The sequence below is a fragment of the Salvelinus namaycush genome, chromosome 27 (genome assembly GCF_016432855.1).
Source record: "Salvelinus namaycush isolate Seneca chromosome 27, SaNama_1.0, whole genome shotgun sequence".
Lineage (NCBI taxonomy): Eukaryota > Metazoa > Chordata > Actinopteri > Salmoniformes > Salmonidae > Salvelinus > Salvelinus namaycush.
The window spans coordinates 27,837,823-27,909,911 of record NC_052333.1 but is presented as its reverse complement, the minus strand read 5'-3'; the positions used below and the strand labels follow the sequence as shown (position 1 = coordinate 27,909,911).

At 44.0% G+C, this 72,089-nt stretch overlaps 2 protein-coding genes and 1 long non-coding RNA gene across 4 annotated transcripts; all 3 read right to left on the bottom strand.

Moving 5' to 3' along the window:
• Nucleotides 1–17,021: 17,021 nt before the first annotated feature.
• On the bottom strand, nucleotides 17,022–19,150 carry zgc:64022. Its single transcript, XM_038966480.1, has 4 exons — nucleotides 18,994–19,150; nucleotides 18,731–18,784; nucleotides 18,537–18,613; nucleotides 17,022–18,364 (listed from the first exon to the last, which is right to left on the bottom strand). Exons 1-4 carry the CDS (start codon nucleotides 19,106–19,108, stop codon nucleotides 17,948–17,950), a joined length of 663 nt encoding a protein of 220 aa, XP_038822408.1. The 5' UTR covers nucleotides 19,109–19,150; the 3' UTR covers nucleotides 17,022–17,947.
• A 642-nt stretch (nucleotides 19,151–19,792) lies between these two features.
• LOC120022073 lies at nucleotides 19,793–21,462 on the bottom strand. The gene is made up of 3 exons (XR_005472587.1): nucleotides 21,333–21,462; nucleotides 20,882–21,000; nucleotides 19,793–20,609 (listed from the first exon to the last, which is right to left on the bottom strand). It is a non-coding gene; the product is annotated as an uncharacterized LOC120022073 (long non-coding RNA).
• Nucleotides 21,463–37,831: 16,369 nt separating this feature from the next.
• thap7 (THAP domain containing 7) lies at nucleotides 37,832–67,655 on the bottom strand. 2 transcript variants are annotated; one of them, XM_038966363.1, is made up of 7 exons: nucleotides 67,484–67,655; nucleotides 63,913–64,043; nucleotides 47,052–47,097; nucleotides 45,930–46,030; nucleotides 42,086–42,241; nucleotides 40,488–40,616; nucleotides 37,833–40,333 (listed from the first exon to the last, which is right to left on the bottom strand). In XM_038966363.1, the coding sequence occupies exons 1-7, from the start codon at nucleotides 67,493–67,495 to the stop codon at nucleotides 38,728–38,730; spliced, it is 2,181 nt and encodes a 726-aa protein (XP_038822291.1). In that variant the 5' UTR covers nucleotides 67,496–67,655; the 3' UTR covers nucleotides 37,833–38,727. The 2 variants fall into 2 exon arrangements, with proteins under 2 accessions (XP_038822290.1, XP_038822291.1); XM_038966362.1 differs by lacking the exons at nucleotides 47,052–47,097; nucleotides 63,913–64,043; nucleotides 67,484–67,655 and adding exons at nucleotides 46,271–46,445; nucleotides 46,801–46,875 and having other exon boundaries at nucleotides 37,832–40,333.
• Between the last annotated feature and the right edge of the window lie 4,434 nt (nucleotides 67,656–72,089).

Below are 72,089 nucleotides of genomic sequence, written 5' to 3'. Positions count from 1 at the left end.
TGCATGTCCGTCCAGCTAGCATCAACAAACAGTAGCTACATTTGTTTGTTTCTCGCTGGGTAGTGCATGGAGCTCTTGGCAGGGTGCGAGTGGTACCAAGCACATTCCAGTCAATTGAACATGGAGCTTAATGATTAGCGGACTCTGCTAGGGGTCCACCACTCTCCATGGGAGGGTAGCTATTGGGCTGAGATTGGGCTGAGTCATTGTCTACCAAACAGAGTAGTTTTCTACTATCTCAGCCAGGGAACACTGAAACAAGGCACCTTACTGCTGAAACGGACATTCTAACACTCAACAGTCTGGATTTCCAACATAAAAGAACGCATGTACAAAAGGACATTTTGACGGTCGTTATCTTGATATAGGCATGATGCCAAGATGTAGTCTGGGGGTTGGGTTCAGACTGCGCTCCTTCAACAAAGAAAGTGAGATCAGCAAACTTGAAGGCCAATCCTACCAGATGATTCAGACACTTGCTACCTGAAACCACTTACTTACGATTATGGGTTTTACACATTCAGCTATGCTTTGCAAAAAAATGACTCACGCACATGTCTATTTGTCTCGAAGAAAGTGAGCTTGACAGAAAGGCTGAGGTTATGTATACAGAGGTACACTACACGCTGATGGCAAAGTATTATTTTCTCTCTTCAGCTGCTGAAATCCACATTGAGAAATGACATTAGCCTACATGAACAGCAATCCAATGGATCCTTGTTAACTTATTTATTTGTACAGTAAATGGCAGCACTACCACTAGACCATCCTCCGACACAGGACTGCTTTAGCATTTGATAGGGAGAGAAAAATTGCAGAAATTATGACATTGTCTGACATTTATGATAATTATGATATTATCTGACATTTCAGTACTGTCATCTGCCCTCAGCCAGTCAATAGAGTCAGTATCATACAATGTACACTGTCTGCTGGGTGACTCAGGCTACATGTAACAAAGTGCCTGTGTAGGTCAGAGGTCAAGGGTCAACCCAGATGCAGATCAGACAGCTCAATAGACAGAGTCACTAAGGTGCCCTGATTGCATCTCAGGAGTCAGACACTCACCCAACAAAGCCTTTTCAAGGAGCCAATCCCTAAAGGTGACAGGTCAAGTCCTGTAAAAACAATGGGTGTGGAGATAAGATGTGTTTGATCAGGGAGGTACCTAACAGGAGGAAGTCAAATAATAGACTCATAGTAACAGACACGTTCAAATGCTCACACGCACACTCTCACTCACTCTCAATGGACCTTTCTCTCACACACGTGTAACCAGTGTGAAATGGCTAGCTAGTTAGCAGTGTGCGCTAGTAGCATTTGAATCGGTGATGACATTCGCTCTGAGACCTTGAAGTAGTTGTTTCCCTCTGCAAGGGCTGCGACTTTTGTGGAGTGATAGGTAACGATGCTTTGAGGGTGACTAGTTCAAGCCCAGGTTGGGGTGAGGAGAGGGATGGAAGCAATACTGTTAAACTGTTACACACACACACACACACACACACACACACACACACACACACACACACACACACACACACACACACACACACACACACACACACACACACACACACACACACACACACACACACACAGAGTAAGACACAATGACAAAAGTAGTTAATCTTCTTCGTGCGTCAACAGACTGTTAGGAACCTAATAATTTCATATCATACCGTCCACTCACCTTAGGAGAGCTCCAGTGTGTGTGGGTGTTTATGTTTGAGAGAGAGAGCGGCAGAGAGAGGGGGGGGGGGGAGCAGCTAAAGAGAGAACATAATACCTTGCACACAGAGAGGCAGGGTCTCTATAGACCAATCTGATTTGGACGGGCACTTCAATCTGTGCACGTGTCTGGAGAAAGACACAGATGGCCCTCAGGCACAGGTGAGTGTCGGTGTGACCCGTTTCCTCCACACTGTGTGTGAGTGTCGGTGTGACCCGTTTCCTCCACACTGTGTGTGAGTGTCGGTGTGACCCGTTTCCTCCACACTGTGTGTGAGTGTCTGTGTGACCCGTTTCCTCCACACTGTGTGTGAGTGTCTGTGTGACCCGTTTCCTCCACACTGTGTGTGAGTGTCTGTGTGACCCGTTTCCTCCACACTGTGTGTGAGTGTCTGTGTACCCGTTTCCTCCATACTGTGTGTGAGTGTCTGTGTGACCCGTTTCCTCCACACTGTGTGTGAGTGTCGGTGTGACCCGTTTCCTCCACACTGTGTGTGAGTGTCTGTGTGACCCGTTTCCTCCACACTGTGTGTGAGTGTCTGTGTACCCGTTTCCTCCACACTGTGTGTGTGTCTGTGTGACCCGTTTCCTCCACACTGTGTGTGAGTGTCTGTGTACCCGTTTCCTCCACACTGTGTGTGAGTGTCGGTGTGACCCGTTTCCTCCACACTGTGTGTGAGTGTCTGTGTGACCCGTTTCCTCCACAATGTGTGTGAGTGTCTGTGTACCCGTTTCCTCCACACTGTGTGTGAGTGTCTGTGTGACCCGTTTCCTCCACACTGTGTGTGAGTGTCGGTGTGACCCGTTTCCTCCACACTGTGTGTGAGTGTCGGTGTGACCCGTTTCCTCCACACTGTGTGTGAGTGTCTGTGTGACCCGTTTCCTCCACACTGTGTGTGAGTGTCGGTGTGACCCGTTTCCTCCACACTGTGTGTGAGTGTCGGTGTGACCCGTTTCCTCCACACTGTGTGTGAGTGTCGGTGTGACCCGTTTCCTCCACACTGTGTGTGAGTGTCGGTGTGACCCGTTTCCTCCACACTGTGTGTGAGTGTCGGTGTACCTTCCTCCACACTGTGTGTGAGTGTCGGTGTGACCCGTTTCCTCCACACTGTGTGTGAGTGTCGGTGTGACCCGTTTCCTCCACACTGTGTGTGAGTGTCTGTGTGACCCGTTTCCTCCACACTGTGTGTGAGTGTCGGTGTGACCCGTTTCCTCCACACTGTGTGTGAGTGTCGGTGTACCTTCCTCCACACTGTGTGTGAGTGTCGGTGTGACCCGTTTCCTCCACACTGTGTGTGAGTGTCGGTGTACCTTCCTCCACACTGTGTGTGAGTGTCTGTGTGACCCGTTTCCTCCACACTGTGTGTGAGTGTCGGTGTGACCCGTTTCCTCCACACTGTGTGTGAGTGTCGGTGTACCTTCCTCCACACTGTGTGTGAGTGTCGGTGTGACCCGTTTCCTCCACACTGTGTGTGAGTGTCGGTGTGACCCGTTTCCTCCACACTGTGTGTGAGTGTCGGTGTACCTTCCTCCACACTGTGTGTGAGTGTCGGTGTGACCCGTTTCCTCCACACTGTGTGTGAGTGTCGGTGTACCTTCCTCCACACTGTGTGTGAGTGTCTGTGTGACCCGTTTCCTCCACACTGTGTGTGAGTGTCGGTGTGACCTGTTTCCTCCACACTGTGTGTGAGTGTCGGTGTACCTTCCTCCACACTGTGTGTGAGTGTCTGTGTGACCCGTTTCCTCCACACTGTGTGTGAGTGTCGGTGTGACCCGTTTCCTCCACACTGTGTGTGAGTGTCGGTGTACCTTCCTCCACACTGTGTGTGAGTGTCGGTGTGACCCGTTTCCTCCACACTGTGTGTGAGTGTCGGTGTACCTTCCTCCACACTGTGTGTGAGTGTCTGTGTGACCCGTTTCCTCCACACTGTGTGTGAGTGTCGGTGTGACCCGTTTCCTCCACACTGTGTGTGAGTGTCTGTGTGACCCGTTTCCTCCACACTGTGTGTGAGTGTCGGTGTGACCCGTTTCCTCCACACTGTGTGTGAGTGTCTGTGTGACCCGTTTCCTCCACACTGTGTGTGAGTGTCTGTGTGACCCGTTTCCTCCACACTGTGTGTGAGTGTCTGTGTACCCGTTTCCTCCACACTGTGTGTGAGTGTCGGTGTGACCCGTTTCCTCCACACTGTGTGTGAGTGTCGGTGTGACCCGTTTCCTCCACACTGTGTGTGAGTGTCTGTGTGACCCGTTTCCTCCACACTGTGTGTGAGTGTCTGTGTGACCCGTTTCCTCCACACTGTGTGTGAGTGTCGGTGTGACCCGTTTCCTCCACACTGTGTGTGAGTGTCTGTGTACCTTCCTCCACACTGTGTGTGAGTGTCTGTGTGACCCGTTTCCTCCACACTGTGTGTGAGTGTCTGTGTGACCCGTTTCCTCCACACTGTGTGTGAGTGTCGGTGTGACCCGTTTCCTCCACACTGTGTGTGAGTGTCTGTGTGACCCGTTTCCTCCACACTGTGTGTGAGTGTCGGTGTGACCCGTTTCCTCCACACTGTGTGTGAGTGTCTGTGTACCCGTTTCCTCCACACTGTGTGTGAGTGTCTGTGTGACCCGTTTCCTCCACACTGTGTGTGAGTGTCGGTGTGACCCGTTTCCTCCACACTGTGTGTGAGTGTCGGTGTACCTTCCTCCACACTGTGTGTGAGTGTCGGTGTGACCCGTTTCCTCCACACTGTGTGTGAGTGTCGGTGTACCTTCCTCCACACTGTGTGTGAGTGTCGGTGTGACCCGTTTCCTCCACACTGTGTGTGAGTGTCGGTGTACCTTCCTCCACACTGTGTGTGAGTGTCTGTGTGACCCGTTTCCTCCACACTGTGTGTGAGTGTCGGTGTGACCCGTTTCCTCCACACTGTGTGTGAGTGTCGGTGTACCTTCCTCCACACTGTGTGTGAGTGTCTGTGTGACCCGTTTCCTCCACACTGTGTGTGAGTGTCGGTGTGACCCGTTTCCTCCACACTGTGTGTGAGTGTCGGTGTACCTTCCTCCACACTGTGTGTGAGTGTCGGTGTGACCCGTTTCCTCCACACTGTGTGTGAGTGTCGGTGTACCTTCCTCCACACTGTGTGTGAGTGTCTGTGTGACCCGTTTCCTCCACACTGTGTGTGAGTGTCGGTGTGACCCGTTTCCTCCACACTGTGTGTGAGTGTCTGTGTGACCCGTTTCCTCCACACTGTGTGTGAGTGTCGGTGTGACCCATTTCCTCCACACTGTGTGTGAGTGTCTGTGTGACCCGTTTCCTCCACACTGTGTGTGAGTGTCTGTGTGACCCGTTTCCTCCACACTGTGTGTGAGTGTCTGTGTACCCGTTTCCTCCACACTGTGTGTGAGTGTCGGTGTGACCCGTTTCCTCCACACTGTGTGTGAGTGTCGGTGTGACCCGTTTCCTCCACACTGTGTGTGAGTGTCGGTGTGACCCGTTTCCTCCACACTGTGTGTGAGTGTCTGTGTGACCCGTTTCCTCCACACTGTGTGTGAGTGTCTGTGTGACCCGTTTCCTCCACACTGTGTGTGAGTGTCGGTGTGACCCGTTTCCTCCACACTGTGTGTGAGTGTCTGTGTACCTTCCTCCACACTGTGTGTGAGTGTCTGTGTGACCCGTTTCCTCCACACTGTGTGTGAGTGTCTGTGTGACCCGTTTCCTCCACACTGTGTGTGAGTGTCGGTGTGACCCGTTTCCTCCACACTGTGTGTGAGTGTCTGTGTGACCCGTTTCCTCCACACTGTGTGTGAGTGTCTGTGTGACCCGTTTCCTCCACACTGTGTGTGAGTGTCTGTGTACCCGTTTCCTCCATACTGTGTGTGAGTGTCTGTGTGACCCGTTTCCTCCACACTGTGTGTGAGTGTCGGTGTGACCCGTTTCCTCCACACTGTGTGTGAGTGTCTGTGTGACCCGTTTCCTCCACACTGTGTGTGAGTGTCTGTGTACCCGTTTCCTCCACACTGTGTGTGTGTCTGTGTGACCCGTTTCCTCCACACTGTGTGTGAGTGTCTGTGTACCCGTTTCCTCCACACTGTGTGTGAGTGTCGGTGTGACCCGTTTCCTCCACACTGTGTGTGAGTGTCTGTGTGACCCGTTTCCTCCACAATGTGTGTGAGTGTCTGTGTACCCGTTTCCTCCACACTGTGTGTGAGTGTCTGTGTGACCCGTTTCCTCCACACTGTGTGTGAGTGTCGGTGTGACCCGTTTCCTCCACACTGTGTGTGAGTGTCTGTGTGACCCGTTTCCTCCACACTGTGTGTGAGTGTCGGTGTGACCCGTTTCCTCCACACTGTGTGTGAGTGTCGGTGTGACCCGTTTCCTCCACACTGTGTGTGAGTGTCGGTGTGACCCGTTTCCTCCACACTGTGTGTGAGTGTCGGTGTGACCCGTTTCCTCCACACTGTGTGTGAGTGTCGGTGTACCTTCCTCCACACTGTGTGTGAGTGTCGGTGTGACCCGTTTCCTCCACACTGTGTGTGAGTGTCGGTGTGACCCGTTTCCTCCACACTGTGTGTGAGTGTCTGTGTGACCCGTTTCCTCCACACTGTGTGTGAGTGTCGGTGTGACCCGTTTCCTCCACACTGTGTGTGAGTGTCGGTGTACCTTCCTCCACACTGTGTGTGAGTGTCGGTGTGACCCGTTTCCTCCACACTGTGTGTGAGTGTCGGTGTACCTTCCTCCACACTGTGTGTGAGTGTCTGTGTGACCCGTTTCCTCCACACTGTGTGTGAGTGTCGGTGTGACCCGTTTCCTCCACACTGTGTGTGAGTGTCGGTGTACCTTCCTCCACACTGTGTGTGAGTGTCGGTGTGACCCGTTTCCTCCACACTGTGTGTGAGTGTCGGTGTGACCCGTTTCCTCCACACTGTGTGTGAGTGTCGGTGTACCTTCCTCCACACTGTGTGTGAGTGTCGGTGTGACCCGTTTCCTCCACACTGTGTGTGAGTGTCGGTGTACCTTCCTCCACACTGTGTGTGAGTGTCTGTGTGACCCGTTTCCTCCACACTGTGTGTGAGTGTCGGTGTGACCTGTTTCCTCCACACTGTGTGTGAGTGTCGGTGTACCTTCCTCCACACTGTGTGTGAGTGTCTGTGTGACCCGTTTCCTCCACACTGTGTGTGAGTGTCGGTGTGACCCGTTTCCTCCACACTGTGTGTGAGTGTCGGTGTACCTTCCTCCACACTGTGTGTGAGTGTCGGTGTGACCCGTTTCCTCCACACTGTGTGTGAGTGTCGGTGTACCTTCCTCCACACTGTGTGTGAGTGTCTGTGTGACCCGTTTCCTCCACACTGTGTGTGAGTGTCGGTGTGACCCGTTTCCTCCACACTGTGTGTGAGTGTCTGTGTGACCCGTTTCCTCCACACTGTGTGTGAGTGTCGGTGTGACCCGTTTCCTCCACACTGTGTGTGAGTGTCTGTGTGACCCGTTTCCTCCACACTGTGTGTGAGTGTCTGTGTGACCCGTTTCCTCCACACTGTGTGTGAGTGTCTGTGTACCCGTTTCCTCCACACTGTGTGTGAGTGTCGGTGTGACCCGTTTCCTCCACACTGTGTGTGTGAGTGTCGGTGTGACCCGTTTCCTCCACACTGTGTGTGAGTGTCTGTGTGACCCGTTTCCTCCACACTGTGTGTGAGTGTCTGTGTGACCCGTTTCCTCCACACTGTGTGTGAGTGTCGGTGTGACCCGTTTCCTCCACACTGTGTGTGAGTGTCTGTGTACCTTCCTCCACACTGTGTGTGAGTGTCTGTGTGACCCGTTTCCTCCACACTGTGTGTGAGTGTCTGTGTGACCCGTTTCCTCCACACTGTGTGTGAGTGTCGGTGTGACCCGTTTCCTCCACACTGTGTGTGAGTGTCTGTGTGACCCGTTTCCTCCACACTGTGTGTGAGTGTCGGTGTGACCCGTTTCCTCCACACTGTGTGTGAGTGTCTGTGTACCCGTTTCCTCCACACTGTGTGTGAGTGTCTGTGTGACCCGTTTCCTCCACACTGTGTGTGAGTGTCGGTGTGACCCGTTTCCTCCACACTGTGTGTGAGTGTCGGTGTACCTTCCTCCACACTGTGTGTGAGTGTCGGTGTGACCCGTTTCCTCCACACTGTGTGTGAGTGTCGGTGTACCTTCCTCCACACTGTGTGTGAGTGTCGGTGTGACCCGTTTCCTCCACACTGTGTGTGAGTGTCGGTGTACCTTCCTCCACACTGTGTGTGAGTGTCTGTGTGACCCGTTTCCTCCACACTGTGTGTGAGTGTCGGTGTGACCCGTTTCCTCCACACTGTGTGTGAGTGTCGGTGTACCTTCCTCCACACTGTGTGTGAGTGTCTGTGTGACCCGTTTCCTCCACACTGTGTGTGAGTGTCGGTGTGACCCGTTTCCTCCACACTGTGTGTGAGTGTCGGTGTACCTTCCTCCACACTGTGTGTGAGTGTCGGTGTGACCCGTTTCCTCCACACTGTGTGTGAGTGTCGGTGTACCTTCCTCCACACTGTGTGTGAGTGTCTGTGTGACCCGTTTCCTCCACACTGTGTGTGAGTGTCGGTGTGACCCGTTTCCTCCACACTGTGTGTGAGTGTCTGTGTGACCCGTTTCCTCCACACTGTGTGTGAGTGTCGGTGTGACCCATTTCCTCCACACTGTGTGTGAGTGTCTGTGTGACCCGTTTCCTCCACACTGTGTGTGAGTGTCTGTGTGACCCGTTTCCTCCACACTGTGTGTGAGTGTCTGTGTACCCGTTTCCTCCACACTGTGTGTGAGTGTCGGTGTGACCCGTTTCCTCCACACTGTGTGTGAGTGTCGGTGTGACCCGTTTCCTCCACACTGTGTGTGAGTGTCGGTGTGACCCGTTTCCTCCACACTGTGTGTGAGTGTCTGTGTGACCCGTTTCCTCCACACTGTGTGTGAGTGTCTGTGTGACCCGTTTCCTCCACACTGTGTGTGAGTGTCGGTGTGACCCGTTTCCTCCACACTGTGTGTGAGTGTCTGTGTACCTTCCTCCACACTGTGTGTGAGTGTCTGTGTGACCCGTTTCCTCCACACTGTGTGTGAGTGTCTGTGTGACCCGTTTCCTCCACACTGTGTGTGAGTGTCGGTGTGACCCGTTTCCTCCACACTGTGTGTGAGTGTCTGTGTGACCCGTTTCCTCCACACTGTGTGTGAGTGTCGGTGTGACCCGTTTCCTCCACACTGTGTGTGAGTGTCGGTGTACCTTCCTCCACACTGTGTGTGAGTGTCTGTGTGACCCGTTTCCTCCACACTGTGTGTGAGTGTCGGTGTGACCCGTTTCCTCCACACTGTGTGTGAGTGTCGGTGTACCTTCCTCCACACTGTGTGTGAGTGTCGGTGTGACCCGTTTCCTCCACACTGTGTGTGAGTGTCGGTGTACCTTCCTCCACACTGTGTGTGAGTGTCTGTGTGACCCGTTTCCTCCACACTGTGTGTGAGTGTCGGTGTGACCCGTTTCCTCCACACTGTGTGTGAGTGTCTGTGTGACCCGTTTCCTCCACACTGTGTGTGAGTGTCGGTGTGACCCATTTCCTCCACACTGTGTGTGAGTGTCTGTGTGACCCGTTTCCTCCACACTGTGTGTGAGTGTCTGTGTGACCCGTTTCCTCCACACTGTGTGTGAGTGTCTGTGTACCCGTTTCCTCCACACTGTGTGTGAGTGTCGGTGTGACCCGTTTCCTCCACACTGTGTGTGAGTGTCGGTGTGACCCGTTTCCTCCACACTGTGTGTGAGTGTCGGTGTGACCCGTTTCCTCCACACTGTGTGTGAGTGTCTGTGTGACCCGTTTCCTCCACACTGTGTGTGAGTGTCTGTGTGACCCGTTTCCTCCACACTGTGTGTGAGTGTCGGTGTGACCCGTTTCCTCCACACTGTGTGTGAGTGTCTGTGTACCTTCCTCCACACTGTGTGTGAGTGTCTGTGTGACCCGTTTCCTCCACACTGTGTGTGAGTGTCTGTGTGACCCGTTTCCTCCACACTGTGTGTGAGTGTCGGTGTGACCCGTTTCCTCCACACTGTGTGTGAGTGTCTGTGTGACCCGTTTCCTCCACACTGTGTGTGAGTGTCTGTGTGACCCGTTTCCTCCACACTGTGTGTGAGTGTCTGTGTACCCGTTTCCTCCACACTGTGTGTGAGTGTCGGTGTGACCCGTTTCCTCCACACTGTGTGTGAGTGTCGGTGTGACCCGTTTCCTCCACACTGTGTGTGAGTGTCGGTGTGACCCGTTTCCTCCACACTGTGTGTGAGTGTCTGTGTGACCCGTTTCCTCCACACTGTGTGTGAGTGTCGGTGTGACCCGTTTCCTCCACACTGTGTGTGAGTGTCTGTGTGACCCGTTTCCTCCACACTGTGTGTGAGTGTCGGTGTGACCCGTTTCCTCCACACTGTGTGTGAGTGTCGGTGTACCTTCCTCCACACTGTGTGTGAGTGTCTGTGTGACCCGTTTCCTCCACACTGTGTGTGAGTGTCTGTGTGACCCGTTTCCTCCACACTGTGTGTGAGTGTCGGTGTGACCCGTTTCCTCCACACTGTGTGTGAGTGTCGGTGTACCTTCCTCTTGCACTGCAAATAGGCTTAGTCAGCTAGCATCCTGTTTTCATTCCATTTCAGTTTCCTTTTACCCTTCAAAAATATAAGGCAACGTTTTTATTATCCCCTTTAAACAGCCCCGTGTTTACCACTTTCTTGCAGGTATACTGCTTTTATACATGTCAGTGGATAACTGGCAAATTGGAAGGGGTAGGGGTTTGGGAGGGGTGCATTTCAATTTAGGAAGGTGTTAAACAATGGAAGTGTTAATGGATGTACCTGCAAAAAAGCAGAGAACCATTCACACAGACCTGATTCCTGTATTTTGGTTACATGTTCTGTGAAAATACAGGAATCATGGCTTTTATTTTCCCTTGTTTTTTATCCCCCACCTCTTTTAGATATACCATATAAAAAAGCAGAGGGGTAAAATACGGTGATTTTGTGTATGAAAAGGCTACTAACTGACATTGGTTTAAGGACACAAGTTGCCAAACAGCTCTGTCTATATCAATCAATCTTTATTCTCTATTAATATAGACAGACGGGTTGACGACATCACAACAATACTGCATTCACAGCTCAGAGGTAAAAGGCTCAGAGGTAGATGGCTCATTTCAGCTAGTTTTATCTTGTTCTTGATACCATCTCTTGTTTTGAAGTGTTTTGAATGTTGCCACGTCTCTGCTAATATGGCTATGTAAACTCAGCAAAAAAATAAACATCCTCTCACTGTCAACTGCGTTTATTTTCAGCAAGCTTAACATGTGTAAATATTTGTATGAACATAATAAGATTCAACAACTGAGACATAAACTGAACAGGTTCCACAGACATGTGACTAACAGAAATGGAATAATGTATCCCTGAAAAAAGGGGGGGTCAAAATCAAAAGTAGCAGTCAGTATCTGGTGTGGCCACCAGCTGCATTAAGTACTGCAGGGCATCTCCTCCTCATGGACTGCACCAGATTTGCCAGTTCCTGCTGTGAGATGTTACCCCACTCTTCCACCAAGGCACATGCAAGTTCCCAGACATTTCTTGCAAGAAATCACACACAGAACGAGCAGTATGGCTGGTGGCATTGTCATGCTGGAGGGTCATGTCAGGATGAGCCTGCAGGAAGGGTACCACATGAGGGAGGAGGATGTCTTTCCTGTAACGCACCGCGTTGAGATTGCCTGCAATGACAACAAGCTCAGTCCGATGATGCTGTGACACACCGCCCCAGACCATGTCGGACCCTCCACCTCCAAATCGATCCCGCTCCAGAGTACAGGCGTCGGTGTAACGCTCATTCCTTCGACGATAAACGTGAATCCGACCATCACCCCTGGTGAGACAAAACCGCGACTCGTCAGTGAAGAGCACCTTTTGACAGTCCTGTCTGGTCCAGCGACGGTGGGGTTGTGCCCATAGGCGACGCTGTTGCCGGTGATGTCTGGTGAGGACCTGCCTTACAACTGGCCTACAAGCCCTCAGTCCAGCCTCTCTCAGCCTATTGTGGACAGTCTGAGCACTGATGGAGGGATTGTGCGTTCCTGGTGTAACTCGGGCAGTTTTTGTTGCCACCCTGTACGTGTCCCGCAGGTGTGATGTTCGGATGTACCGATCCTGTGTAGGTGTTGTTACACGTGGTCTGCCACTGCGAGGACGATCAGCTGTCCATCCTGTCTCCCTGTAGCACTGTCTTAGGCGTCTCACAGTACGGACATTGCAATTTATTGTCCTGGCCACATCTGCAGTCCTCATGCCTCCTTGCAGCATGCCTAAGGCATGTTCACGCATATGAGCAGGGACCCTGGGCATCTTTCTTTTGGTGTTTTTCAGAGTCAGTAGAAAGGCCTCTTTAGTGTCCGAAGTGTTCATAACTGTGACCTTAATTGCCTACCTGTTAGTGTCTTAACGACCGTTCCACAGGTGCATGTTCATTAATTGTCAATGGTTCATTGAACAAGCATGGGAAACAGTGTTTAAACCCTTTACAAATGAGATCTGTAAAGTTATTTGGATTTTTACGAATTAACTTTGAAAGACAGGGTCCTCAAAAAGGGACGTTTTATTTTTTGCTGAGTGTATTTGAGAAACAGCAAGTGCTTATTGGGAAAATGAACGTTTTCAGTAAACATTTGCAGACAAAATATAGCTTACATGTTGTCAATAATCCTTAGACTGTAAGCCAACCCTGTCTGTTTTGGCCTCGTAATAGTGCACACATCGGTTTTGTTGGTAAACACCCCACCCGTCTCTATAGCACTGTTTGCAAATACATTTGTTACATGCTTAGAACAACTCCCCAGACTTAAAGCCCCACTGGGAACACTGGTTGATTTAATGTTGTTTCCACGTCATTTCAATAAAATGATGTTAAACCAACGTGGAATTGACGTTGAATTGATTTCTGTGACCAGTGGGAAGGAAAATCTCCTTTGGAAGGAAGCCATCCTCCTCGGCTTGGTAGAAGTACAAAGTGCAGATGAACATTCTTATGCATCTCTAGAGCGGTTTATTTTGTGTGATTGCAAGATTCAGGATTCACTTCTCCAACTCAACCAAAAATAAAAGTTAAGTAATGGGAGGAAGCAAGTGGCTCAGGGCCTCCAGAGTGACGACGCTGCAGGCTGACTTCGGTCATCAGTTGAATGGTGTTTCCTCCGTCACACTGGTGCAGCTGGCTTCCGGATTAAGCGGGCGGGTGTTAAGAAGCGCGGTTTGGCGGGTCATGTTTCGGAGGACATGTTTTCGACCTTCACCTCTCCCGAGCCTGTTGGGGAGTTGCAGTGAAGAGACAAGATCTTAATTGGATCGCAATTGGATATCATGAAATTGGGGAGGAAAAGGGTGTAAAAAAAATACAAAAGCCAGTGGCTCAGACAGAACTCTCCAAGCAGTATATACATCTCCTTTCAAATGTTGATAGTTGGTTGCGTTGTCAAGCAAACACAATTCAATATTACTTTTGTAATAACGTAAATAAACGTTCTAAATGGATTTCACACATTGACGTTTGAGGGGCAAGGCTGGACATTGCTCTGTTTTACTACGTGTCCGATAGTATTGACATGGCTGTCATCCATGTTGTTGATGCCTGTCTGCCTTCTGGTCGTTATTGATTGGTATGTGTGTGTGTGTGTGTTAACGACGTGTGTTAACAACGTGCCTGCAAGAAGCTGCGAGGTGTGTTTCTGTGCTCCTCGTTCGCTGGCACAGGTGAAACCCCCGGGGGCTTCCAGAGAATCCTCGCTGTGAAAAAAAACACCCACTATCTCTTGCCAACATGACCCTAACCTCCCAACCCCCCCACAGCTGATCGCAAGTAGAGTTCATTCTGTGGGATCTTCCCGGTGGTGCGTGCTTGATTTCTTGATGGCGTGGGGAAGAGAGCGTGGGCAACAGTGACAGCACTGGTTGCCATGGACACCGTGTTTCCCTTCTCCGTTCCGTCCCACAATGATGACATCGTGGCAGCTCTTAGTCTGTGTGGCACAGCAACCTGTTCTCCAACTGGCACGATCCCTCCCACTTCTGACAGACAAGTGTCAACAATGGTGGTGTTGTTGCCATGCACCTTCACATCCATACTCATGAATACTGACTGAAGCACTGAAGAACCCAGCGTTTGTTGTTGCTTGCGTCACATTTTTCGGGAGGATGGAAGGGAGTGGGAGGGTATAGATTTTAGAACAGGAGACAATGCTCTAAACGAATGGACCTCATAACATTTCATTTGCGTATCGGCTCAGAACCTCTAACCAAATAGCCGCATTTACCACACCCCTTCTCCCAGATATATTACATCACATACTGTATGGCTGTACTGGACATGAAGTATTATTACGGAGGTATGCAACAGGCCTTGGAAAAATAAGAGTTGCCGTGGTGAAAAAGGGAAATCTTCCACTCCCACCCTTGCCAGAGCTGTACATTCCCCGTATCGATGTGGGTCTCCATGGACACCGTTAATAACAGTATGCAGTATGGCATACTGATAGTACTTAATTGTAAGTACCAAATACAAGTACTTGAACTGTACACCGAGCATACAAAACATTAAGAACACCAAATCTTTCCATGACATAGATTGAACAAGTGAATCCAGGTGAAAGCTATGATCCCTTGTTGATGTCACTTGTTAAATCCACTTCAATCAGTGTAGATGAAGGGGAGGAGACAGGTTAAAGAAGGATTTTTAAGCCTTGAGACAATTGAGACATTGTGTATGTGTGCCATTCAGAGGGTGAATGGGCATGACAAAATATTTAAGTGCCTTTGAACTGGGTATGGTAGTAGGTGCCAGGCGCACCGGTTTGTGTCAAGAACTGCAACATCGCTGGGTTTTTCACACTCAAAAGTTTCCCATGTGTATCAAGAATGGTCTACCACCCAAAGGACATCCAGCCAACTTGACACAACTGTGGGAAGCATTGGAGTCAACATGGGCCAGCATCCCTGTGGAATGCTTTCAAAACCGAGCAGAGTCCATACCCTGATGAATTAAGGCTGTTCTGAGGGTAAAGGGGGGGGGGGGGGGGTGCAACTCAATATCAATGTGTTCCTAATGTTTGGTGTATTCAGTATATAAGACGTGCATTATTATACAAGTGTGGTCCTCCTTCCTGAGATTATTCACCAAAATTACAAATGGGTTTCTTTACCCTCTAAGCAGTCTATGGACAAGGTATGACAGCAATCCATGCTTTTGTTTAGTTTCCCTGGCAGTGGCTGGCACTGTTTCCAAATGCTAACATTTAAGTCCCATTCAAGTCATGGGTCTGATATTAGCAGTTTTGTGCATCATGTTCAAATCATCTATAAGTGACTTTGTTGAGCTTCACAATACATTTGAGATACTTTTGAATTATTTGGACATGAGTGAAAATTGCTAACATGAACTGAATGAGATTTGCGCCACAAATGCTACAACATAAGCACTTGGAAACAGTGCCAAGGAAACTAAACCAAAGCATGGATTGCTCTCATTCCTTGTCCATAGACTGCTTACAGGGTAAGGAAACCAGTATGCTTTTTTGTAATTTGGGTGAACTATCCCTTTAGTTAATCCTGAACTCAATGGACATGTGTTGGTGATGTATTACAGTATTTATGTGTATGAGATATGATTTGAATGTGTATGATATCTATTTTCCTACAGCATCATTGTGTGTCCACAACGAGAAAAGGAAGCTCATTTAGACAGTTGAGACTCCCCCTTCCTTCTCTCAAAGCATTTTCTTGTAAAGGTTAAGGAGAGCCTGGAGGAGAACTGGTGAGCCCAATGTGGTTACGTCTGAGGAACGGGACCTAAACGAGGAGTGTCAGTGGAGAATAGGTTGTGAACTTGTGGCAACCAGTGGTGGTAAGGACAGGAACACGTGGAGAAGAATGAGAGGCTCTGTACTACGGAAGGTGGGTATGGACTTTTTGCTTCTTTAGCCCTGTTTATACCTGGTTGTAACATGCATCCTTTATCCTGATCCACATTCTGATTGAGTTCAGATTTTAAGACAGGTGTAGATGATTAAAAAACGAATTGTGATCTGAATGTGATCTGATCTTCCTGCCCATCTCAAGAGGTAGTCAGGCACGCACTGTCACTAGATATCTTAGTGTAGACAGATCTGGAAAGTAAAACCATTTAAATAATTATTCCACCCTCTAAAGTCATTGACAGCTGGAACCATTGACTTATGGCAACAATATGTCTTAAAGTATATAAATATTATTTTCGAAAGACTATGTCAAATAATTTGCATAGAGGGAGGGACCAGGGAATCTGCTCACAATGAGGACACAGTGGACAATACACGTTTTAAAACCGTGTGTAGACGTGGACTCAAATGCCTCTGGGGACTGCTTCAAGCTCAGTGTCTGTCATTGTGGAATCCCCCCATTGCTTGTTATTGCAGGAGGCTCACCCTCCTGGAGAACTACAGGGTATGCAGGACTCTTCTGCAGCCCTGCTGAACACGAACACCTGATTCTACCATCAACTGCTCATCAGTACCTTTTTTACATAGCCTTCCTGCTGGATGTGCATCGCTCTACTCACAGCATTATCAAAGCCCCCCAACCCCTTAAACCAAACTGTCCCTTGAGATGTGGTTTCTGCTGGAGTTAGACATGCGATGCCCTGGTGTTGTGACTAGAGAACTCCCATGTTTGGCCACAGCAGTCAGCTTCCCACATTTAGATCCTGTCTGGTCCCACAAGGTCAAATGTAGAGTGAACCTGTGAGTAAGTAAGGGGGTAATGAAGTGGCACGAGCTCCCCTTTTTTGATGTGATCGAGGATGTTTGTTCGTTCCCGTTTCATTTGGTCAGAGAAGTCAAATGCGGCAGATGAAATGGCTTTGAAGGCAGAGCTGATGTGCCAGGGCTTCAGGGTGATTGACCTTGGTTAGGAGGTCAACGTTGATGGGGGCTGACTGCCGTCCCCATAGTGAGTCTATAGGATTAGGTTTGGTAAGCTCAGTTCTGCGATCTCAGCGCTACATTGACAGATTGAGAGATTTAAGAGAGCACTGAAGGATTTCTCTCCGAATAACCTTAGAAACCTTCGTTGAGATTTGTCAGTAATTTGTTAAGTATCCTGGGAGAGGAGTGAGATTTGACTTGGTTAATCTTTACCTCTAGTTGGATTGTGAGAAGATGTTCCCCTCTTACAGCACATTAAAGATCTCCAGCATGGCTTGACAAAGTGCGTGAAAAAAATATAAAAGCATTCATTTCACATTTTATTATGAAATTGTAGGACCAAGTTCTGTAGTATGTACACTTTGTACAGTTAAAGTAATGACTTGTATAACAAACATGACTTACTTCAGTTTCCATAATTCATGAGAAGTTACAAAAAACGTGATAGAATCAGTAGTAGGATATTGAAATAGACATGTTTGTCCACTGCATTAACACCCCTACGAAAAAGTCAAGTAGGCCTCGGCATTCTTCAAAGACGTGAAATGTACAGCACTCTCAGACAAATAGAGGGTATTGACATTAATGAACAGAGAATGGTCCCCCACTGGCTGACCTTTCAAAAACACCTTAAAGGTGTGATTGATGTAGGTGCCATGGATGGAAACGCAGCAAAGCTACTGGAGTCTGTATACTAACTAAGGGAGCAAATGTAATGATCACACCATTATCAATGCTACACATTCACTTCTCTGTCTTACATAGATTGTCAACAGTCCAAGGGATTGTGCCAACGATAAGACCAAGCAGACCCGTAGAACGTTCTGCCTGCTGATACAGATTTGTGAAGAGAAATAAGTTGTCTATTGCACATAGGTTTTCCACAATACTTCTTCCAGGAATTTAAACAAGAACCCTTCTGCTTTACAGTTGGCAATTGAATGGCATGTCTAACACGTTGGCAATTTAAGGGCATTTTTCTGCTACTTCAGGCCACCTGACCTCAGACACAAGAGTACTTAATCCTGTCAGTTTGATAGGATTTGATTGTCAATCATCTCATTTGAGTAACAATCCAACCAGCTTGAGTTCAGTTAGTCTTAAAATCATAGAGCTGTGCATGGACCTATTCCAATATGGAAACATAACCATCCACTTTATGCACGGACAAGTCCTGGGCTGTTGAGATGCAGAACTACAGTAACATCTCAATGTCTCTGGTATTAAGCTATATTGGAACTACTCAGTCCTCTTCCTTCCGAAAACGGCGGACATGCTTCTCACAATACCCTTGATCCCAGCAGCCCCCTTCTTGAGCGCCCTCGCCTCTCGGATAAGGTCGAGCAGTTCGTGAAATACCAGCTGTACCTCATGGTATGTCTCCGCTACAGAGATCTCAAAGAAGCCACAGTCTGTGGAAAGAGCGAGGAGGCGTCCTTCCTCGCTGGAGACGGTGCGGCGATGCTGGAGGTCACGTTTATTGCCCACGATAATGACGGGATGGGCTCCGGGGAATTTGCTTTTGGCTTGCTGGATGCGCTGCACCTGTTGTCGCACCACGTTGAAGCTGGCACGGTCACATATGCTGTAAACCAGGATGAAACCGTCAGCCCACTGGAGTTGTCTGTCACTGATGTGTCCCTCGACCTCACCATTCTAAAACACATGAAGACAAAATACATGTGTTTAGTCAACCCTTTAACCTCCCTGTTGAATATAAATACTCCAGTATGCCCTGCCTGTTTGAGAATCCACTAATCAAAGTCTGTCGTTACCATTATAAAGTTAATATCATGTAGCCTAAATTATTTAGAATGTTTTCCCTCACCTGGGGGCAAAGCGAGTCCCAGATATTGAAGCTGATCTCCCGTCCTTCTATTCGGTCAGTGTGACTGTAGATGGATTCTGTAAATGCAAAACAAATCCGAACCATTTATATATTTGGTTTGATCTACTGTAACCTATTGATTTGATTGCAATTATATAATTATCAGTGGATCAAGTCAAAAGACCAGCACTTACCAATATCGCCGTATTCGCCGATGAACCTTCTAGTGAGGAACCGCACCGTGAGAGCTGAGGACACAAAATTGCGTAATTAATGAGACATGTTGAACAGTAAAATGCATTACAACAGGAAATCCATTTCACACTGCATTTGGCCGTCATAACTCCTGTCTACTTTCAACGATCACAGTAAAGTCCCTCTTCACCGTGCACAAAGATTGTCAACGTCATGAATGAAAGTGCAATTCAATTTTAAGGATTCATTCAACTATGCTCACCAGATTTACCGACGCTTTCCGCTCCAAGTAGTAAGACATTAGCCTCCACCTTTTGCTGACTTCCTTCCATCGTTTTGCTGTAGTGGCGAGTTGGCTGATTTACTTGGACAACCATTTGTTAAAAGGGCGCAGCGGTTTCCGTGTCTCTGCTCAATGTGTAAGATACACAAAGTGAACTCTCTAGGATTGTGCTGCCTGGCAATTTATAAGGGGTAGGCGGGCACTGTTCGCTGATGGACAAAAAGTATGGGCCAATGAGGACTGTGCGCTTGTCTACGGCCAATGCGCTTCGTCTAGAACTCCGTGCCCGAATAGCATACATTCCTAACCTTCAAAATGTATCGATTTTATCTTCACCATTGTTGTTGGAGTTTAGTTATTAAATGGACACAAATTCATAACAAACCATAATCTTGGGATTAACAGAACAATCTATACCAAAAAGACAAATAAAAAAACTGCGTGTAGATGCTAAAATAACCTGCAATTAATAGTTATCCCACCCCGTAGTCATAAGAGCAAAGACAAGGATGTATAGAGCTATTTGAACCTACATGATGGCAGAACCAACATTTTGCATTGTCAATACACTGATGACCAATGCCACCTGCTGGTGGTAATATTATGGACGTTTCTACTTTACCATGGTCCTGTTTGAATAGCGCCCAGTAAGATTTTCACAGAGTTATGACATTTACCAAACTTGACCAAGACAAAATCATAGAGATAAAATGCACATAAGTATTTATTGTAAATAGACAAAAGGTGAATTAAATCCCAAAAGTCAAACCATGTGCAACATTGTTTTCATCCCCAGTGTAAAAATCAGGTTTGTAACAAACTAGTTGGCACCCTTGCACTTCTCAAATAATTCCCTATTTCTTTGAAAAATGGAGAACTTTGTCTCCAGACCTTGAATTTTCAACATTCTAGAACCCATTGTATGGAGACCGAGCAGTTGCCACATCCATAACCTATGGCGAGAGCTGACAACAGCATTTGGTGGAGGGCACCCCTCAAACATGAAAGAATTAGAGCAGTTTGCTTCTGAAGGCTGAGTAAAATCGACAGTAATAAGATGCAGCCAAAAAGCATTTGTCTGCAGTTCTTGGCTAAAGGCTATGCAACCAAGTACTTGCCAATCATTTTGTACATGCCAAATTGTAAACTTAAATTTACCAAAATAAAATTGGTTCTGTAATGTTAAAAATACAGTAAGGTGTGGAGACCAAAGGTTTTTTCAAATTTCAAGTTATTTTAGAAGAAATATTGAATTATTAAGAAAAGTGCAAGGGTGCCAATATTTGGCTGCAACTATATACAAATATGTTCACCAAGGAATTCAAAGGCCAAATTAAATACACAAATACAGGCTTCTGCTGCCATTCTCCATCGAGTCCTGTGTAAAAGGAGTGTGCCTGCGCGCTCCTCCTCTAGAGGCCTCGGATTCTCCTCATGGACACTTTCTCCTTGTCCCCCTCTTGTTCTGCACTCCTCTCCGCCCTCCGCTTCCCCGTGGTGGGGGTTGACGAGTAGCGAAGGGTGCAGGATCCCACAAACGTTTTGACCAGCTCTCTCCCGAAACATGCCTCAAGTCAGTCCACTGACTTGGAATACTGAGAAGAGAAAAGAGCGATGAAAGGTCAAGAGCAACAGAGATCCAGATCACTACATTGATGACTAAAGAGAGCAATAGAATACTGCTTTCCAACTTTCAAAGCTCTGACAAATTGTTTCACAATTTACCAGGAAGGTAGGAGTTAGGGGATTTTGGCAAAGCACCATCATTTGGAAATGAGGGCCTACATATGCAACTGTAGCCGTTATATTTCTCTATAGGCAAATCCGGGTGCCGAGTCATGGACACATCCATTGTGAGTCTCCTCACCTTCACGCTCTTCAACAGTGTGTGGAGAAGCCAGAAATCGGACACAAATTCTGACTGGGTGCGGTAAGGGGGGCAGTTTCCACAGCAACAGTCCCCGTATCATGACGATGTTAAGAGAGCTAAGGAGAGGGAGTCAAAATACAATATTTCTCTAAAGTCAAGGCAAGACAACTGACTAACATCAAACTGCAATTGTTTACAGTATATCTGACACACACAATTGAAAAGTCATACTTCATTAAAGGGACCAGTCATTTGTCAGCAACCTACTTGGCAATAAACATTGCAGTGAAGACCGTCACTAACATATTCTTTATTAACATTAAATTCATATCAATATTCAAAGTCTTGTGATTGTGTGACATTTTAATAGCCAAAACTATGGCAATACTAAAAGAGGGATGCTAAGGATGTGTATACATAAATGCAGTAAGTTGCACTTGTCGATTACCTTTCCTGGTCTGCAGAGGACAATGCTGTTCTTTGTGCATGAAAGGACAAGCAGTAGGCGCTCACATCTCTGTAGGGTCGACCCCAAAGGGTAAGCGATGGTTCACACACACACCAGTGTTTCCCCAACTTCAGGCTTCAAGTACCCCAAACAGCATACATTTTTGTTGTAGCCCTGGACAAGCACACCTGATTCAACTTGTCAACTAATCATCAAGCCCTGAATGAGTTGAATCAGGTGAGTTTGTCCTGGGGCAACAACCCAAATGTGTGCTGTTGGGGCAACTGGAGTTAGAAACACTGCTGTAGACTACACTGGACAAACAAACACCTTGGAGTGGGCAAACAGAAACAATGGTGATTTAACGGCCAGACTAAAAACAAAAGTGGGTTGGATGAGTGTGATAAAATAACCAATCAAGATCCGGTCACATCAGAAATACATGGTTTACATTTTGATTCTACCCGTGTCTTTTTCAATTAAAAAATGATTCCCTGGATCTAAAAACAGACCATCTCCACTAAAATAGGATCAGGGTCAATAAGTACTAGATGCGGACACAGCAAACAATACTAGACATGTTCATAGAACTGGGCATGCACAGCCGTATGTACCCAGATGCATATATTCCAGGTGAAAGGTAGCAGACGTGCCCAGACATGCTCTGCGAAGTAAAAAGGCTCACCATTTGGTCAGGAGGGCTCATACACAGTTCCTTGTCTGTCCCACTGTAGTCCTCCAGCAACGCCAGATCAGAGGTCCCGGCACAGCAGACACTGCCAGCACTCACAGCGAGAGCAGCATCACACACACCAAGCCAATACAGAGAGAGACCAATCTCAATGCTTTATTTGGGCCCACAGTGAAACATCTTTCCACACAGGGGCCCACATTTTCAGAGGTCCATATACAATACAGATTGAAATAAGACATCAATTATTGAAGTAATAGATACGTAATTTTCCTGAGAATCACACTTAACAGTTCATGGTGGGTAGAGACATTAGAAGAGCATCAGTATGGGAGCCTACTGTACAAATGTTTCTGCTTTATGCAGACAGATAATGTAGGCGCACTTTGCAGAGGGTTCAGATAACGCAACAAGTCAGGGCTGAAAAAAATAAAATACTCTATGTTCATTCAGAATGCAATTAACTTGGTTAACTAAAACAAGCTTACGTGGATAAGGCATAGATGGGCGGAATGTGACACTTCCTGTGGAAGCTCCATTCACACGTGACACACAGGGGTGAGCTTCCTCCTGGCCAGGAGGGGGTCGTAGCTGGAGGGGGTGCGCCTCAGACTGTCTGGGCTCAACATAGAGGAGCAAGGAGACTCTGGCTGCTGGAGGATGTATAAACCAGTGTGAGCAGGAAAATCTGACATTAACACAATCAAACCAATAACACATGCAGTCGGTGAAACCTGAACGACAGTTTCCAGCCCTTTGACACCTGGGAGACGGCGGAAGCGGGTTGGCGGGGCACCAATAGGGGTACCAAGAATGGGTATCCGAAGCAAAGACACCTGCAGAAAACTACAGAGACGTTACACCCCATGATGGTGCACACAATATGACGAACGTGTGCATGTACAAACTCAATATTATGCTACACCCCACCACACTGAAGTCATGCACACAGAATGATTTGTGCTGTTTTTTCTGGTTGACAAATGTTACAATAAAGGATATAACGTTTTTGTAACCTGCTATTAAGCCCAACAGACACCTGGCACCCAGTCTCTTCAATACCGTCAGCAGCACCGACATAAAAATCGTCCATATTGTCATCACCGTCCTGTATGACAGCAAGAGAGATAGGCTACATTTACTATTGCGTGGGGGAGAGAGACTCATCCTTAGTGCTCATATTTTATAAAAAATAAATAAAATGAAGGAAATTGGCCATTAAAATGCTTCAAATGAAACTAGAAACACAGGACACCATTAGAGTATAGACTACACCAAGAAGAGTTTAAATTAAAATACATATATACACAATATTTCTAATTTTGTTCAGTATGAAGGTCAAGAGACTGCAGAAAGGCTGTACAGGCTGGAGTAAGTTATGATTCTGGGCATTAACATGGTAGATGGACTAAAAGCAAAACACTTAACGTAAACTCACCCCTTTCCGTACAAATGTGCGCAACCGCGACATTCAAACAAGGCTGCAAAGAAAACGAATGGGACTGTAGCGACTGTGTTGACTTCAAAATCTGGGGTGTGAACTACGTTTCTATTCAAGCGTTGATCGACATGGTAATGGCTCTATAGTATTGGAGAAGAGTTGAAAACTGACCCTCCGTTACATCGTGTCATGACGTAACGTACAGCACGCATAAAGCAACTATTTCTGTCTTACAATCTCTCCACCAGGTGTAGCACGTCTCTCATCTTTTAAAAACAAGAAATGGACAGTGATGGGGGTAAGGGGTGGATACCTAGTCATTTTTTGCGTCATCACTGTAAGCGATCATGACTCTAAGCCGCTGTTTACTTCTGAAGATCACTTTAGCACCGCCCTAAAAACCGATTCAAATAGGTATGTAATGACACATTATATAAACTCTTTATAGTGTTTTATTTACATTTTAGAGGAGAAGTTGGACAGATCGAGTGAAAAAAAGCAGTTTTCCCACACATCTCCTCTCCTTCTCACTATCACGCATTAGTTTCGCTTCCCCACCCGCCATTTTTAAAAAGACCCGCGGAGCTCATTGCCTTCTTGAATTATGCAGAAACGGGCAGCTTGGAGGTCATGTCATTCATTTTGTTGGAAAGGGGAGAAATTGTGCTTTACAATGGTATTGACATTACAGTTGATCTGGAAGTATTACGTTTTTGGGGCGCCAAAATAAGGTCAATTGTACGGACCAAGGCGATGTACAAAAGTGAGTGAGTTTACGTTACCTCTATAGGAGAGCAGACTTCATTGCTAGGTGAAGGGTGAGGTCAATGTCAACTTCCTGAGTGCAGTTGGGGACACTGACCTAGGGCTGTGGCGGTCACAAAATTGTCAGCCGGTGATTGTCAAGCAAATAACTGTCGGGCTCATGGTAATTGACCATTAATTAACATAAACAGCCTACAAACCACTGATGTAGACCTTTGGAACATCTACATTTTAAAAAGGCTAATAAATCCATGTAATATAGCCTACACATTCACAATAAATACATTTATTTTAGACATGTCTAAAGAAACGTGATATGAAGGAAATGTAGTCTATTTCAGAAGAACATACTCTGAGTTGTTCTTATGTTAGGTCCTGACATGGCTATGCAAAATGGCTGTGGGCTACACTAGTTCCACTTCGCAGACAAGATTTGCTTAGAATTCCGTGACATTATTTTATTGTATGACGAATACAATTGAACAAAGCTGAATAAAATAGAAAGGATATTTTCTCCAAACGATTTGAGGGAGCTCGCACATGCCTTTTACAGCCAGTGGCTGTTGTGCCCTTCTCCCATCATGATTGGGTCTTTCTCACAGGCTACAAGTGAAGACAGACACATTGGGGACGCAAATGTGTGCATATTGAAGATATTGGAAGAACTGTCCACATTTAATTTGTCAGCCAACAAGATGAGTAGGCCTAAAGAACAGCAAAAGCACTAGCCTATGTCAATCTACTATCCCCCATAGTACAAAAGTCAACCTTTTCTATTCAAGAAATAAATATTCCAAACATAGTCTGGGACAGCTGTGGGATGAAATAGAGCCCAAATGAATACAACCACTAGCATCAAAACCTTTTTTACGCAATGTGGCTGATGCAACAGATCAGAACATTTAGCTCAAAATGTTGATAAACTATTAGGCTATTTCTTCATATTATAAAATGCAGCAATGCGCACATGGCAGTAGGCTATAAGCACAAATATTCCATTAGCAGGAAAAAAACAATCAAAAATGATTGCAATTATGCATGTAATGCTTTTATTATAAAATATTTATGGTAAAAATTATCTTCAGCAACAAACTTGAAACTCACACACTGCTTATGTATACCAGTTAGGTTCTAAACCCCTTGTAAAGAGGATTAATGTGCTTTATTTTAAGAAGATATTTGGCCACTTTAGTTGTGATACAAACCTTATCAAAACATATAGGCCTATGGGCTAGGCTACATGAGCTGTGCGACTATGAGTCGAAAAAGTCGCAAAAAAAGTCTGTATTTTATGCAGGGCATCATTCACAAGTGATATATAATTCACAAGTGATAGGCTAATATTGTCACCCATCAGACTACTCTTGATTTAATCTTGTCTTTACATACACTAAATAATGTGTGTGGAATTTTGATTTAGAATGGACCATTATCATGCACCTGTATCGAAACAGGGGCAGCGGGAAAAAAAATACATGTCACCTATGCCGTGGTTGATTTTCATGCCAGCCAGGTAGGCTATACTCCTGTTGTAAATATAAGCAATGTGCTTAATATTAGGAAAGTTGAGAAATAAATATACTAGGCCTAGCCTATAGAAAGCTGATGGGATCCTCTTTTTATTAGCGGCCATCACAGTTGTTTTCTCGCACAACATGAAGTGTTTGAATAGATTTTCGAATAGATTTGCATTGACATCAGAGTGATTAAAGGGACAATAGTGCTGAGTACCAGGCAGTTAGCAAGTTTGGAGAAGCAGAGCTTGGAGAAGCCTAATTATCATGACTAAACGGTCACGTGGAATTTGACTGCCTTTGTGACTCGTGACCGCTGGTGTGGCGGTAATACGGTCACAGCAACAGCCCTGTGACCGTATTACCTCTGACCAAATTGACAGTTTCATTGGTGGTTGACATGTCGGTCTGAACAATATCTGAAGTCAGTTGGGGCTGGGTCCCTCTGTACAGTCGCAGTCTGCATAATGTCGGTAAGGACAGTTCCACTGTGCACTGGTTCCACAGTTTCAGTAAGGACAGGGTCTGTCAGCACAGTTTCAGTCTGGTTAAAGTTCAACAGGTCAATTTCGTTCTGCACAGTTTCAATGAAGGTTGCAGTCTGCACAATTTCAGTCTCAGCAATGTCTCGGCCTGCACGGTTTCAGTCTGGTTATCAGTCTGAGGAAAGTTGGTCTGCACAAAATCCCTTTGTACAGTTTGTTGCATGAACCATTTCTGTGTGGACAAGGTCAGTCTGGACAGTTTCAGGAGGTAGAGTGTCAGGCATGATCACTCTGATGGACTCCAATAGCCCTGTAACTGATAAGCTGTCTGTGGTTGGCCATTCTTCCTTGATTGTGATCCCAGATACTTGTGTGCTTACGTTGACAAAGTCAGTCTGGTCAGTTTGTCTGCACAATGTCGCTTTGGACAGTGTTAGTTTGCAAAGTTAATCTGAACAGGAACAGTTTGGGCAGGGTCAAGCATGTCTGCACTCAGACTCCATTGGTCCTGTAACTGTCCGTAACATGTGTTCCTCCTTGATTGCTATTACTTGAGCAGGAACAATTTACATCTGGGCTGTTCGGCCTGGTTGGTCTCATTCTGGACAAAGTCTGGCTGGGCAGTTTTATTCTGGACAATGTCTGTCTCTGTGGTTTCTTCAACAGCAAAGACTGTCAGACTAGGGTTGGCCAGGATGAGGTCAACGTCTGTCTGGGCAATTTCCATTTGCAGTCTGCCTGGACAGGAGAACAGAGGCAGATTCATCCTTTTTGAACAATCCTGACTGAGCAGTGCCATCCTGGGTGGGCTGTTTTGTGTCCTGAACCGTTGAAATATTCTTCTTTACCTGTCGAATAATTCTGATTTTGATTGGACCAATGGACTGAGGAGCTTCCTGTTGAGAGGGTGTGATAGTGCCTTATTAATACGAATGTAAGACTGTATCAAAGGCGTGTTCATACTTAACAATTCATAAATAAATGCTTTCAAAATGTTTCCAAATACATTTCAAAATGCAGTTGTGATTAATTACACAGTTGATCTACAATTGTTCTACTTCAGATAATGCAACACTACAGTAAGTAGTCCTTGCGAAGATTCTCTAATTGTGATTTAGCAAAACTTTCAACTTTCCATAATTTTCTCAACTACACAATACTAAACTGAGGATACTACAAAATAGTACAATCGGCAAATAAAATTAGATTTGGGGGACCAACGGACAGAAGATGGATTTGATAGGAAGGAAAGATGGGAGGCAAAAGAGAACACAGATGAACTACTATGGGATAGAGGAACGACTAGGAGAAACTATAGATAAGCGGGAAATAAACAGTGAAGACCTTTTTCACAACTAACCACTGGGCTCTTTGGAGAGGTGAGGTCTGGCAGACCTGGTGGGCAGGGTCCTCCTGGGACAGAACCAGCTAGCACTTGGTTTTGACCTCCTCCAACAGGGGTCAAGATGTTGAAAAAGGGCATGTCATTATGGCTGAAGACCAGGCTTTCAATGTCAAGGCTGCTGTTACGCACGCCTCTTGGGAGGAGGGAAGGCAACACCCTGCTATACTCAACTCCCCGTAGAGTGAAAGAGGTATGTGACTGTAGGTGCGGGTAAGGATGACTGAGACAGAGAATTTTACCATTAACAGGGAATTTATTCCTTCACACGGTAATTTTGGGAAAAAGGGTCTGGATGGAACCAAATCAAAGAAAGTTAAAGAGCTCCCTCTCCTACCTTACTAACACCACCTGGCGCACTAACCAAAATACAGGGGATGGTCCGCCCAGGTCTTACCTAGTGTGCATAGACAAAGTACATACTACGGGTATATGTATGCCCGCAGGCCTCTTGCCTAAGCACTCCCAAGGTGCTTTCCCCTTCCCCCCGGGAAGAAAAACAGAATAATACTAACTTAACGTGAACTTCAATAATCAAAACACAGTCCTTGTGACAAAAACATACCTCAGCAGGACCAGCTACAAAATACTTTACGAAAACTGTCTGAGCAACAACCAACACATGACATACCAATAAGCTCTCTCTGAGCAAAGGAACACGGGCTTATATACAGCTGGAGAAGGAGTCTGTAATTGCAGACAGCTGTATCCCCTGACGAGAGGGCGGGGTCAGCTCCAATCTGCAATGGGGCCAACCAATCAGCTGCTTGGGGGAATCCAGAAAGCCATTTCCTGAAACACATACAAACCCGCAACAACACAGAAACTGGGGAACGTAACAGCTGCCCACAATGCCAGTGGAACCAGAAACTGGGGCGCTGTTGGACAAAATTAAGTATGGAGGGAGTGTTCACAGTGCCAGAAAAAAAAAGGAAAATAAAGTGCCATTAGCTGGTGACATGATGGGAGTTTCCCGTGACAGGGAGTGTGAAGGGAGCTAAAACCACCCGATTGGCCGTCTTGGCACTCCAGCCAACAACCTGATTTGATTGATGGCTGCCTGAAGCCTTAGTAGCTTTTTGTATGTACATTGGAGCCATCGGATTCTGATTCGTGATGGTGGGCGCAGCTTCTCTTTCCATGACAACTGTAGCAGCCACGTCCACAGCCTGCTTTTCAGCACCTACAGGGGGAACCCTCTCACAGGGGGATTCCGCTGGTACCTTCAAGGTCCGCAAACGACTTCGGACCCACATTTTCATCCGCCGCTTTCCTTTTGACATGAAAGGGCCAGGAAACATGATCCACCATCAGGTCAGACTGAGGAGCCACCCTGATAGGGGACAGGGGTGTCCTGGGCAACCCCTGATAATGACAAGCAGTCATTGTTTCCCGTGTTCACAGCACTTTGATAAGATCGCTGGGGACCTGTTGCGTTCACAGCAGACATAGAGGACAAGGACAGAGGGCTGTGAGAGCAGGAAGAGGATAGTGCCTGTAAAGTAGGGTGACCAGACGTCCCCGTTTTTGGTGGCCTGTCCCCGGCTGGAGCTGTCCCCGGAAATGTCCCAGTTTTTAACTGTGCGTTAAAAACAGACTGCAAAGTTAAAATAATATTTTACGTGGCAAGAAAGACCGGGCAGCAGAGCCTACCGGTTAACGTCTCAATCACGTTGTATTTGTTTTGTCCAGCAGAGGGGGCTGCTCGCTATAGCAGCTTCATTATTGTAATATTCATGTGTGAACATACTGAATTATAATTGGATGCATTTTACCGCCATATCATACTGTGCTATGATTGGTTAAGACCACCCAAATGGTTAGGTCATGGTCAGTTTTGATCCTGGTTGGCGATACGTGAACATGCCAGTTATAGCTAGCTAATAAAGAGCTACGTTAAGAAATATCCTGTAGTACTGCATTTTATTATTTTGTACAAAGCGTGCAAAACAAGACAATTATCTCTTCTACTGACTACTTGCTCGCGCTAGTTTTAGAGAAAACTGCTGTGGAAAACTCGACCAGAAGCTAGCAAGTGTCAAGTTAATCCACAACATCACCACAAACGTCTTTTCAAGACAGGTAAATTACAATTGTTTGAGATACTAGCTAATGATGTTATAATGTCACAATTTATTATATAGATAGATGATCTGCTTTATAAGGTTTTAAATAGCTAATGTTAGCTAGCATAACCTATGTCGACTAAGTTAACGTTATCTAGCTAGGTTAACTAGCTACTTTCATGGTAGCTAGGTTAAAACACTTTCACATGTAAACATGCAGTGGACGGGCTATTTTGAAAATATGATTATATTAAATTAATGCATCATTTATTTGTAGATTACAATTTTAATGGTTTGGCATTATAAGTAGTGTGAAAATATTTAGAAATTTTCATGGATAACATTAGCATAATGTTTTCTGTTAGAGTGGAGAGGAAGGAGACTGGATAGGAAGAAGAGTGAGAGAGGAGAAAAGATACAGATATGGTTACAGAGCCTGCCAATTTATTATTCCAAACAATGTTTTTGAGATAAAATACAAAAATGAGGCAAGCAACTTTTGTTAACCAAAGTATTTTATCTAATAGTGTACTATTTATTATTAAAGATTGGTGAGGAAGGAGAAGGAAAATTAAGGGAGTAAAAAGAGTGAAGCGAGGAGAGTGTGGAAGAGTGAGGTGGAAAGGTAAAGAGAAGGAAAGGAAGAAAGAGCAGGAAGACGAGTGAAGAAAAGAGGAGGAGAAAGATTGGAAGAGAAGAAAAAGTTAAGAGAGTAAGAAGAGTGACACAAAGAGAGTGAAGAAGAGCAGACAGGAGGTACAATGGCTCTTTCCAAGAAACGGAATTGCCATTTTAATGACAACATGATGAGAGAATTTCCATTTATACGCTCAGGTCAAGACGATAGAATGGTTAACTGCACCCTTTGTAATTCCTCTTTTTCAATTGGCAGCGGGGGAAGAACGGCAGTGGTAGAACATCAACAGACGAAAAAGCATAAAGCCTCTCTGATTGCCCGTGTTGGTATGCCCTCTGTCACCACATTCTTCAAGAAAGTAGAGCCTTCTCAAGAAGAATATGATTTAGCTGTGCAGGAGGGTGTCTTTGCATACCACACTATGCGACACAATCATAGTTACAGATCTATGAACTGCACAGCACAACTCACACGGAAGCTTTATGAGCCAAAGTTTACATGTGCTGGGACAAAATGTGACGCCATAGTGAGTAACGTGTTAGCACCATGGGCAACTACTTTGGTAACACAGGACCTAGACCAGGTTGAATTTGTGTCCCTGTCCATTGATGCGTCCAATCATGGACATGTAAAGCTGCTGCCAATACTAGTCAGATATTGTAAGATATAATGGCAGCACATCTGTGGAAACAAAACTGCTTGATTTTGTTGAATTGAAAGGAGAAACAGCAGAGGAAATTGCAGCTGAGGTCCTGGTGGTCATCCAAAAATGCAACCTGGAAAACAAAGTCGTGGCATTCTCTGCCGACAACACAAATACCAAAGTTAAAAATGCTCTGCAGCGGGAGGTGATTGGCTTAGGTTGTCCTGCCCACATCATTCATAACACAGCTAGAACAGCTTTGGATATGATTCCCCTTGATGTTGAGTACCTGCTCACAAAGATATTTGGATATTTGGATATTTTCACCGTCAGAGTAGAAAGACTGAAGAGCTTTTGTGATTTTGTTGGCCAGGAGTACCATAACATTTTAGGACACAGCAATGTTCGCTGGCTGTCCATGCTCCCTGCTCTAGAAAGAGTGCTGAAAAGGTATGTGCCATTGAAATCCTTTTTTCTTTCTGAAGACAAATCCCCTGTTGTCCTGCGAACAATGTTCGAAGATCCACTGACTGAACTTTGGCTGGCCTTTGTCCATGGAAACTTGACCGTATTCAGTGACACAATCAAGATGCTTGAAGGCCAGGACCGCTGTGCTGTGGAGTCCGCTGCAATTCTGAGAAACATTGAGGCAAAATTGACTGCAAGACGTGATGACAACTTCATTCCAGTTTTGGTCAGAGGACTTCTGAGAGAGCTAGAGGGAAATGGAGCCATGTCTAAAGAGAGCTTTCTCAAAACATCCCAATCATTCTTCACTACGGCTGTGAACTACTTGCAAGCATGGGGAAAGCACACAGATAATCTAAAAGATTTACATTGTCTCCTTTTAAAAAGGCAACCTCAGCGTGAAGAGATCCAGAAGGCAGCAGGCACACTGCAGGAAAAATGCCCCAATGTGACCATCAATGAGGATGCATTGTGTGACGAGGTTACTGGCCTGCAAGAGTTCCTAAAGGGGGGATCGCTTGAAGAATGGAAAACATCTGAGACACCGCTTAGTCAGAGATGGAGCATGGTGGTTACCCACTTCAAAGAGAACGACATCCCACATACTAACCTGGCTAGATTAGCGTCTGTTGTCATGTTCTTACCTGGAAGTAATGCACCAGTCGAGAGAGTGTTCTCCCAAATGGATGATCTATGGACAGCAGCAAGGAATATGTTCACTGTTCCTACCATCAAGGCCATGCTTATTGTGAAGATAAACTTCAACCTCCCCTGCCAGGAGTTCATGGAGAACCTGGCCAAAGACAGAGCAATCCTGAAGAAGATACATTCTTCTGAGAAATATACAGATTAGGTTGGTATAGTATATTATGTAGTTACCAATCTCATCATCGTCTTATTTATTATGTTGTTAACTATTTCACATATACTATTGTCTCTGTTTCTTCAATGTTTCTCATGTTCTCTTCTGCTCTTATTCTACCCAGACTACCAGGACCAGGAATGGCTGTTCAGATCGGACAGTTCTGTCTTGTCTGTAGTGTTTCTGTAATATAGTTGTTTTCTCTGTCTATCACAGTGTGCCTGTTAGACTAAATACATGAAACTGGAATTGTCCCCCTTTTTTATTTCATAGATAACAACATTGGATATTTTAATGATATATTGACCGCCGAGCTGGAAATGTCCCCGGTTTTAATTTCAGAAATCTGGTCACTTTACTGTAAAGAGTCTGCGAGGGTCAGGGGAAAAGTGGTACAACGACAGTTTCTCTGGTTCATAGGGATAGGGAAGGGAAAGCGAGCGCATTAGTGTTGGTTGCCATCGGAAGAAGGGAGCATTTCCCTTTGATGTACTGGAGGATCCCTGGGATGAAGGTGACAATGTTGTGGATGCTGTGCTGTTTCTCTGCTGTTCCAGAGAACATTTGGGAAGATTGATTTGAATGGGACTAACCCGAGTTTCTCAGGTTTAGCCGAGCAAACGGGACCTCCTTAGTCAATTTCCCCAGTACGCAAACAGAATGACAATTAAAAGTACAACTACCATCATCTTCAACCATTTTACTCTGAGCTATAACATTAAAATGCAATTGTGTTGGTTGTCCGTAGCTTATGCCCGCCCAATGCTAACTAGCATTTGCGCAACGACTAGAAGCACCATTGCCAAAATCCTGAAGTATCCCTTTAATAGCCAGGTATCGGCACACATTTAAACAAATAATCGCCTGTTACAAATAAACGCTGGGTCTAAATGAATTGTTTACGAGGTTACCATGGACACAGCGCTGACATTCCCATAGTAACTTTATTCGGTCAACGTTGCTAGCCATGGCGCCACGAAGCGGTATATGATAGGCAATCTAGTCTTTGCAAGTCTGATCTGCGATGGATGTTATTATAATGTTTATACTGGTCAGAATAAACAGTGTGGTAGTCTATTCAACATTTTATTTGGCGCAAAAGCTTTGTGCATTAAGGAAATGGACACCTGGCTCAAATAGAAGCCTGGCTCAAATAGAAGCCTGTCTCTAATAAGCACCGGTTGCATTCAGCGATTGAAGCAAATAAAACGCTGGGCTATACCTTTTAGTTTTACATTAATAGATCAGGGCAGTAGTATGTATTATCTCTAATGTTACCCGAGTATGTCTTTAGTGTAATTCTATACGTTACCTCTGATCTTAGAGTACACTTATTATGTACCTGTCTTTTGCAAGAGAGCAGGAAGGTGTGGTCTTCACTGTTCAGGGCTCTCTCTGTGAAGGCCAGGACATACTCCTGCCGCTCTCCCAGTTTCCTAAGATAGGCATGTCTCTTTGTGACACACTCACTCTCCTTCCAACAGTTATCCTAGGCAAAAAACGAGTCCATGACCAATCATTCAAATGCAGTGATAGAGGTATTTTAACAGCTGGCTGGATACTGTGGATAAAACAGCGATTTTTCATTGGTAGGACTGGGTTGACTCAGGGAATTAAGTTGACTCGTAAGTTGCATGAGGAGTAACCTCATCGGAGACCTGAAGATAACTAGGCTATAGCTCACAGCAGGTTAAACATCATCTTCAGTCCATCAGACTAATTGTGTTGTACTTGTTTGCTTCAGCAGTGAGAAAGTGTGAACAATACACAAATTGGTACAACATTGCAATACTGGTAGAGGATGTGGGTGGGGCTGTTATCTACAAACTTAAGCTCATTGGCTACTTCTGAATATCACCTACTTCTGAATTGTCGACAGATAAAAATAGTTAGAACATTTCTCATTTAGCTGCCGTTTCCATTACACATGTTGCAATGTTTTTTGAGGGGAGACATTGCTTTTGTTGAATAAAACTGCCTCAATGGAAACCTGCCTACTGACAAGACACATGAGGAATAGATGTCTGACACATAGTCTAACAGAGTGAGATCCCCAAGAGCAATTAGCAAAGCAAATTGGCCATCACATAGGATTATTGACATTCTGATTTACATCACATTTACATTTTAGTCATGCTGGGGGTGTTCTGTGGAATTATTTAAAATAGTCTTTGAAGAGGTATATTTTTGATGTTTTCAGAAGATAGGCAGGGACTCTGCTGTCCTAGCTTCAGGGGGAAGCTGGTTCCACCATTGGGGTGTGAGGACAGAAAATAGCTTTGACTGCCCTACTGTATTGGTGGGAGGGCCAAGAGACCAGATTCTGACAATCTGTGAGTGTGAAATTTTACCTGCATTTCCTTGGAAAGCTGCATGGCTCTTCACCAGGACACTCCAGATGCCCTTGAGGATATCCTTGACCTCCACTCTAACACTCTCCTGCTGATCCTTCAAGTCGGACAGCCTGGGAGCAAAGGACACAAGGCTAGCTAAGACATTCATTCATTCTTTGTTCTTTCATGAGAATAAATGACCACAAATGAACGATCAACAGTGTCTGACCCAGTGAGAGACTTGGACACTGTTTTGGACACAGCAGACTCCTGAACAAGGTGTGCCGCCATCCTTTTCACAGCAACATAATTTTTCATTCACGCACACCCAGACACAAACATGTTAACAACTGACCGTCCATCCAGGCCCTGTTGCACGGTCACTCTCTCTGTCCTCAGAGTCTCCATTAGATACTGTAACCATTTCCTCTGCTCTGGCAAAGCTTCCTGGGCTAACTGGTACCTAGAGAAAATAAACAGAAAAATTAGAGAGAACAAGACTATAAGAGTGGGATCTTTAAAAAAAATATCCTGAAGGAAGCAGAGGAAAGAGTTAAATATACTTAAGTTAAAAAAAAGTGTTTTGGCATAGGAAGTAGTGTAAGGCATGAGGGAACTAATGCCACGTTCGGGGTTGCCAGCAAAGAGGTGCTTGAGGGAAATCTTACTTGTGTTCCCTGTGGAAGGTTAGCTGACAATCAAATCGTATGCCACATGCACCGTAGACCTTACAGTGAAATGCTTACTTACAAGCCCTTTACCAACAATGCAGTTCAAGAAATAGAGCTAAGAATATATTTACTAAATAAACTCAAGTAAAACATAAAGTAACGAAGCTATATACAGGGGGTACAGGTTAGTCGAGGTAATCACGGCAAGTCCGCTGATCACAAGTCACACAGAAAAGCTTCATCTGCTCTCTCTTATGGATGGGACACAATGCTGTCCTGCTGAAACCTGGACATAGAACATTTCATGCCATCACTGACAGCTAAACAAATATCCAACTGCAGGTGTTAGCACTGCTTTGAATAAGGTGTTCCTTTGAATGCATTTAAAAAAATTATTGATCAGTGCTACAGGTTTGTGGTCAGTCTGGTGTGACAATGACAGGTTGTGGTACCTGGAGGTAATTGGGGTATGACATTATGGTCGCGTGTTAAGTTCACCATCTTGTGGGCCGCCACATGCTGCACACCAGCCAGACTCATCACAACCCCCACACTGCGAGAGAGAAAGGGGCATCACATCAGCGTTCATTCCATTCAAAGCCAACAGGTATGTATACATTGAGTGATTAATATCACCATTTTATTCACAGTCATTCACAGCAGCATCCATCCACTACCTATCAGAGGTTTTGAATCATTGGGGAAGCTAGAGGAAAGGATTGTCAATGATTTCTGAAGTGTACCGCCTTTTTCCAGGAGAAAAATTGAAGTGACATTAATTCACAGGAGGGACAGGAATGCTCGTATGCCATCACTTTGTCATGTCTTGATCAGACTTCAAACTGTACTTGTGGTAAATGTGTTATTTGCCCATGTGTGACATAGTCCAATAATTAAAGTATGTGAATCAGACTGGTCAGAGACTCTTCAGCCTAGTTATAACAGTACTAAATATAACCTAATCACTGAAATTAAACGTTTTACAGTGCCGTCATTCAATATGGCTTATCGGTCTTGAAATCACTCAAGGGAACACACAGAGTGTAGGTAGGCATGGTAGATTTCTGTCAGGCTTCAATTCCGTGCAACACAAACCACAACCACTGTCAAAGGGGCCACAGAGGGCACGCGGTTACAGGCGAGGTTGTCCTCGTCAGTTCTCAGAGATACTGTTTCACCAAACGGTAAAAAAAACGTTCTACCTTCGTAACCATGAAACAAAAAGGCGAGAAGAAAAGTCAGTAATGAAGAGTAAAATGCATACAATGACACGAAGCATTAACCTGGAGTCACATTGGAAGTAAGGCCCTCAAATTAATTTCCAAGCGACCGTTAGCTAATGACAGAACCACTTAAAGTCTAGCCATTCGGCTTTAACCTACATTAAAGCAATTGCTAAAATTGGCCAGAGATTACTTACCTCAGACTCCACGAGAGCAGACGAAAAAGTTGTCTTGTCTGTGGTGTTCTCACGACTGTCTATTACCGAATCTCGATTGAAGAGACAATCTGCAGTTCAAACAATAACAAAGCAGCGTCCCCGCCACTGTTTTGGTAAACAGCTGAGGAATTGGAATAGACAAATGTAACCGCTCGAATTCATAGAGCTATGTATGCAAGGACTGACCATCCATGATATATTTTTACATTTGTAACAATGTTGAGGCTATACAGGGTTCACAATTACACATTGTTTAGACACAAAGGAGTAAAACAAGCATAAACTTTGGGTTGATGGGGTTGGACAGTTGAGCTAAGATCATGAGGCATTTCTAAGTTATAATCTTTAAGAATCAATGGCTATATATCATGAAATTAAAAGTCAAATGTATGTAGCAATCAAACGGCCGCTTTAAAGACAGAGGAACAATTATGAGGGGGTTGTGTGGAAAGCCACCAAGTAGGCTTCCTCAATAGCCACCTTTCTTTGGGGCTAGTCAAGTGTATCCTACCCATAGATAATGATAAAGGCCTCTAGGGGCCAAAAGGCTGTATAAGGATGGGCAGCACCATTGAGTGCTTCTACCATTTTAATGTAGTCAACTGGGTATTAATGTAAATTAAAATAAACAAGCAAATGGTGCAATCTGGTTTGCCTAATAATAATTTTTGGGAAAAAAAACATTCCAAGTCTGGATTGTTTAAATTTGCCCTCAGATTGTGAGCCGATTGTTGCATGTTGTTTAGGACAGGGCACCCTAATTAAAGGGATGTTCCACTTAATACAATCTAACATGATTTTCTCACTTATTTTGGCTGTGCCTTATTGCCCAAGACAATATTTTGGATGGGTTTTGCGTACCTAGATTTTGAGTCATTTTGGGGACATTGCAGTGAACCACACACTTCTGTACTATTTTGTGAATAAACTAACAGAAATGTCTTAAAATAACTAAATATCAATTCCAGCAACCTTTTGGCAGCCCCTGTAATACGGTATAAATTACATGCATGCCAAATGTAATCAGTTTCATGAAATGTGTAAGCATGAACAAAGTCTTAAGGTTACAGATGGTGAAATTATACGTTATTTTATTAACTGTAATAATTGTATGTACAGGCAATGACAAGTGTAACTGAGCATAATTTACAATGTATTTCATTAATTCTGTGATGTATGCTTTGAAATGTTTTCAATTACACTTTGTATGCTCTACTACAGGGGTTCCCAAACGTTTCACACAGGCATTGGGGAACATCACGCGCATGCGTGCACCATGTTTATTTTTATGGGCACAAGCACTGTTCATGACACAAACTGTTCACCCCCTTCTTGTTGGCTTAGAGAACATTTTGCAGGTTTAAAGCTAATTTCCTGCAATTCTACAGATCGTGTCATGAGGTGCAGAGAACATTTTGCCGTTTAAAGCACATTTTCTTGCAATTCTATACAGTTTGCCATGTCTAATGTTTATTCATGTGATATTTGAGTGACTCAAACATCACAACAGAATCTATAGGCTAAAAAAACCTAGCTAAAAAAAAAAAGTTAGCTGACATGGGCGAGTTGATTTCTAACAAGTTATAAATAGCTCTCTAAGGTCTGCAATGACTGACAAGACAACAGGAACTGATGCTGCACTACCCCAATTTCGAAATTGCACCTTGAGCCCCCCACCGACCTCTCGGCGCGCCCCACAGTTTGGGAACCACTGCTCTACTACACAAGCCTGCGTGAAGTGAGTAAATGGAATGTTTTTGTATTTTTATGAAGCATTTTGGGCTAACAAGCTGGTAAGAATATGACTGACTGATTTGTCCTGCTAAATGGTTCTCTTGACCTTTCCACCTGATTTAAGTTATAAGTTAACATTCCACCATCTTAGCTGATGTATATAAAACACAACAGTATGCTGACACCTTTTCACTCTCTACATGAAGGCTTTCACCCTTTGGCCCTTTAATATGATACAGCCTTCAGTCAATAAACTCACTGCTAAGCTGGAGCTGAAACCCCTCCAAGTGTTCTTTCAACCGCTCCCTCACATCACCGCTCACCACAGTAGTCCTGATGTCTGAGTGGTGGCCTCCCTGTCCATCAGTGGGCAATATAACCCTCAGCCCTGTACCCCCACCCTCCAAGCACAGCCCCTTTTTCTCCTCCACCAAGTCTCTAGGAAATCCCACCTCTGACACTAATATGGTTGGTGCTCCCACCTCTTCTGCCACTCCCTCCATCCCAACTGTGCCCTTCAGCCAGTCTTCAGAGGGCACAGGCACTAAGAGCAGTTGGCCCTCCTGCATCCAGAACACCGGCTCCTCCAGCTGCTGCTGGCTGTCCACTGGCTCTGCTTCTATTGAGTTCAGGTCTGTGACGAGTAACCCTTGCTGGGAGGCTGGGCAAGGCTGCAGGAATTGAACCCGGCTGTGGGTATCCTGCAGTGCTGCTCTGCCTGAGGGCTGCATCTGCTGAAGGCCCACCGGTGATTGTGTTTGCAACAGGGGGATGGACAGCTGAGGGTTGCAGTGAAGTTCCACGCCAGCTTTCACCCCTTTCTCAGGTGGCAGCTCCACCATGAGTACCTGCACATCTTCACCACTCTCAGACGCGCCACAGTGATAGTAGTAGCTTTCATAGCTTTCCTGTGGCGCTCCTGCATATGTTGTGGTCTCTACAACCTTTCGAACTCGAGCCTTCTTTGGAATTCGTGTTCCTCTTCGACCATCTCTGTCCCCCTCATCAACCTGAGAGCTCCAAGAGCCATCATCCATAGTTCCCTGTCCACCTTTCCTGATCTGAGAGCTTCCCCTGGTCACTTTAACCCCATCGTCCTCTCGCCCTCTTCCACAGTAGAAGCAGTAACCTCCCTCCTCTTCCAACCCAGCTTTAGTCTCTGTAGTCCGGACCCGCCCTCCCCAGTCAATCGGTTCCCCAGGTCCGTCTTCAAATAGCCCCAAGTCCTCTGGCACTCCATCCATCTCAGTCTCTTCTGGCTCAGCCAGGCTGACACCTCCTGCCTTATCTCCATGTCCTCTCCTCTCCAACCCCTGAATTCGACCTCCCCTGCCCTTAGCTCCGTCACGGGAGCGAAGCAGGGTGTGTTTCAGACGATTCTCTCTGAGGCGCAGGAGCGCATGCCGCAGCCGGTTCTCCCTCCGCCTGGCCGCACTAAGCAGACGCAGGGACTTCTCCAGGTTGTCGATGGCCCTGTCGTAACGCTTCCGCCACACCAGGGGGCAATGCTGAGCATAGTTGTGTTCCTTGGGCAGGTAGAAGCCAGGAGGTGGGGGTAGGCGCAGCATGTATCGCGATGGGGAATGAGGACGGGGAGAGCCAGGTGGGTCTCCGGGTGAAGAGCCTGATGGTTGTTGAGGGGAACTCTGTGGTGTTTCGACAGTCGGCGCAGACGTTCCCTGGGGGGAAGGGAGGGCCTGGGCTTTGCCCAGCTCTATATTGTTATTAGCTTCCCCATTGGGTGTCTCAGAGCTCTGAACTTGTTCTCCACGATCTATATTTTTCGCTTCAATTTCTTGTTGTGCACCATTCTGGCTGTTTTGTTCCACTTTCAGAGAGCGGGACCTCCTTAAAAAGGAAAGATGACATTTAACATACATCCCAGCTCTGAGCTACATGTACAATGGTGACTCATTGTTTCTATAAAATTAAAAAAAAAAAAAAAAGTGGTATATATGATAGACAATATAATAAATACATTTGATTTATTCCATTTTCTTACCTGGTCTGTAGGCTTATGACATTCTGTTTGCCCTTTCCTCTAGGAGTTTCCCCCCCTCCTCTTCCTCCTGGCTGCATGACCATTTCGAAGACTGTGGGCAATGCATCGTCCTTCAGCCTTCTGTACCCACTGTGTAAAGTTAGAAGGTAAGATGACGATCATTTAAAATGCTGGCAGTTATCCTTGATGCACTGTTACATACCGTATATTTTCATACACTACATGACCAGAAGTACGTGGACACCTGCTCGTCGAACATCTCATTCCAAAATAATGGCCATTAATATGGAGTTGGTCCCCCATTTGCTGCTATAACAGCCTCCACACATCTAGTGGAAAGCCTTCCCAGAAGTTGGAACATTGCTGCGGAGACTTGCTTCCATTCAGTCACAAGAGCATTAGTGAGGTCGGGCACTGATGTTAGGCGATTAAGCGCTGTGCAGGCCCAGCAAGTGCTTCCACACTGATCTCGACAAACCATTTCTGTATGGACCTCGCTTTCTGCACGGGGGCATTGTCATACTGAAACAGGAAATGGCCTAACCCAAACTGTTGCCACAAAGTTGGAAAAACAGAATCATCTAGAATGTCACTATGCTGTAGCATTAAGATTTCCCTTAACTGGAACTAAGGGACCTAGCACAAACCATGTAAAACAGCCCCAGACCATTATTTCTCCTCCACCAAACTTTACAGTTGGCACTATGCATTGGGGAAGGTAGCGTTCTCCTGACATCCACCAAACCCAGATTCATCTGTCGGACTGCCAGATGGTGAAGCGTGATTCAGCACGCCAGAGAATGTCTTTCAACTGCTCCAGAGTCCAATGGCGACAAGCTTTACACCACTCCAGCCAACGCTTGACATTGTGCATGTTGTTCTTAGGCTTGTGCGGCTGCTCGGCCATGGAAACCCATTTCATGAAGCTCCGGACAAACAGTTCTTGTGCCGACGTTACTTCCAGAGGCAATTTGGAACTCGGTAGTGAGTGTTGCAACCGAGGACAGATGTTTTTTTTTACGCGCTACAGCACTCGGCGGTCCCATTCTGTGAACTTGTGTGGCCTACCATTTCGCGGCTGAGCCGTTGTTGCTCCTAGAGGTTTCCACTTCACAATAACAGCACTAACAGTTGACCAGTTTAATTGTTGTAAAGGTGGCATCCTATGACGGTGCCACGTTGAAAGTCACTTCAGTAAGGCCATTCTACTGCCAATGTTTGTCTATGGAGATTGCATGGCGGTGTGCTCGATTTTATACACCTGTCAGCAACGGGTGTGGATGAAATAGCCAAATCCACTAATTTGAAGGGTTGTTTAAATACTTTTCTATGTATAGTGTATCAATATCAACAGCACTAAGCTTCCTTTGCAATTTATTGCATTTTCTTTCATTTCAGTCCTTATACAGACATCCCCCCAAAAAATGGGATTAAAGAGTTAGACTATAACACTAAACATCAATACATAATCACCCTGACAGTTAGGCTGAAGTTTTTCCAGTGGAAACTAGGCACTAGAGATAAAGTACATTATCACCTAACCTTTGGAATCCTGAGGTAAACACTGCCCTCTATCAGTTGGAAGAGACAATACATACCTGACTCCTGAGAGTTCAAAACTCTCTGGGGTGAAATGCTTGGAGCAGAAATAGATGAAGTTGCTCTGGGGGTCCCATGGCCCCTGGCCTTGTGGGCCCTTGCGGTGCGAGTTGATGATCCATAGGTCCCGGCGTGGGGTTCCACGCTTTGGCAACCTGGCAACCACAGGAACCTAATTTAGACTTGCAATAATGTGCATGGCAGAGTAATACATGGTTAAGTAGGTCTGTGTTAATTTAAAAAATCTTCTGTATTATTGACAAACATAGTTTCCAAAACAGTGGGTTGGTGATGATCACCAGTTCATAACTGAACACAACTTTTCTGCCATAGTAGGCTACTGCTTTACAGTGCATTCATAAAGTATTCAGACTCCTTGACTTTGTTACATTGACATTACAGCCTTCTAAAATTGATTAAAAAAAAAAATTTAAGTAATGTATCAATCTACACACAATACTCCATAATGACAAAGGAAAAATGGGTTTAGACATTTTTGCAAATGTATTAAAAATAAAATAAACTGAAATATCCTGAGTTGTCTTGGCTGTGTGCTTAGGGTCATTGTCCTGTTGGAAGGTGAACCGTCGCCACCGTCTGAGGTCCTGAGTGCTCTGGAGCAGGTTTTCATCAAGGATCTCTCTGTACTTTGCTCCGTTCATCTTTGCCTCGATACTGACTAGTCTCCCAGTCCCTGGCGCTGAAAAACGCTGCCACCACCATGCTTCACCGTAGGAATGGTGCCAGGTTTCTTCCAGACGTGACGCTTGGCATTCAGGCCGAAGAGTTCCATCTTGGTTTCATCAGACAATGACTCCAGACGGGCTGTCATGCGCCTTTTACTGAGGAGTGGCTTCCGGTTGGCCACTTTACCATAAAGGCCTGATTGGTGGAGTGCTGCAGAGATGATTGTCATTCTGGAAGGTTCACCGATCTCCACAGAGGAACTCTAGAGCTCTGTCAGTGACCATTGGGTTCTTGGTCACCTCTCTGACCAAGGCCCTTCTCCCGTGATTGCTCAGTTTGGCCGGGCGGCCAGCTCTAAGAAGAGTCTTGGTGGTTCCAAACTTCTTCCATTTAAGAATGATGGAGGCAACGGTGTTCTTGGGCACCTATAATGCTGCAGACATTTTTTGGTACCCTTCCCCAGAAGGGGGAATGGCCCCTCACATTTGCGAGCATTATAACAGTAATGTTTTATAAACACCGTGGAACCATCTTACAGATCATATTTGCACTTCTCCAGAAATAGCATTACATTCGAGCCATGTACGTTCACACCATAAACCCATGAACGGTGAATCTTTCTAATAAGTTACTCTTTTAATTTGACTAAAACCCTGTTATTTCTAAATAGGATCGGTCATAAAAATGATTAATTGCCTCTCTCGTTCCAAGGCACTCTGTGCACTCGCAGGCCTAAATATCTTTACGCAGAACATTCGCACGTCTATACAAAATAAATAGGCTCCTGTCAATTGTATCGTTGCCTATGTGTCGTTGACATTCTTCGAGTCCTGCTCGAAGAATGCTCCGTCCCAATCTCAAATCTCTGGAAGACTGAAACAGGTTTCTCTCAAGAATGTCCCTGTATTTAGCGCCATCCATCATTCCTTCAAATGCTGACCAGTTTCCCAGTCCCTGCTAATGGAAAAACATCCCCACAGCATGATGCAGCCACCACCATGCTTCACTGTGTGGATGGTGTTCTTGGGGTGATGAGATATGTTGGGTTTGCGCCAGACATAGCGTTTTCCTGGATGGCCAAAAAGCTCAATTTTAGTCTCATCTGACCAGAGTACCTTCTTCTATATGTTTGGGGAGTCTCCCATATGCCTTTTGGCAAACACCAAACATGCTTGCAATTTATTTTTATTAAGCAATGGCTTTTTTCTGGCCACTCTTCCGTAAAGCCCAGCTCTTTGGAGTGTATGGCTTAAAAGTGGTCCTATGGACAGATACAGATACTCACATCTCCGCTGTGGAGCTCTGCAGCTCCTTCAGGTTAATCTTTGGTCTCTTTGTGCCTCTAACTTTTTAGCGACAGGGGGCAGTATTCGGAAATTCGGATGAATGGCGTGCCCAAAGTAAACTGCCTGATACTCAGGCCCAGAAGCTAGGATATGCATTGGATAGAGAACACTGCAGTTTCCAAAAGTGTTAAAATAATGTCTGTGAGTATAACAGAACTGATATGGCAGGTGAAAACCTGAGGAAAATCCATCCAGGAAGTGGGATTTTTTTGATGTGAGTGGTTTTCCATTGAATGCCTATTGACTATGTAATTGGTTAGGGCCCAGATTGCAGTTCTTATGGCTTCCACTAGATGTCAACAGTCTTTAGAAATGGTTTCAGGCTTGTTTTCTGAAAAACGACAAAGAAAAATACCCTTTGGTTAGGGGACTGGGGAAGCATGCAGTACTGGTTTGCACGCGTGACTGTGTGCACGCCCTTCGTTCTTTTCCTTTCTATTGAATACGCTATTATCCGGTTGAAATATGATCGATTATTTTGATAATTGACACGCTGAGGATTAGTTATAAACATCGTTTGACATGTTGACGAACTTTACCAGTACTATTAGGATGTATTCGTCTGCATGTTTTGACCGCCTTTGAGCCAGTGGATTACTGAACAAAACGCGCCAACAAAACCGAGTTTTTGGGATATAAAGAGGGTCTTTACCGAACAAAACTACAATTTATTGTGTAACTGGGACCCTTCTGATTGCAACCAGATGAAGATCTTCAAAGGTAAGTGATTCATTTTATTGCTATTTCTGACTTTTGTGACTTATCTGCTTGGTCTGAATTTTTTTGTATGCTTTGTGTGCGGGGCGCTGTCCTCAGATAATCGTATGTTATGCTTTCGCCGTAAAGCCTTTTTGAAATCTGACAAAGCAGCTGGATTTACAAGAAGTTCATATTTTAAACAATGTATAACACTTGTTTTTTTCATGAATGTTTATTATTACTATTTCTGTAATTTGAATTTGGGGCTCTGCAATTTCACCGGATGTTGTCAAGGTGGGTCGCTAGCGGCACACCTGCGCCAGAGAGGTTAATGACCTCCTTGCCTGGTCCGTGAGTTTTGGTGGGCGGCCCTCTCTTGGCAGGTTTGTTGTAGTGCCATATTCTTTCCATTTTTTAATAATGGATTTAATCATGCTCCGTGGTATGTTCAAAGATTCTGATATTTTTTTATAACCCAACCCTGATCTGTACTTCTCCACAACTTTGTCCCTGACCTGTTTGGAGAGTTCCTTGGTCTTCATAGTGCTGCTTGCTTGGTGGTGCCCCTTGCTTAGTGGTGTTGCAGACACTGGGGCATTTCAGAACAGGTGTATATATACACTGAGATCATGTGACCGATCATGTGACACTTAGATTGCACACAGGTGGACTTTAACTAATTATGTGATTTCTGAAAGTAATTGCTATGAAGCCCCTAAATAAGATCTGGTGCAACCAAAGGGGGTGAATACATATGCACGCACCACTTTTAAATTAATTTAAAAAATAAAAAATATTTCCATTTCACTTCACCAATTTGGACTATTTTGTATATATCCATTACATGAAATCCAAATAGAAATCAATTTAAAATTACAGGTTCTAATGCAACAAAATAGGAAAAAACACCAAGGGGTATGAATACTTTTGCAAGGCACTGTACAGGTAAATTGCCAAACCTGGTGTTAGGGCTTCAAAATGTAAGTGCGACAATTTTTACATGACAAAATTGCAAACTAACGTGCGTTTGACACTTGCGCCTCCTTAGCGCCAGCCGAAAATAGAGGCCACAGTCTTAATGCTTAGCTAAAATTAGATTGGATCCACTTACCTGTGAAAGGTAATGCCAGCCTTACGATTTTCTCTGGTGTCACGGGATTTGCATCCACCTGCAGAGCAGTGTCTAGGCATCTGAGCAGGATAGCTGGAAAGCTGAGGGGGAAAACATTTGTTATTATAGCCATCTATAGATAAACCATTCTCTGACATACCCTACACATGAACTTATATGGTAACTTATTAGTTTGAATCAAATAATTTATTTAAGGGTTAATTAATTCACTAAATTAATAACATGAAACATACTGGTTATTTGACAATGAAGGTACCTATGCTGTAGTCAAATTCCCAAATACTAAACCGTGTGCATTCATTCGTTATTATGGTACATACCCATTTACATTTGTGCTTGTTGCAATAAATAAGAGTAGGTGCACTCGATTTAAGTCACAGCCCGATGTGCCAGCCGATGGAATGGTCCCAAACATTTACACCACGCCCACCCGGTTGCCTTCCAAGCTAAATCGAGCACATCTTGTCACAGTCAAACTCGCACAATTTGCCTTGCCTGTCCATGGAAGAAAAGCGCTTGTTTCATCATAAAAAGATGACACGATTGATGACCCAGGAGCTCATTAGGTTATTAACTATTCCTAGCAAGCAAACATTGCATGTTATTTTTCACAGTGGCAATATCATCGCCACAAAACACATTCATTTCCAGCAGTAAGACTGTTAGCTAGCTAACGTACAGAAGTTGTAAACCAGCAAGCTAGCTAACGACTGGCTAGCTCAGAAACGACTGTGGTTGAAGCTGAGCGCCGTCTTTGCTGTCCATATTTCAACAACAGTTTGACTATTAACACATATAGTATACCGTTGTGCAGTTTATATTTTTAAAAGTTCACTACTTGAAGAATTACCTTAACACGCAATCTTTCGACCTCACGAAGATGGCCGTCTTGCTCTTCCTCTCCTGCGACGACGACTAGTCTACCATAAATCCCGCCTCCTTTCTAATCTAGCCAATGAATGTATGTAGGTGGTAGGCGAGGTAGTTTGCGTTTGTTAATATCCAATCAAATTGTTTTTAAAGGCCTGTTGCTGGTTTTGGTTCTACGTTCGATCCTGAGAGTTTTTATTAAAAATGGTGCCGCATCAGAAGCGTATGTACCTTTTCAGACAGTAGAATTCTATGGAGCGAAGTTTGGGTCTTTGCGTGTCAAAATATAAATACACATTTAATTTGACACGTCAAATAACACAATTATATTATAGAATGTTGTGTGTGCTGAATTTGCATGTACAAGCCAAGCGCCACCATTATGATCACTGCTGTACAATACTGCGTTGGTAATAAGGCATTATTTGTTCGACTGAAAGGGAAAACGTCTGTGTGAGCATTTGAAATTAGATCAGGATCAAACGAGCAGGATAAACAATGTTTTCAAATATCTTTGATACAGACGTTATTAGCAACTTATGGGGTAGCTAGCTTTAGCTTGGTACATAGCTAGCGCAAATGAAACAAGCCTGAAAACAATGACCAGTAAAAATTGCAGTAATTTTCAATATTCTTAGCAATAATTTAGGAATCCATGTGAGCAAGTATTAGCTAGGTAGCCACTTGTTGTTCTCCTATTGAAACAACTAGCTCGCCAGCTACCCTGTTTGTTGCCCAAATCTAACGTTATAAGCAGCCAGCTAGCTTCATCTGTCTTGTATGGCTTGACCGGACGGGGTTATGTGTTGTGAAGCTAGCCACAATAAAGATTAGCCACACAGTGGAATTTGCGTTTGGCCTTTCGTAGCTACTATTGCGGGACTTTGACTGGGAAATGACCTCCCCAGTTAGGCTATTGTGCGTATTGACATTCATATTGCACTAAGGATTGGGGATCAATGAAATGGGGGTATCAGTCTACTAGGGGTGGCAGGTAGCCTAGTGGTTAGAGTGTTGGGCCAGTAACCGAAAGGTTGCTGGATCGAATTCCCGAGCTAACAAGGTAAAAATCTGTTGTTCTGCCCCTGAACAAGGCAGTTAACCCACTGTTGCCCGGTAGGCTGTCATTGTAATAAGAATTTGTTCATAACTGACTTGCCTAGTTAAATAAAATAAAAAAATGTAATACTTAGTACCCAAGTGCTTTTGCCAAAGTCCTCAATAGTTAACAGGCTCCAAAACATCCACGTTGTAATTTTAATTTTAATTCTCTGGAATAGTGTTCAATACACAGATTTTTACCAGGTTGACTGGTACAATAAATGTGTCTCAATTCACAGTGGTTTCAGAGTCCCGCAATAAGAGCTACGACGATAATGTTCTCTGGCTGTCACTGAGTAGACTGATACCCCATGTCATTGATCCAAAATCCATAGATAAGGCTGTACAGTGAAATATGCCCCCAACGCTACTATGGCCTATTTATTGCCTTACCTCCTCACGCCATTTGCACACACTGTATATAGACTTAATTTTTTCCCCTATTGTGTTATTGACTGCAAGCTTGTTTATTCCATGTGTAACTCTGTGTTGTTGTTTGTGTCGCACTGCTTTGCTCTATCTTGGCCAGGTTGCAGTTGTAAATGAGAACTTCTTCTCAACTAGCTTACCTGGTTAAATAAAGGTGAATTTTTTTTTAACAAAAAATGCAATTCTAAAGTCTAATAGATCCAGTGTGATTAACACAGATTTTTGTCAAATAAACAAATTGTATTTTGTTGAATTTATATAGGAACATTCCAACCTCGTTTAACATGGTCTATTCCATTATGGTATGATTCCACTATTTGTATTAATTTGCATCACTTTCAATTAGATACTTGTATTTTGAAGGAAAACAACAAATTCCACTGTTGTGGCTAATCCTTATTGTGGCTATTCTCACATAGGTGGGTCTGACCACCATTAATCAAGTAAGAACTGTTTTATAAATTAGGGTTATTTTAGATGATAACTAGCTAGGTCGGACACACCTATCTAGCTAGTTATCATCTAAAATAACCCTAATTTATAAGACAGTTCTTACTTGAATAATGGTGGTCGGACCCACCTATGTGAAGCTATCCACAAAAGTGGAATTAGCGGTTTGCCTTAAAAAAAAGTCTCTCAATGAAAGTCATGCAAATAATACAAATAGTGGAATCATGCCATAATGCAATAGATCATGCTAAACGAGGTTGGAATGTTCTTATATAAATTAAACAAAAGCATATACCTAACCTTAATAAAAACAAATAATATTTGGTACTCTAGGGAGTGTCTTGGAATTCATAAGAAATTACATTTATGAGTAAAATGGGTTATAAACACTTTACAATATGGTTTCATTTGTAAATGGTTTCTAAACCGTTTGTAATGACGTTAATAATGGTTATTTAATCATTTGTAAATGCATTATAAACCATTATTAAATGGGTTATAAAACATTGGTCAAAATAGTGAGCCACTATTTACCTACTTAGCTATTAATCATTTATAAATGCACATAATATTGAACCTGTATGTACACTACCGTTCAAAAGTTTGGGGTCACTTAGAAATGTCCTTGTTTTTGAAAGAAATGCACATTTTTGGGCCATTAAATAACATCAAATTGATCAGAGATACAGTGTAGACGTTGTTAATGTTGTAAATGACTATTGTAGCTGGAAACGGCAGATTTTTTAATGGAATATCTACATAGGCGTACAGAAAAAAAAGCCTGGAAGGAGGAGAGATGACTAGAAACAATTTGGTTGACCGTTTTATGTGTGGATTAATTGTCGGAGTAGAGGACCTTGTGCATTTCAGGTAAAATAACAACTCAACGTTTATATCCCAGGACAAATTAGCTAGCAGTTCAATTGCCATAAATGTTTAATGCTATTCGACCTGTCCCCAAATTAATATAATTGGTTCAGAGTTTGTTTTGATATTTCAACCTGCGTGTCGTGATCGCGTTTTGTGTGGGGGACAAAATCAGTCTGCGCACAATGGCGGACGCATGCGCACGACCGGTTTGGGCATGGTGTTAGATAAATCTGACTCTGGCACAAAATATACTGAAATATGTCTCTTCAACGGACCACCGACTAGACAAAAATTATATTATTTCAGAGATAGTACTATTGGGACTAGTACTATCTATTTGTGGGGAAATTCATTGGGTTTGTATGTTGCTTTGATTTAGACTAGAATTGCAATTATTTTGCTAAATAGTTTTGTATCATTTTTTTTTTTTACAATACAAATGACTTGACCATGTCAGTAGTAAATAGTCCCAATAGTACTATCTCCGAAATAATATAATTTTTGTCTAGTTGGTGGTCAGTTGAAGAGACATATTTCAGTATATTTTGTGCCAGAGTCAGATTTAACAGTAGACAATGAGCAAAACATAAGCATCAAAAGGGGTGAGGGTATTGATGATAACCTTCCTTTACCTGAAAATATATCAAGTTAGGTTACATAGGCTACAAGCCATGATTTAAAAAAAGGAAATGACAACGGGATCATATTTCTGTGTGTGTATATACAGTTGAAGTCGGAAGTTTACAGACACTTAGGTTGGAGTCATTGAAACTCGTTTTTCAACCTCTCCACAAATTTCTTGTTAACTATCTATAGTTTTGGCAAATCGGTTAGGACATCTTCTTTGTGCATGACACAAGTAATTTTTCGAACAATTGTTTACAGACAGATTATTTCACATATTTCACTGTATCACAATTCCAGTGGGTAAGAAGTTTACATACACTAAGTGCCTTTAAACAGCTTGGAAAATTCCAGAAAATGATGTCATGGCTTTAGAAGCTTCTGATAGGCTAATTGACATCATTTCAGTCAATTGGAGGTGTACCTGTGGATGTATTTCAAGGCCTACTTTCAAACTCAATGCCTCTTTGCTTGACATCATGGGGAAATCAAAAGAAATCAGCCAAGACCCCATAAAAAAAATCGGAGACCTCCACAATTCTGGTTCATCATTGGGAGCAATTTACAAACGCCTGAAGGTACCACGTTCATCTGTACAAACAATAGTACGCAAGTATAAACACCATGGGACCACGCAGCCGTCATACCGCTCAGGAAGGAGACACGTTCTGCCTCCTAGAGATTAAGGTACTTTGGTGCGAAAAGTGCAAATCAATCCCAGAACAACAGCAAAGGACCTTGTGAAGATGCTGGAGGAAACAGGTACAAAAGTATCCATATCCACAATAAAACGAGTCCTATATCGACATAACCTCAAAGGCCACTCAGCAAGGAAGAAGCCACTGATCCAAAACCGCCATAAAAAAGCCAGACTACGGTTTGCAACTGCACATGGGGACCAAGATCGTACTTTTTGGAGAAATGTCCTCTGGTCTGATGAAACAAAAATATAACTGTTTGGCCATAATGACCATTGTTATGTTTGGAGGAAAAAGAGGGAGGCTTGCAAGCCGAAGAACACCATCCCAATCGTGAAGCACGAGGGTGGCAGCATCATGTTGTGGGGGTGCTTTTCTGAAGGAGGGACTGGTGCACTTCACAAAATAGATGACACCATGAGGACCAAAATTATGTGGATATATTGAAGCAACATCTCAAGACATCAGTCAGGAAGTTTAAGCTTGGTGTAACGCTCATCTTCGGGTGAAAGAGAGGAGGACCAAGGCGCAGCGTGGTAAGTGTTCATGATGATGAATTTTAATGCTAATCCAACAAACAGAACACTACAAAATACAAAACAACAAACGAAGTGAACAAACGAACGAAACAGTACCGTGTGGCGAACAAACACTGACACGGCAACAAACACCCACAACTCAAATGTGAAACTCAGGCTACCTAAGTATGATTCTCAATCAGGGACAACTATTGACAGCTGCCACTGATTGAGAATCATACCAGGCCGAACTCAAAACCCCAACATAGAAAAAGACACATAGACTACCCACCCCAACTTACGCCCTGACCATACTAAATAAAGACAAAAATAAAAGAAATAAAGGTCAGAACGTGACACTTGGTCGCAAATGGGTCTTCCAAATGGACAATGACCCCAAGCATACTTCCAAAGTTGTGGCAAAATGGCTTAAGGACAACAATGTTAAGGTACTGGAGTGGCCATCACAAAGCCCTGACCTCAATCTTATAGAAAATTTGTAGGCACAACTGAAAAAGCGTGTGAGAGCAAGGAGGCCTACAAACCTGACTCTGTTACACCAGCTCTGTCAGGAGGAATGGGCCAAAATTCACCCAACTTATTGTGGGAAGCTTGTGGAAGGCTACACAAAATGTTTGACCCAAGTTAAACAATTTAAAGGCAATGCTACCAAATACTAATTGAGTGTATGTAAACTTCTAACCCACTGGGAATGTGATGAAATAAATAAAAGCTGAAATAAATCATTCTCTCTACTATTATTCTGACACTTCACATTCTTAAAACAAAAGTGGTGATCCTAACTGACCTAAGACAGGGAATTTTTACTAGGATTAAGTGTCAGGAATTGTGAAAAATTGTGTTTAAATGTATTTGGTATGTAAACTTCCGACTTCAACTGTATGTATGTATATATATAAAAAAATATATATATGTATATTTTGTTGGCCAGAATTATTTCAACATTCGTGTTGAATGAAGTTATTTAAATTTTGTAACATTATTTATAGAATTTTTTCAATTTAGTATTTGAATGATCCTGGTTTGATAAGCATCATAGGGTGCAAAACAATGGGAGTGGTAGGACATTTGTAGCATAATCCAAATAACATGCCTAAATCATCTTGTTAAAAATGAGAACTATGAAGATATTGTTTTTTTTTCTAACCAAGTTTTGCCTTGGTCAGGTACAGACTGCCACCAACTGAAAAGACTCCATGGGATCTTGCCTGCGGTCCAAACACTTAAAAGACACACCCTATCCCCTCAGCCCTCAAAGTAAGTGGACACTTCTGATTACGTATCATGACGTCTGACGAGTATACACTTGCAGGGCAAGGGGCGAAGGAGGAAGGAATGATTTTTAAATGGATCACCCTTGGCCGGAAATTGGTCACTCGTTCATCCCGCGATGATTGTGTTTTCAGCCACCGGAAGCTTGTGGGTGCTTTTTATGCGCTATAGTCAATTATTTGTGTATGTCTACTTATATTAAATATATAATGATTAATATATGCATACTGTATGATAGGTAGCAAATTAATTAGCTAACTAACGTTAGCCTGCCTAGTTGGAACTTCTGAAGAAGGAAAATGTTTTATTTCTACAATTTTCAAAAGATAACCAAACAAAAACAAATGTACTTTTTACGAGACGTGTTTGTGCCATCATGCATTAGTAGCACAATTTCTAACTGATTTGCATTCGTCTTTACTTACACTTGTATGTTGACTTCTCCATTGATGCTGTTTTTAAGTTTTCGCAGACTTTTCTTTGCGGATGTACAATCGTCGCAAATTTTATTATGGGGAGTTTCAGGCCCCGGTGTGAATATAATTGTACACTCGCAAAGCCGACTAAAAACAACACTGCAAACTTCCCTTGCTTGGCTAATCATTTGGACCACCCTCCAAGATAGCAAAAGGGATTCCCCCAAGGGCATAAGGCGAGGGTAAGTGGACGAGTCTGTCTTTTAAGTGTTTGGACCACAGCCCTCGTCTCCTCACTAACATCCTCAAATGGTGCTAGATCCAGTGCTGATTTACATGATCATGTCAAGCCTGAGAAAGCCTGTGCAGTGCCCGATAGTGCCATGTTGTGGCCCATGAAAGCCCTTATCACATCTAAGTAACAGTGTTGACTGTTTGGAAATGTCAGTGGTAGCCATATTATAGTAAGAAAGTACTGTGATGGTGGTCTGAAAATAATTTGGTCCCTTGTTCGACCAGAAGCTAAGTTACTAATTTGGTGGTGAAAGTAAAAACATGGCTATTAGAGGTTGTCTCAATGTCTTTACACTCCTCAGGGGCTCTCATACCTGTTTAACCAGACAGACGTGTGGTACTGGTGGGTCATGGCAGTGTTGGGGTGGCCAGACTAGGGAGTTATGGGCCAGAGGAACTTGCCAAAGTCCTGGAGGCCATGAAGACAGATGATAGGCATCTGCACACTCTCAGCCTGGTGGGCTGTGCGCTAGGAAAGGACCTCCAGTTTGCGGAGTGGCTGCTAAAGACGCTCATTTCCCTCAACATGGAGACCAAACTGCACCTGAGGAGCTCAGCAGTATCCGTCAGCCCCAACGGAGAGAAGGTGACCAGAGAGGAGGGGGTCTGGAGGCACAAAGACGGCAGCAAGAAAGTCATCGCCCAGCTGGACCAGAACGGTAACCTGCTGACCAGAGTGGAGGGGGTGACAGTGTGTGGCGTTCTCTTATGTTTTTAATTTGTACACTTTGTAAACCATCTGTCAACAATGGTTTTACAGTGATGGGGTGTTGGACTGATCTTGTTGATCATGTACATACTCTACAAACTGACTAAATTATGAACACGCTGCTGGCAGCAGAATCCAATACAGCAGAAAGTTCCTACTAAAATGCAACTCAAACACAAACGCGATGGATATATCCCAATGGCCTATCTAATCCCTGATTGTCTGCGAGTGGATTATAAACCCAAATGCAAACATGGAAAACGCGGGGGAATCAGACAAATTAAACAAAGACCTTTACCCACCAATGCCCAGTCACTGAGGTGGAATGCGGATGAGCTGTCAGCGAATCTGCGCTTCCAACACAAATACCAGGAGGCCTCTTTGCTGGTGTTTACTGAGACTTGGCTAGAGGCCCAGTCAGGGAAGTGGAGCCGGCCGGCTTCACACTGGTCAGAGCGGACCGTGATCTGGCCGTCACAGGGAACATCACGGCGGGAGCATCTGCCTTCTTGTCAGGGACCAGTGGTGTAAATTAACTGCTTTCTGTGTCACTGCGACCCTACTATCTGCCCCGTGAGTTCCCCCAATAGTTTTTTACTGTTGTGTATGTTCAACCAAAAGCTAATATAGCAAAAGCATCAGAGATTATTTATAATCTCTCACAGGAACTGGAATCTATCTCCCCCGATGCACCCAAATGTATTTTAGAGGATTTTAACAACTGTACTTTGCACAAGGTCCTGCGCATGTACTACCAGTATGTGAAATGTCACACTAGGAAAAATAAGACTCTTGATTTGTGCTATGGAACCATACCAAATGCTTTCTCTGCCACCACCAGATGTCCCTGTGGACATCAGACCACAATGTTGTCTACCTCAGGCTAACCTAGTGCCGGCTCCTGGAGAGGGAGAAACTTACAGTTAAAACTTTCCAGATCTGGAACGACAACAGTATCGTGGGAGGTATTTGGTCTCCAGGGGTGTTTTGACTGTACCATGTGGGAGGTATTTGGTCTCCAGGGGTGTTTTGACTGTACCATGTGGGAGGTATTTGGTCTCCAGGGGTGTTTTGACTGTACCATGTGGGAGGTATTTGGTCTCCAGGGGTGTTTTGACTGTACCATGTGGGAGGTATTTGGCCTCCAGGGGTGTTTTGACTGTACCATGTGGGAGGTATTTGGTCTCCAGGAGTGTTTTGACTGTACCATGTGGGAGGTATTTGGTCTCCAGGGGTGTTTTGACTGTATCATGTGGGAGGTATTTGGTCTCCAGGGGTGTTTTGACTGTACCATGTGGGAGGTATTTGGTCTCCAGGGGTGTTTTGACTGTACCATGTGGGAGGTATTTGGTCTCCAGGGGTGTTTTGACTGTACCGTGTGGGAGCTATTTGGTCTCCAGGGGTGTTTTGACTGTACCGTGTGGGAGGTATTTGGTCTCCAGGGGTGTTTTGACTGTACCATGTGGGAGGTATTTGGTCTCCAGGGGTGTTTTGACTGTACCATGTGGGAGGTATTTGGTCTCCAGGGGTGTTTTGACTGTACCATGTGGGAGGTATTTGGTCTCCAGGGGTGTTTTGACTGTACCATGTGGGAGGTATTTGGTCTCCAGGTGTGTTTTGACTGTACCATGTGGGAGGTATTTGGTCTCCAGGGATGTTTTGACTGTACCATGTGGGAGGTATTTGAGGACAGCAGCTCTGATCTTGATGACAGATGTTTCAGACTATGTGAACTTCTGTGTTGAGTCAGTTGTGCCTACTAAAACCTATAAAATCTTCCCTAACAATAAGCCTTGGGTATCAAAAAATCTAAAATAACTACTTAATAGGAAGGAGACAGTTTATGCTGAGTGTAACAGACAGGCTTTAAGAGATGTACAACGTGAGATCAAAAGACAAATACTGGTGGACAAGGAGGCATACAAGCAAAGGGTGGAGAGGACCCGCTCCTCAGGAAACTCAAGGGTGGCCTGGCAAGGGATTAAATCCATGGCTAGTGCCCCCCACATAGGCAGGGGAAAAACCAATGCTGACCTTGGGAGACATGAGGGCCAAAACATTGCTTATGAACTGAATGTTTTCTTCTCAAGATTTGGATCTGACGACTTTGTGTCAGAGGTAAAACAAATGGAAGCATCATTACAAATGTTTGAGAGGGTTGTTGTTAAACAGGCTGATGTTTTGAAGTTGCTCAGGGGATTTAACGCACACTAAAGCCCAGGCCCAGACAAAATAAGTGGACATGTGTTAAAGCACTGTGCTGAACAATTGGCTGGTGTTTTTACAGACATTTTCCAATCCTCATTTGACCAGCAACACGTGCCAGTATTGTGAAAAACTCAATAATTATACCAATTCCTAAAGCATCTAATCCCTCTGTGGTGAATAACTACTGCCCTGTCCCCTTGATATCCTTAATAATGAAATGCTTTGAGAAAGTTGTGAAAAGTCATTTTCAGCATCACCCAGAAGCTCCTCGACCCATTTCAGTTTGCCTATCAGCCCACCAGAGGAGTTGATGATGCCATTCTTACTCTCCTCAACATGGTCTATAGACATCTAGAGGGTGCCAAATCCAATGTCAGGGTTCTGTTTGTTGACTTTTCTTTTGCCTTCAACACAATCCAGCCTTACATTCTGGCACAGAGACTCATTAGGGACGTATCCTTAGATTAGGGGCTGGTTTTGTGGCTGTTGTACTTCCTGAGCCAGAGGTCACAGCGGGTCAAAGTAGGTCCCCCCGTGTCGGAAATACGCACGGACATACGCACCACCAACACAGGCTCTCCTTAAGGATGTGTTTTGTCCCCACTCCTGTACATCTTGTACACTAATAGTTGTACTAGTTCCCATCCTGACAGACACCTCGTTAAGTTTGCTGATGACACTGTCTTGATCAGCCTGTTGCATGATGACAAGGAACACCATGGCCCAGTCCTAAATGACTTTGTAGAGTGGTGTGACAAATCACACTTGGTCCTCAATATCAACAAGACCAAAGAGATGTGCATAGACTTCAGGAAGCGTACAACACCTACCTCTGCAACATCTATCAGAGGTCAGAAGATAGAGATTGTAGAGGAATACAAATATCTGGGTGACCTCTTGGACAATAAGCTTCAGTTGTATAAATGTACAGACCTGACCTACAAAAAGAGTCAACAGAGACTTTCCCAAAAAGCTGGGATCTTTTAATGTTGACTATACTGCCTCTGTTTCATTGAGAGTATTTACACTTTTTGTATTGTTTGTTGGTTTGGCAATGCCACTGTCAGCCAGGAAATATGCTGAGAAGGATTATCACCACAGCAAGCAGGTACTTGGAGTCAAACAGAAAGGCCAAGATGAGATCTTTAAGGTCAGGCTCACAAAATACATTTAGACCCAAGCCACCCCCTGTACCCGGACTTTGAACTACTCCCCTCTGCGTGCAGGTATATGGCACAGCTCGGTAGGAAAAACAGAACTAGACAATAATTTGTGTCATATCCCTCCTAAACAGCTCTGGCTAAGTAAGGCCAGCAGGCTAGTCTCTTTTTATTAGTATGAAACTGTTATGAAAGTTTTCAATTTGTTTTGTATTTAAAACCCAACTTTAAATGTATGCATGACACTGCCTCAAAATTTCCCCATGGGGACAATAAAGTCAGTAAAGTAAAGAGGAGAGGTCATTCCCAACTACCAGGGGCACGCCCTATACATACAGACTTTAGAATGGCTGACCTACACTCAAATGTTTGCCTCAGCAGACTTGCGTAAGAAGTACACCTCTATTGACTGTCTAGAGGGGCTGACATGGAGCCTGTTCGTTGAGTAGAATGAAATAAGGCACGCTCCAGATTACGTCCCAGTGCACACGCCCAGGGGAAGCTCACGCCCGTGTGGCTGACTGACCACAAACCCATGGGAGACATTCTCATCAAGCACCTCACCACCATTCTCAATCTGCTGGTGGAGAACAGGTACAACTCCAGGGATGACCGTTTTTGACTTGTATTACGTTCTGAACGACTGCATTCAAGGTGCATAGGACAACCTTCTAGTACATTCATTCTAACCATCTGGAAGAAATTGAGAAATTCACTGATGTTTTCCGGGACCAGAAGGAGCACTATTCCCTCTGAGAGCTTAGACAGGGCCTCAAGGCATCCGAATTTAACAACTTCTGCCGCCAGATGTTCCAGCTGCATCAATGTATCCGGGACTGCGAGCGCTGGGGCCACTACTTCATAGCTGCCATGTTCTCTGTATCCGGCTGAAACTTTCGCACCTTCTCGCTCTTCCTCAGGAGTGTATTCGCAAGCAAGGTGGTCCGGTCCCAAGGCTCTGACAGCCTTTGTTGGGGATGACCACTGAAAGAGAGCGACCCGGCTCTACGTATTTTACTGGTTTGTGACTCAATGACACCGCCCCCGGTTAGAGGGGAATAAAGCAGCCCAAGAGTTAACACACACAGGAACTTTAACCACACACAGATGAAGATGAATATGGGGATGTACATGGGGATGGTTTTTGGGCACGCACTCCATCCCACAAGTCCAGAGATATGAGTGAGTCCAGTAGTGGATGGGCATAGACAGATGTTGCTCTCTGTCACTGGCAGGGAGACTGCAAATATTGGGAGACTGCAAGTATTGCGTGACCTGCAGAGTCAAGAGGATGGGCAGATATCCAGCCCCTTAGTAACCTCCTTAGGAATCTATCCGTTCACAGGTCATTCAGGTCAGAGAGAGTTTGAGATGCAGGTTTTTGGTACTGTCTAGACTTGCAGGCTCCGGTCCTGGGGGGATGGGGAGTGGAGTGTGCTGATAACAGTCACCAGAAGGGAATTTGTTACAACCACCCTATGGTAGGAGACGACCCTTGGCCCGAACGTGGTAAGGTCATGAATAAATACGTGTTTTCATCTTTTGAATGATTTCGGGGAACGCCAGAGGGGAAGAAGCTGGCAAGAGGATGCAGAGCATGAGGATGGAACATGGCTGCTAGATGACCTAAACCCTATTCAATGAGATTGTAATCGTTGTTACAGTGGTTCTAGTTAGTATTGGTACAAGGTCATTTACACAAAAATGTACAATCATTTCAAAGGTTGATTTCTGTACTATCTTTTAAATATTCATCCATCTGGGGATTTATCCATTGAGTACAGTTCTACAATAAGATGAAGTTGCTGGGTTGGCTATGTTCCGTAAGGTATCCAAAGGCCTAATCAAGCAAGTAAGTAGCTGGCTTGGCTTGGTTATTTGAATAATTGTGAAGCATAATGTGACTGTGAAACTATATTGCTGATTTAGGAAGATGCCATTGCTCTTAGCATTGGGGTTTCAGAGTGGTAGTTCAGAATTTTAGAATGGCATTCTCTGTACAGGGATTCACTGGAATTGCTAGCACTCATGCAAAAAGAATGCTTTCTAATGGCTGTCATGGAAGAACGCGAATCTACAAACTGAACGTTTAGATAAGACATTGCCATTGAACAATTTCAAATAAACAGATTAATTAGACAGTGTGATGTTCATAGGTTGTATGAAAATGTGTAATAGATGCCATTTGCCCAATAGACTTAGTTTGCCTAAATTATAACACTGTGGTAAGAGTGTAACAATTCCACACTGAATACAATATGTGTGCTGTATAGTGGTGACAACCATTCACCTTCTAGTTAATACACTGACATATGTATATGATTCTTTTTTTGTTTCATCACAACATGTATTTTGAAAACTGCTTATCTGTCAGCGGGTAATATGTTGATTAATGATTCAAGTAATAATTCAACAAAAATAAATACAAATAACAGAGCTCACCATTGTTGCAATTCCTTTTGATCTTTATTATATCATTTCTTGTCATGTTTTTAGTATGTTATCACATGGGCCAGAATAAAGAGAATTAGAAAATATAAATACAAAACTGCAATACCACAGTGGTGGAAAACATTGTTCAAAGAAACATGCTATGGGCACCCTGCAACACCAGTACTGTATGTATGTGGACTACTGGTGGCTCAAAGGAGCTTTCCACTAACGCGTACTGCCGTGTGTAAATACATGTTTTCATTGTCTAGCACCTAAACCTTGCACATGGCTTTCTGATTTCACTTTGGCTCATATGTCATCTAAGGATTATTTGTAGTGGTTAGACTGGTAGTAGGCCTATAGGAAAGTCTTTCAAGGTTTGAGAATGGGGATATTTCAATAGAAGGGATATTTGGATGGAAACAACACCACTAAGGGAGTACAAAAAAAAATCCTGTAAACCAAGTGGCATAGAACAAAGAGATGAACACTGCTGACATGGAGCACTACCAAGCATGGAGAATGTACATAAGAGGCCTGTAGTGGAAGGGGTGAGGACTATGTGAGTGTCCAGGGTTGGATGGGAGCAGTGTGGTGAGAAGGGGTACTGACACTGGGTGGCATACGATAAGGCTGTCTGGTTCCCCCTAGCTCACACCACCGTCAGAAGGCATGGCCTTCACAGAAGCACACAGGAGCACCTGGACACCTCCTCGCTGCTGCGTAGACCATGCTGTGTGGTGGCCAGTGACTGGATCAACCTCCAGAAGTGGTTGAAGGTGATTCCCTCGCCGTCCATCACACCCATTTGTCTCATCACCTCGCCCAGGCCCTGCTCTGACGCTCCAGTCTGGGGGAGGGAGCACAAAAACAACTCTTCACTATATGTACATGGTATTTAAATTACTGACCAGTTAATTAAGCAATTAAGTAGTCACGCATAGACATGAATTAGCAGGAAGTTAGCAATTAGTCTATTACACTTTTGAGCGTATAACATTGGTGCCTTACATTACTCGGTAGGTGATATTCTTAACAGTACTAATATCGTCAGCGCTAATTATTGTATCAATAATTCAGCTGAATAACTCCAGTCAACATGTTTGACTTCATAATCCACTATTGGCCTCTTTTCAACTGTACTGTATGCAGCTGAATAAACACAGCATGCGTATACTTTGTCAACTAACTGTCATATGTTTCAGGCTTTGCTAACCTCTAGTGTTATAGGTCCATGGCTCTTGTTCTAGGAACATGTTCATTTGTATCGACATTTGCATATACAGTTGAAGTCGGAAGTTTACGTACACCTTAGCCAAATCCATTTAAACTCAGTTTTTCACAATTCCTGACATTTAATCCAAGTAAAAATTCCCTGTTTTAGGTCAGTTAGGATCACTACTTTATTTTAAGAATGTGAAATGTCAGAATAATAGTAGAGTGATTTATTTCAGCTTTTATTTCTTTCATCACATTCCCAGTGGGTCAGAAGTTTACATACACTCAATTAGTATTTGGTAGCATTGCCTTTAAATTGTTTAACTTGGGTCAAACGTTTCAGGTAGCCTTCCACAAGATTCCCACAATAAGTTGGTTGAATTTTGGCCCAATCCTCCTGACAGAGCTGGTGTAACCAAGTCAGGTTTGTAGGCCTCCTTGCTCGCACATGCTTTTTCAGTTCTGCCCACAAATGTTCTATAGGATTGAGATCAGGGCTTTGTGATGGCCACTCCAATACCTTGACTTTGTTGTCCTTAAGCCATTTTGCCACATCTTTGGAAGTATGCTTAGGGTCATTGTCCATTTGTAAGACCCATTTGCGACCAAGCTTTAACTTCCTGACTGATGTCTTGAGATGTTGCTTCAATATACCCACATAATTTTGCTGCCCCATGATGCCATATATTTTGTGAAGTGCAGCAGTCCCTCCTGCAGCAAAGCACCCCCACAACATGATGCTGCCACCCCCGTGCTTCACGGTTGGGATGGTGTTCTTCGGCTTGCAAGCCTCCCCCTTTTTCCTCCAAACGTAACGATGGTCATTATGGCCAAACAGTTCTATTTTTGTTTCTTTAGACCAGAGGACATTTCTCCAAAAGTACGATCTTTGTCCCCATGTGCAGTTGCAAACCGTAGTCTTGCTTTTTTATGGCGGTTTTGGATCAGTGGCTTCTTCCTTGCTGAGCGGCTTTTCAGCTTCTGTCAATATAGGACTCGTTTTACTGTGGATATAGATACTTTTGTACCTGTTTCCTCCAGCATCTTCACAATGTCCTTTGCTGTTGTTCTGGGATTGATTTGCACCAAAGTACGTTCATCTCTAGGAGACAGAACGCGTCTCCTTCCTGAGCGGTATGACGGCTGCGTGGTCCCATGGTGTTTATACTTGCGTACTATTGTTTGTACAGATGAAAGTGGTACCTTCAGGCGTTTTTAAATTGCTCCCAAGGATGAACCAGACTTGTGGAGGTCTACAAAAAAAATTCTGAGGTCTTGGCTGATATCTTTTGATTTTTCCACGATGTCAAGCAAAGAGGCATTGAGTTTGAAGGTAGGCCTTGAAATACATCCACAGGTACACCTCTAATTGACTCAAATGATGTCAATTAGCCTATCAGAAGCATCTAAAGCCATTACATAATTTTCAGGAATTTTCCAAGCTGTTTAAAGGCACAGTCAACTTATTGTATGTAAACTTCTGACCCACTGGAATTGTGATACAGTGAATTATAAGTGAAATAATCTGTGTGTAAAAAAATTACTGTCATGAACAAAGTAGATGTCCTAGCCGACTTGCCAAAACTATAGTTTGTTAACAAGAAATGTGTGGAGTGGTTGAAAAACGAGTTGTAATGACTCCAACCTAAGTGTATGTAAACTTCTGACATCAACTGTAGCAACGTTTGTTTGGTATTCTTGAGGTAATCAATATTAGTATCTGGGTAGCCAATCTTATCTACAGTAATTTCAATCTGAAATTGTATAAAGCTGTCAGCCAGGCAGATGCAAACACTGTGGATCTTTCTGTCTGCTGGAAACAATAGGAAATTGATTTGGGAAAATATTTCCTGGCCTGAATGCTTCTCCACAGCTGAGACAATATAAAGTGCATTTTGCAATGGAATCCCATTTGAATGATGTGATCATTACTTTTTCTTTTAAATAGATTCTGATTTTATATAAGTATAAGACTGGATGTAATGAAAAACATATTTACTTGGTAATTAAGCATATTTTTTACTTCAACAGTTGAACAAATATTTCCTAGCTGTTGTGGCTAACTATTGTGTAGCAGAAATACTCTACTTGGTTGTCGAGTTTATGGTGGATGAAGTCGACTTGGTGCAAGGAGTCATATTACAATTACATATTTTTTGCTACTTTGTTCATAATGGAAACTGTTATTTATCTGTCCGTTTGTTTTTCCCTCTCTAGATGAGCGAACAACCTTGAACCTTCCTCACTTCCTCATGTATTTGAACAGGCCTTTTCCTGTTTTTCAGAAGCATAGCTATCTTTGTCACTCTCTGGTAAATTCAGACTCGTCCTGGAAAACAGGCTTGGGCCTCAGACAACTAAGCAACCAGTTCCAACTTGAAGACAAAGCAAGATCATTGTGTCAGATTAAAATAAAGCATGTTTAAAACTTAATTGGTGACTGAGCACACAGTATATTACAGCAAATTTTGGATTTGCATCGAACCTGGCAATTGACGCCTCAAAGCTTTTCCTGAGTGTTTGTTTGGGAGTTATAGGAGGTGGTGTGTACTGTATGTTTGGGGCTGAGTGGGAGGGTAGTAAGAGTCAGAGCCACGCCTTACTGGTAGAATCAATGGGTATGGCCGGGAAGGGCGGGAGCAATGTAGCCGGCCGTTGCAGTTTACGTACCGTAACTAAGTTGGGCAGCTGGGACGATAGGAGGCCTTTGAACTCTTGGGTTTGGAGCGTAGGACCATTATTGGCCGCAGCGGCATGGAACTGTGTGACCAAAGTGTTGATGGCATTTTCCAGGTCTGAGTGCTGCGCCAGAGGTGGAGAAAAAAGTGTGTTAGATTGGGGGAATCAAATAATATAGCAATAAGAAAAGCGTCCTCTGACAGTCCTTTGAAGTTCAAATCAAAATCAAATCAAATTTTATTTGTCACATACACATGGTTAGCAGATGTTAATGCGAGTGTAGCGAAATGCTTGTGCTTCTAGTTCCGACAATGCAGTAATAACCAACAAGTAATCTAACCTAACAATTCCACAACTACTACCTTATACACACAAGTGTAAAGGGATAAAGAATATGTAAATGAGTAGTAATAACTTATGTGAAGTTATTATAATAGATCATTATGAAAGAAAGAAAATGTATATATTCATGAGACAGACTCCCCAGGTTTTTGCCAAAGTGCACCGACCTCCACTCAATTTAGTCCCAAATACCAACATTTTTTCAGACACACTCACATCCGTCCTCAAGTGCATATCTTGCATGCCTCCACGTGTCCGAAGTCTACGCAAAGATGGCACTCTGATGTTTAACTTGTGTTTGTATCGCACCTTTCACAATATCATTGTCATGGAACGCTTAGTGGTCAACCAAAAATGGTGAGATATAATATGCTGAGTGAAAAGTTATACTCCAACAAGGACCGTTATACTTCTAGGTTGCAAGTCATCTTAAAAAAAAGTTCAAAAGTAGACCTTATGTTTTGCAGTGGCATATGAATCTGTGTCACACAGACTGGTTAGTTTGGTCATTGTGAAGGACATCATTCCATACTCTCTTTAAACCAAGAACCAAACACCCAATCTATTGTAGCTGACAGGTTTTTCGTCATACTACTTTTTTATTTATATCCTAAATCACAAACATTAAATAACTGTAAAGGAATATTGCTATGTCACTTACTCCTATTCAAATTGATATTTTAACATGCTATTGAAATGTGGGCGATCTGTGGTTTGGGTGGGGAGGAGTAAGCTTAAGTAACGAGAGACTGAGTGGCCTACTGGTATTGGAAGGAAAATTCAGATAACTTGTCTACATGGAGAATGTACATGAAATACCTGCAGATTGGGTTACTATGACAGATCTCCCTGTCACTGTTTATCTTCAGCGTGTGCTGGGGCGGACAGGCCATCTGGAATTTCGGGCAAATGCCAGATGGGCTGGTCAATATTTTGCCCATTGGGCCTGTCTAACTTAGGTTTTTCACGCAAAATGATCTGTCTAATAATGGAGGACTCAAGTGGAAAAATGTACCAGTGTGGGGGCCTTGAGGAAAAAACAGCCGGTGTGGGGGTCTCAAGGGGACGGTGTGTTAGAAATGCCATGGCCGAGTTCTGGTCCCAGTCTGTGCCTGGGGCGTGCACAAGAACCTTGGGCAACAGGGAGAGGACTCAGTGGTGACTTCAAACTCTATTTACCTATCTCCTAAACGCTAAACCAAATTCCTTGAGACATCCAGAAACAATGTAGTTGTTTCAGTTGTCAGGGTAGGATATAAAAAAGAATAAAAGCCTTACTCACTAGGCCTAGGCTACCACTACAGTGCTCCATTTTATGATGTTTCCACAGATAGCTCACTGCAGCCAAAAAATGTCATAAAATGGATACAGTAGGCAACAATGGTAAGGCGCTTGCTCGCCGACAGTGAGCATCTCATTCTTTCTGTCTGTCTTTCTGTTTGTCTAGCTGTCATCCCTCACACAGTAGTCTCTCCAAAGAAGGTCTCTGTGTCAGAGGCCATGGGGACGGAATGAGAAGGGACTGATTGAAGCCCAGTGCTTTTCATTTCCACACAGTCTCTGCCTTAGACACAACTGAGAATAGCTTTTTGCTCCATAGTCAGCATATGGCCTAGATTAATTTGTCATTGTCCATTATTCTCTGCTGTTCCAGCATGCACACTGATCAGTGCATTGAAATGATTAGTTATAAACTCACGTTAAGCTGGCAAGAGTGCAAGGAAAGTAGGCTATATGCAAACGCGCCAATAAGATTTAACTCGATGTCCGCTCCCCACGGAAATCGAATTAGCAGAATAAAAAATCCAAAAGCAAAATCTGTCAGTTTAAGTTAGAGACAATTTTTGTTTATAACTAAACCAAGATAGACCATAGCCTATAATTTCCAATGGGAACAAATTAGTCATAGTGGGCAGAACGAGCAAGGAGGTGGGCAGAGCCAACCACGAGCTAGCGAGATCCTATTGGCTCATTCTAGCAGACATCTGCATATTTCAGTTAGGGAACGCTTACTCTGTGAAGTGCGCGTGTGCAATAACTCAATTTGCCTTTGCACTCCTTCTAAAAACGAGATTGTTTTTTACTTTTGCAAAGGGTAAAGTCTACAAAACCTAGTCCACTATGTTCCTAACAGTTTTGGAAAGAGAAAACTGTATTGTGATCAAATGTTTCATCGATGAGAAAATGTGCAGAATGTCGGCCAAAATCCATCTCGTTCCATCTTCTCCCACTGCCGGCCACATATTTGGTAGTGAGTGGAAAAGCCAAGTGGATGCTTCACATTCATACATCCGGTGAAATATCTGTCTCATTGTTCTACGTGTGCTAGCGATATCAAATCTTTTTTTTTGTTGCATTGGATACGTCTCAATCCACCGCATCCGCTTATGACGCACTTCTGCATATGCAGTGAAAAGGTGACAGAGCTACAGCGGTGTTTGTCAGACCCTGAGACATCCCATGATTTCTCACAAAATCATCTGTAGCATCCGAACAGTTTGGGCTACACACTAATATGACCCCTCTGTGTTTTGCTCTAGGATGCCCACAGGCCTCACAAGATTCGTCTGAAGGTCCCCCGGTACCAGTTGAAAAAAGTAATGGAAGTATATAAGGAGACTGTTTGGTACCAAAAATAAGGGGTTAAATACATGTAAAAAATCCTGATCTTTGTTATATCTCTAAGATATAGGACAGACACTTAAGAACAAACTTATTTTAGATAATATTTTGGGGACTGTTGTTCCATGTAGTGAATCTATTCAAGGCGTTTGTATGGGCTAATAGCAGTAAGACCAAATACAATTTTTCATCAATTTATTTAATCAAATTTTTTGATACTTCAAGGGGTCTTAAAATTCTAAATGAAATAACAAAATGATCCTTGGGTATGACCTTCTTAAAACAATGCTATATAGCTTAGTAGAACCCCCCCGGTTTAGACAGGGCTTTGACTAATTTAATATGATCTAATAGAATATGTCATGATATAAATTGGATAGCATAATGTCTATGGAATGTTGGTTAAACTACATCTGTGCCACTTCCAAAGATAACCAGAACGACGCCTAAAAGTGTGGGGGAAGTTATCCCCCAAATAATGCTCCATTCGATGCACCAAAGGAATGCTCCATTAGTTGCTTCTAAGATGAGTAAAGCCACCATCTCTTCAAGTGCAACGTTTGACAAGTGTTGATATTAAAGTGGTATAGTAGACCTACCTGTTCTGCCATTTGGATCGTGTTGTGCTGTCCTTTTTCAAAGTAAAGTTCTCACTGCGACGTTCAGTAATTGTTACTTTTCTTGCTCAGCGTTCCATTGCTTCAGCCACATATTGGCAAGATTCCTAAATCCTCCCACTCAAGGAAAAAACATGTAACTGGATTCCACCTTCCGTGTCAGTCAGAGAAAGCTGTGGGGAAAATTAAAGTGCACCGTCTAACCCGATTCATTGGGACTGTAAACTTCAGGAGGCAGCGAGTCTACATGCAGTCATATAGGCCTACCGACCTTCTATTAACTATTATTGTATTATTAAGAATACTATTAAGTATTCTACGTCAGAGTAGTTTACATAGTTGTGCATTTAAAATGTAGGCTATTCAAGAATAGAGCCCGCGGGTGCTTCAATCAACATCTGGAAACCTTTAGCAAAAGTTGGAACAGACTGCAAAGTTTAGGCAGGGGTTGTTCTTTATTGTCGCAATTGTTAACCCCTCATACTAGGATACATATTTTCTGCAGTTTCTGTAAAGCTTTGAATATCCACCCAAAATAATATATTTATTTTATGAACCATGCATGGTCAAGTTTTTTTCGAGGTCGTTTATAATAAAAGTCGTTCGTAATTGTCCATTCCAATTTCTATTAGGCCTACATTCATTTTGACAGTCACCTGAGTTTGATAAGGACATGCGAACCAAAAAGCGATGCGCGCACAATGAACAGGCACGAGCACATTCTTGAAAGAAGGATTTAGGACTTTTGACAGAGAGGTGGGTACACTCGATATTGTCATAGTGTAACGCTCATCGTCGGTGGAAGGAAGAGTGGACCAAAGCGCAGCGTGGAAAGTGTTCATGATATTTATTTACAAGAAACACTCAAACAAAAATAACTAATCCGAAAGTGAACAGTTCCGTCAGGCACAGACACTAAACAGAAAATAACACCCCACAAAACCCAAACGGAGAATCACAACTTATATATGATCCCCAATCAGAGACAATGATAGACAGCTGCCTCTGATTGGGAACCACACTCAGCAAAACAACAAAGAAATAGAAAGCATAGATTTTCCCACCCGAGTCACACCCTGACCCAACCAAACATAGAGAATAAATAAGGATCTCTAAGGTCAGGGCGTGACACATAGGCCTACTATTTTACATAAAAACTAGTCAACCAGGATCTTGATTATGCTACCACAATGTCAGTGGTGTAAAGTCCTTAAGTAAAAATACATTAAAGTAAAACTTGAAGTAGTTTTTTTTAGGTATCTGTACTTTACTATTTATATTTTTGACTACTTCTACTTCACTACATAAATTCCTATGGAGGATTGTTCCAACTGGGGGGTGCCAATGTGGCCGACCGGTGGCTTCAAAGCCTCTCAACAATGGCCAATACATAGCATCAGCAAAACAGGGTTTATCATTGGTCCAAACCCGTTGCGTCGCACTACCACCCACCCCTGTTAAACATATGATTGTAGAAGAAACCCGCACACTGCTCTTGATAGTATCACTGCTCTTTAATAAGCTTTACGTATCGGCCTCATGGCCTTCGTCAGATGTGCGAGTGCCTTTTGAAAAACATATGATTGTAAAAACGAATTAATGTCATAATTGTCATGTTCGTCGTACTGAGGAGACCAAAGCGCAGCGTGATGTGAATCCAGTTCTTCCTTGGGGCGGCGATATTCCCCAGCCTGTGCCCAGGGTCCCTTGCCTTCCAGTATCTCCTCCCAAGTCCAGGAGTCCAGAACCCTCTGCTCCTGGTTACCACGCTGCTTGGTCCTTTTTTGGTGGGTGATTCTGTCACGTTCGTTATAAGGAGGTGACCAAAGCGCAGCGTGATGTGAATACATCTTCTTTAATGAAACGAAGAACACTTAACAAACTAATACAAAACAACAAAACGAATGTGAAGCTAAATATAACGATTGCAGACATGCAACATTACATAGACAATCACCCACAAACCAAACTGGAAAATGGCAACCTAAATAGGATCCCCAAACAGAGACAACGATAAACAGCTGCCTCTGATTGGGAACCAATCTAGGCCACCATAGACCTACATAATGCCTAGACTACACACACACACCTAGACATACCCAAAACCCTAGACAAGACAAAAACACACATACCACCCTCGTCACACCCTGACCTAACCAAAATAATAAAGAAAACAAAGATAACTAAGGTCAGGGCGTGACAATAATCAAATACCGTCCCCGGTAAAACGGTTCATGTGTCCTCAGAATGCGCAGCTGCTTGGTTTCACACGTGGGTTCTGTAGCGACTTATATCCCTGGGGAGATAGGCGTGTCCTCCCGTCAGAGCTTTCGATGTCCTGCTCTCTCGCCACTCCTCCTCGCTGTCTTCCAGAAAAAACAGACACCACGCCCACATTTTCGAAGCCACAGGATCAGGGAGCCGGGTGGACACTACACGACTTTCAAAATCCTAACATCGCTGAGCCTCTGACATTAAATGTCCGTCTTTCCTGTATTTTCTTTTGTGTTGCCAACGTAGTGGTGTGCACACTAACCGATGTGGCACAGACGGTGGTTACACACTACATGATTCTTCACTTGGTCATGACGATTCTCGATATCACACTGTCTCGCGAAAACACTGATGTGATTAGATTTAATGTAGCTACGAGCTGTGGCTCAAAGCAGCCTCATAAACATTCAGTCAAACATTCATGCTTGCCATACAGAGTTGAAATACCTAGCCAACATTTTGAATTAAATAACAATGCGTGTGAACTTCAGAGCTGTAACAATTTGACGCTTTGGTTAAAGGCAAGTATGAACGCATACTAGTAGTCATCGCTCCTGCTTGAGAGGCTATACATTCTGGGTGATGCGAAACAACGTCATCATCTGCCTCTCATTGGCTATTGCTGATCCTTGTTCTCAAAACTTGTCGTTGCACATCTCACACTATAAAAGCATTGCAGATTTTGTGCGATAAAATCAAACATGTTTGTTAATATTGGGAATTCTGGGACTGCTCAAAGACAAGATCGGTAGCCCTCGGATTGCGTCTCTGACCCGCTCACATTAAACAAGCGTCGGTGACAGCCGCCACCCCGAGTAGGCAAAGACATGGGGATTTTGTCTCCGATCTCAAAAACTTGTCTGGAACAACTAAATCGGGGCCAAACTCGTGTAGTGTTCACACGGATTAAGGAATCTTTTTCTTCGTTGAGGTTTAACGGCGGTTGGCATCCAATGAATGTTGCATTATCGCCACCAACTAAACTGGAGTATACCTCCTTTATATTTTGCTTGGAAAACAGGAAATAAATCAACAAATACGTTAACATCTAACCCTACACTCATTAAAAACCCATCACCGTACTCCACTGAATCTATCTAGTCGTACCTCAGCCAACAGCCTGAAAGGGTGTCTGCAGCTGCCAACACAACCTCAATTTTCTGTGACTTTACGTTCCATGCCTGCAGTACAGTACAGTAACCATTGCTATAAACACTAAAAACCCAATCTTACTGAAGCATACATCACTTGTTGGCCAATCTCTCTGTACTGTTACAGATCTACTACTCGCACCATTCCTCTCAGGATCCCTCCCCCTTGACCCATCTTCCTTTACTTTCTTCACTACTCTATCCATGGTAACCTCAACCTGCCTCTCTCTCACCGGACATTTCTGATTCCCAGCCCCATGGGCACCCCTACAATTAACACATACCACTACTTTCCCCAATGCTACACATACCTTTGTCTCATGCCCTTTTGCACACTTCTCACATCTAGGAACCTCCCTCCTACAAACTGCTGCCACATCCCCATAAGCTTGACACCTGTATTAACGTAATGAATTCGGCACAAAAGGTTGTATGGGATAACTTATATATCCTAACACCACTTTGTCGGGCAAAGACTCAACACCAAAACTCAAAAGAATAGACAACGACTCTTCTCTTTCACTGCTCATGCCACCCTGTTTGCTTCGCTCAAACAATGAGCATCACAAACACCAGGAATCTTCCCCTTCAGTTGGTCCACTTCCACATTTACCACTACCCCAGTAATCACTACTTTCAATGGCACCCTTTTCTTGAGAGCAAAACAATTGACATCTCTTGTCCCCAGTAGTTTGATTCGGAGCGCCTGCTCCCTCTGACCAGCAGAAACACACAACCTAGTGGCGTCATCTGAGCGTGACGTATGTTTGTTGCTGAACGAGAGATCTTGGTTTATTGTTTTTGTAAAGTTGACAGTGTTTTTATTTTATTTTGGATCCTGCGGCTCTTTTGGGCTTAGTTGCTGTACGCGCTGCTGTCTGTCCCGGGATTCTGAAAAATTCCGCATACGGGGAGAATGGAAGTCACTATTGAACGTTTCCAGGACTGCAGGAGCTGTGTTTACTTTGCTTTGTTCTGGGACAATCTGGACCCTGTTGACTTTCAATGTGGCAACTGCTTCCTTAAGGAGGACCACAGGGGAAAAGTGGCTACTCTTAGCAAGCAGGTAGCAAACCAACACAAGCTACTGGGGAATCCACGCCCGCCTACTTTTTATTTTTCTTCCACCCCAGTAGCCCGACTGCTCTGGTCTGGTGGAAATT

Bases quoted from the DNA above. Each gene is read 5' to 3' on its own strand.
- zgc:64022 (XM_038966480.1), bottom strand. From the start codon at position 19,108: ATGGTTGTCCAAGTAAATCAGCCAACTCGCCACTACAGCAAAACGATG. The intron at 18,785-18,993 runs GTGAGCATAGTT...TTGTGTCCTCAG, and splicing joins GGAAAGCGTCGGTAAATCTG to CTCTCACGGTGCGGTTCCTC. The intron at 18,614-18,730 runs GTAAGTGCTGGT...TTGCATTTACAG, and splicing joins CGGCGAATACGGCGATATTG to AATCCATCTACAGTCACACT.
- thap7 (XM_038966363.1), bottom strand. The intron at 42,242-45,929 runs GTAAGTGGATCC...TGTGGTTGCCAG, and splicing joins GCTGGCATTACCTTTCACAG to GTTGCCAAAGCGTGGAACCC. The intron at 40,334-40,487 runs GTAAGAAAATGG...TTCCTTTTTAAG, and splicing joins GTCATAAGCCTACAGACCAG to GAGGTCCCGCTCTCTGAAAG.